Here is a 72,089-nt window from a genome sequence, read left to right on the forward strand (position 1 = left end):
TTTGCTGCCACCCATGATGGTGAAATGGCCGGGCTCCTTTAAAGAAGCAGAACAGGCAATCTTCGCGGCCGTCAAGAACAACTTTACTACGAAGAAAGCAAGTCACGATACGTACAGAATCGTGACGCAAACCGCGGAAGACTACAAAAGCGTTACTGATCTCATTGACAACCGTGGTCTAAACTGGTTCACTTACTCGTCGGAACCTACAAAGGCGCTCAAAGTAGTCTTCCGATGCCTGCCCTTCAGTATGGACCCCGAGTACCTCAAGGAGTTTCTTGAGGCCAAGAGGTACACCATAAGGACAGTATACCGGATGAAGTCGCCGAAAGACAACGCAGACATACCGCTTTTCCAGGTCGTACTGGAAGACACATGGGAGCATAACAGGATCTTCCAAGAAACGAGAATGGGAAGTGTCAACGGGGTCACAGTTGAAAAACTGAGGAGGCGGAGAGGCCTGCTACAATGCTTCAACTGCCAGAGAATCGACCACCTGGCAAAATACTGCAAAATGCCCCCACGCTGAGTAAAGTGTGCTGGGGAGCACCGGAGCCGGGAATGTTCGTTCCCGATCGAGAAGACACTCAGGTGCTGTAACTGCAATGAAGAACACGTCTCCAACTTCCACGGCTCCAAAGCCTTCAAAAAAGCAGCTGCAAAGGGCGGCAGGCACCAGCGAGGAGAGTTCAGCCGGGATGAAACTACGCTACTGCGGCAGCAGCGGTGACCGCGGCAATGGTCACAAGGGAAACGCCTGCAATACAGGCACAGCAACACGCCGTACAGGCACGGCAGGCGGAGCGGCCCGATCGCGCAGCGGAAGGCGTTCCCCGACCGCCCTGAGAGGAGCATGAGCCGCCGAGCAGGGCCGGCCGGACTCGTGGGCGCGAAGAAGGGAGGCTGCCACCTACACCCACCCCACCACCTCCGACCATTGAAACCACTGAGGCCGCAGAACTACGAGAGATGCTGCGGGAGTTCAAACCGCTGCTACTCCAACTACCGCAGATGATCGTATCTGCGCTGATTGGCGCCAACCAACACCACAAGAGAAGCCAACTACACCCATGATGCCTAATCACATCATAGGTATCACCGTCTGCGTATGGAACGCAAACAGCATAAGGCAGGAGGAGGGTGAATTTAGGCAGCTTTTACGCGACGAGGCCGTGGATGTGTGCCTCATATGTGACATGCCTAAAGCGCGGCATAAACGCGAGCTCACCTAACTATACGTGCTACTGCGACGATAGACCAACAGTAGTCGGTCTATGTAAGAAGAACGCTGCGACACCACCAAATGCAGCTGCCATAGCTGCCGCAACTAGAAGCAGCAGGCGTCTCAGTCAGCACCTCAGTGGGTCAAGTGACCTTCACCGCCGCGTACCGGAAGCCTAGAGGACTCCTACGACAACAGGACTTCGAGAAGCTGCTGTCAATGTGTGGCAACATCTTTATCGGCGGCGACTTCAACGCCATGCACCCGGTGTGGGACTCCAGAGTCACCAAAACCAGCGGCAGGAGGCTTCTTAAGGCGGCCATAAATAGTGCTGGGGCCTTACAACCGTACACGCTGTCCCAAGAGAGGCCTCCAGGAAGTCCTGGACATCGCGGTCATCAAAGGGGTGACCCACGACGCAGTAGCAACGACACATGTGGCTTTGTCCTCAAGATCACCTCCCAGTGATCTTCGATCTGTGCATGGACGGGGCCGCACCACCTGAAGGACGCCAGACCGCCTTCAACAACGACTGGGAACACTTCTGAGTGCACCTGGCAGAGACGCTCGCCTGGTACCGGATCCTGATGTTGATGGCGTGGACGCCACACTCGCAGCGTTGTCGCATCTCGCGATCAGAGCAGCTGATGCAGCAACGCAGCACAAACGCCAGAAGCCGCGGAATTTCTCCCACCAGCTACCGCCGGACATCCTGGGAGAAGAACCAGCTTATCCGAGAGTGGCACGTCACCCGCCAGGCGGTGACGAAAAATCGGATCAACCGAATGCGCCGCGCCATACAGTACGCGGTCGCGGAACACAGGAACAGGGACTGGGCTGGGAGAATAGCGACGCTGAACATAGCAGACAACAAGACCTTGGCAAGCAACTAAGCAGTTCCTTCGCAGGATGCAACGAGCCCCGCCGCTACACGTCGGACAGTATGCAGTGGCCAAGCCTGACGCCAAAGCTTGTGTACTAGCCGATACCTTCGCGGCCAACTAGAAGAAGACCACATCCGAATGCTGAAAGATAGGCTCCGTGTATGCCTCGCGGCAGAAGACCATGAGGACTCCTTCGAACCCACAACGGAAGAAGATGTTCAACGGCAGCTACGTCCCCTCGACCCGCGCAAACCGGTGGGTGTGATAAGGTCGGCGGCGCAATCCTGAAGGAGCCCCCAGAGGCTGTGAAACTACTCACGAAGATCCCTAAGGCTGGCAAAGACAAAAGGCTGGCGCAAAATTAGCGGCCTATCAGCCTGCTACCTACAGTCTCAAAGGTATTTGAGTAAATATATGTCAGTAGACTGCACCGACACGTCGAAGAAGAAGGCCTGCTTCCCGACGAGCAGTTCGGCTTCTGGAGGGGGCACAGGAGAACACAACAACTGCTGCGATTAGTGGAGCAGGCGATGGGGGCGCTGCAGAACAGGGAGTACCTTGGTGTGGTACTCCTAGACGACTCCCGCACCTTCTACAGCGTGTAGCACGACGGACTAGTCTACAAGTAAATAGTACTGGGAGTTCCGGTGTCACATGCCCGTCTGATTTACTCCTACCTGGCGGGACGTACCTTACACGTAAAGATAGAAGACGGGACCTCAACAGCACGGGAAATAGCCGCTGGAGTCCCATGGGGCACAGTACTGAGCCCCTCTTGTATATTCTGTATATTCTAGTCACGGAAGACATGCCGCGAACGCAACGGGTGCAGACGGGGCTGTATGCCGATGATACAGCCCTGTACACCAAGAGCAGCAACCCATATCTGATGCGAGTGAGATTACAAATAGACTGCAACGAGGCTGGGAGCTTGAGCCATCAAGTGGCGGCTCAAGTTCAATACGGCGAAGAGCCAGGCTGTGATCTTCACGAAGAAACGTATACCTGAAGCTCTGCCACCAATCCGCATCATGGGAGGTCCCATCCCATGATCGAACACCGGCCGCTACCTGGGTGTCACACTGGATCGGCGCCTTACTTGGAAGACGCACATCGCCGAAATATGGTGTAAGTGGCGTGGCAGAATGCTCCTCCTGTACCCCTTCCTCAATCCCACGACCACACTGTCTCCACACTGCGAAAAGACGCTGTATCCTACACTTATCAGGCCCGTGCTGGAATACGCAGCCGTGGTGCGGGGGAATGCCGCCGAGACGCACATCAGCAATCTCCAGAAGATCCAGAACAGGTGCCTGAGACTGGCACTACATCTTCCGCGTGACTTCAGCACGGCCGAACTACATCGGCTATCGACGTGCCGATGCTGAAAGACCGCTTCAAGCAGTCGGCGAGACACTTTCATGCCGACACGAGAAGATCCACGACTCCTTTCATCAGAAATCTGGGAACCATATTCACTGGTGAGAGGCAACGAGATGGCCGGACTTGCTACGAGACTAGCAAAGCTGCTCAGGCAGCAAGAGGAAGGAAAAAGAAGAGTGTCAAACGAGAAGAAACAAACCAAGACGCGACGAACCGAAAATCATACCAGAGGAAGAAGAAGGAAAAGCACCTAGACCTGCTAACCCTTCAACCCAACGAAGATGCAGCCTAGAGATGACACAAAGCAAACAAGCAAGCTGCCTGCAAAATCAGTCAGCAAAGAAGAGCGGCAATCCTGAGAAGGGCAACTTGAAGACAATAAGACAGAAGACTTGGAGGCAAATTAGGGACAGCCTACTACGACTCCGCCTACCCAAGGGCCTGGGGGCCCCTGATGAAGCGTGGTCGTCGACGTCGTCGTTCTTGACAGTATCACATGGTGTGCATCTGAAACACTGTATAAACTATGGATTCGAAAGGAAGTACGTGGTCTCCACCGGTGACTGTGACAGAGAGTTCTTTAAAAAGAAAACTTTTATATTCAAACAGTACAAACCAAAGTGATGTCGATGAGAATTGTCTTTTTCGATGTGTCCAAGGAGATCCTTCCTCGATCCAGTATGTCCTTCATCGGAAGAGATGTTGGAGAATTCTAAAGGAGCTGAAAAACGCTTATTCCATATATCAACACGAAAATCGAAACTGTGCTCTGTCTTGAAGGAGAGACATCTGTCATCTCATACATCTCATTTCACACTCTACAGACTGTTCTAAAATTCGTCCAGTTCTCTAAAACAGTAGTCTTATACACACAGCGTTGTAGTATAATTAGAGCCTGTACGGGCAATAATCTCACAAAAGGTCTGACAGATCTATATGGATTGTCCTTTATCTCGTTTAAATTCCCTTTGTGTTCACATACTTAGATCAATGAAACCACGTTTCCCGGTGACAAACGGTGACATGTAGTTTTTAGACTAATACGGCGGTTTTGGATTACGCCCTCTGCTCAGACAATGAATGTTGTTGTTGTTGTGGTCTTCAGTCCTGAGACTGGTTTGATGCAGCTCTCCATGCTACTCTATCCTGTGCAAGCTTCTTCATCTCCCAGTACCTACTGCAACCTACATCCTTCTGAATCTGCTTAGTGTATTCATCTCTTGGTCTCCCTCTACGATTTTTACCCTCCACGCTGCCCTCCAATACTAAATTGGTGATCCCTTGATGCCTCAGAACATGTCCTACCAACCGATCCCGTCTTCTGGTCAAGTTGTGCCACAAACTTCTCTTCTCCCCAATCCTGTTCAATACTTCCTCATTAGTTATGTGATCTACCCATCTAATCTTCAGCATTCTTCTGTAGCACCACATTTCAAATGCTTCTATTCTCTTCTTGTCCAAACTATTTATCGTCCATGTTTCACTTCCATACATGGCTACACTCCATACAAATGCTTTCAGAAACGACTTCCTGACACTTAAATCTATACTCGATGTTAACAAATTTTTCTTCTTCAGAAAAGCTTTCCTTGCCATTGCCAGTCTACATTTTATATCCTCTCTACTTCCACCATCATCAGTTATTTTACTCCCCAAATAGCAAAACTCCTTTACTACTTTAAGTGTCTCATTTCCTAATCCAATTCCCTCAGCATCACCCGACTTAATTCGACTACATTCCATTATCTTCGTTTTGCTTTTGTTGATGTTAATCTTATATCCTCCTTTCAAGACACTGTCCATTCCATTCAACTGCTCTTCCAAGTCCTTTGCTGTCTCTGACAGAATTACAATGTCATCAGCGAACCTCAAAGTTTTTATTTCTTCTCCATGGATTTTAATACCTACTCCGAATTTTTCTTTTGTTTCCTTTACTGCTTGCTCAATATACAGATTGAACAACATCAGGGAGAGGCTACACCCCTGTGTTACTCCCTTCCCAACCACTGCTTCCCTTTCATACCCCTCGACTCTTATAACTGCCATCTGGTTTCTGTACAAATTGTAAATAGCCTTTCCCTGCCTGTATTTTACCCCTGCCACCTTTAGAATTTGAAAGAGAATATTCCAGTCAACATTGTCAAAAGCTTTCTTTAAGTCTACAAATGCTAGAAACGTAGGTTTGCCTTTCCTTAATCTTTCTTCTAAGATAAGTCGTAAGGTCAGTATTGCCTCACGTGTTCCAGTGTTTCTACGGAATCCAAACTGATCTTCCCCGAGGTTGGCTTCTACGAGGGCAGTTCAATAAGTAATGCAACACATTTTTTTCTGAAACAGGGGTTGTTTTATTCAGCATTGAAATACACCAGGTTATTCCCCAATCTTTTAGCTACACAACACTATTTTTCAACGTAATCTCCATTCAATGCTACGGCCTTACGCCACCTTGAAATGAGGGCCTGTATGCCTGCACGGTACCATTCCACTGGTCGATGTCGGAGCCAACGTCGTACTGCATCAATAACTTCTTCACCATCCGCGTAGTGCCTCCCACGGATTGCGTCCTTCATTGGGCCAAACATATGCAAATCCGACGGTGCGAGATCGGGGCTGTAGGGTGCATGAGGAAGAACAGTCCACTGAAGTTTTGTGAGCTCCTCTCGGGTGCGAAGACCTGTGTGAGGTCTTGCGTTGTCATGAAGAAGGAGAAGTTCGTTCAGATTTTTGTGCCTACGAACACGCTGAAGTCGTTTCTTCAATTTCTGAAGAGTAGCACAATACACTTCAGAGTTGATCGTTTGACCATGGGGAAGGACATCGAACAGAATAACCCCTTCAGCGTCCCAGAAGACTGTAACCATGACTTTACCGGCTGAGGGTATGGCTTTAAACTTTTTCTTGGTAGGGGAGTGGGTGTGGCGCCACTCCATTGATTGCCGTTTTATTTCAGGTTCGAAGTGATGAACCCATGTTTCATCGCCTGTAACAATCTTTGACAAGAAATTGTCACCCTCAGCCACATGACGAGCAAGCAATTCCGCACAGATGGTTCTCCTTTGCTCTTTATGGTGTTCGGTTAGACAACGAGGGACCCAGCGGGAACAAACCTTTGAATATCCCAACTGGTGAACAATTGTGACAGCACTACCAACAGAGATGTCTAGTTGAGCACTGAGTTGTTTGATGGTGATCCGTCGATCATCTCGAACGAGTGTGTTCGCACGCTCCGCCATTGCAGGAGTCACAGCTGTGCACGGCCGGCCCGCATGCGGGAGATCAGACAGTCTTGCTTGACCTTGCGGCAATGATGACACACGCTTTGCCCAACGACTCACCGTGCTTTTGTCCACTGCCAGATCACCGTAGACATTCTGCAAGCGCCTATGAATATCTGAGATACCCTGGTTTTCCGCCGAAAGAAACTCGATCACTGCCCGTTGTTTGCAACGCACATCCGTTACAGACGCCATTTTAACAGCTCCGTACAGCGCTGCCACCTGTCGGAAGTCAATGAAACTATACGAGACGAAGCGGGAATGTTTGAAAATATTCCACAAGAAATTTCCGGTTTTTTCAACCAAAATTGGCCGAGAAAAAAAATGTGTTGCATTACTTATTGAACTGCCCTCGTACTAGTTTTTCCATTTGTCTGTAAAGAATTCGTGTTAGTATTTTGCAGCTGTGACTTATTAAACTGATAGTTCGGTAATTTTCAAATCTGTCAACACCTTCTTTCTTTGGGATTGGAATTATTACATTCTTCTTGAAGTCTGAGGGTATTTCGCCTGTTTCATACATCTTGCTCACCAGATGGTAGAGTTTTGTCAGGACTGGCTCTCCCAAGGCCGTCAGTAGTTCCAATGGAATGTTGTCTACTCCGGGGGCCTTGTTTCGACTCAGGTCTTTCAGTGCTCTGTCAAACTCTTCACGCAGTATCGTATCTCCCATTTCATCTTCATCTACATCCTCTTCCATTTCCATAATATTGTCCTCAAGCACATCGCCCTTGTATAGACCCTCTATATACTCCTTCCACCTTTCTGCTTTCCCTTCTTTGCTTAGAACTGGGTTTCCATCTGAGCTCTTGATATTCGTACAAGTCGTTCTCTTATCTCGAAAGGTCTCTTTAGTTTTCCTGTAGGCAGTATCTATCTTACCCCTAGTGAGATAAGCCTCTACATCCTTACATTTGTCCTCTAGCCATCCCTGCTTAGCCATTTTGCACTTCCTGTCGATCTCATTTTTGAGACGTTTGTATTCCTTTTTGCCTGCTTCATTTAGTGCATTTTTATATTTTCTCCTTTCATCAATTAAATTCAATATTTCTTCTGTTACCCAAGGATTTCTACTAACCCTCGTCTTTTTACCTACTTGATCCTCTGCTGCCTTCACTACTTCATCCCTCAAGGCTACCCATTCTTCTTCTACTGTATTTCTTTCCCCCATTCCTGTCAATTGCTCCCTTATGCTCTCCCTGAAACTCTGTACAACCTCTGGTTCTTTCAGTTTTTCCAGGTCCCATCTCCTTAAATTCCCACCTTTTTGCAGTTTCTTCAGTTTTAATCTACAGGTCATAACCAATAGATTGTGGTCCGTGTCCACATCTGCCCCTGGAAATGTCTTACAATTTAAAACCTGATTCCTAAATCTCTGTCTTACCATTATATAATCTATCTGATACCTTTTAGTAGACAATGAATATTGCTCTGGAATTCAGTCAGTGTAGTATTAAATTCTGCTTTCAACTTCACGAGTGTCCTATTAGTCTTATGTTTCTACAAGGTGTAACTTGTCTATGTAAATAACATCCTCGTACATAAAGCGCAACTGTATAAAAAAGTTACATGTTGAGTCATTGATTTTCGAACCTTTCTTCCTCATCCTGAAACTCAATAGATTAGTAACGTTAATACACAAGCTGTTTCAGCTCCCTTTTACGTAACTGTCATTTGCAATAGGTTACTCTGAATTAGTGTAATAGACCAGTCTTCTGCTGCATTTCGTTATTATATGTTGCGAGAAGGATTGCTTATGTTCCATTTTTACTGATTATTATTTTTGATTCCACATTAACAAAGTGTTTTTCTTTTCTCTTCATGTGTTTGCTTGTTCGTATCTGGAAACCATATCACAGTGAAAATCTCATTCTTGAGGTATATTACAGTGTTTCAGCCCGTATTAGGCCACTTTCAAGGTTCTTTCTTGTATAGCCGCAGATGGTCGGGGCTGCATCTGTAGGGACGGTTCGGATAAGCCAGGAAGTGTTACATGTCAATTACAGTAACGCATTCACATGTATGGTCATCCATGTTACCACGAGCTCTCCTTATCATATTTGTTTCCACCGGGGCCACTCCCTTTCTTATGCGGTGGATGGTGATTCTTCATTTTCGTGTTTCAGGATGTTCTATTGGATCTCAGTCACCCAGGCTTGCTATCAATGCCTAAGAAAGGATGTCGATCAGCGACGGTTTGTCCGTGAATTCGTGATATATTCCTTGGGAGCTGAGACTCGCAAAAACTGGAACTCTGTAAAACTTCTGCAGAGGTATGTGTTTTATACATCTCGTTGTTATTCGACTTGTTTCATTAGGGCTTATGTCGTCTTTCTTCATGTGTTTTGATCTGCTCCGTAAAAGGTAGGTGTATTCAGCCACAGAGAAGCGTAGTGCTTGTTCGTTGGTTCTCAAGAAAGCAGGTTTCGTTCCCCATAAGCTACTTACGAATTTTCACGAAATATTATTTCCGGTGGCCACCTCCTGAAGAGTCTTTTCACTTTGGTATCTATATGCATGGATAGAATCTCACTCAAACAGGCTGGTTTAGCTATTTTTTCCAGTGTGATATTGTTCCAGGAAACTTTAAACTTCCCCTTTGCTGACCTAGATAGAAAGTGGCAAGCGGAAGTGTTTCAAGGATTCAGTTTAAGGGAGTTATTTTGGTAGAGTTCTGACATGTCTCTGAGTGATATCTCCAGCTTCTGCTCTACGTTCTCGAAAATCGTCTCCTAAGCTGAGATTGCCCGATCGTCTGCATATAGAAAATGCCTAGTATGGTTAGATGTTGGCTAGTCGATAATGTAAAGATTAAAGAGGAATTGGGTTAGGATTCATCCTTGAGTCAGTTTAATTGTTTGGTTTCTCCATCGCCTATATTCTCCATCGAAAACAACGTAAAATTGTCTATTTTGTAAGAAAGACTCGATGATCTCGACATAGTGGTAATCTCTGGTTCTTTTTATTGAATTTCTGGAAGAGCATCATATAGTTCATTGTATAATGTACTGAGCTGAGGTCGCCCAATCTTTCTAATTCGTATCTTTTCCTATAAGTCTTGTGAGGTACAGAATTTGGCTGGTGCCAGATCTAAAACCAGCTTGCTGAGGGATATATTTCAGGTCAATACAGTCTGCCATAAGGTTCAAAATTATGGTTTCTGCAGGTAACGAAAAAGTGGTATTGGTTGGTAGCTGTTTTGAGAGGCTGGTTTCTTAGATAGGCTTCAGCAACGCCCCTATCCTTGCCTTTCTTCACATGTTGAGGAACATAGATTTCGTGGCGGCGGTTGAAGAGCCGCAGGATCCATATTATGGCGCCCAGGCCGAAGTATTTGATCTGCTCCGTGCACATATCATCTGCCCCAGCCACTTTGCCTTTGTCGTGGTATTGGGGGGCAGGTACTTGGAGAGTATTGGCTTTTCATTGTAGGTCATTGCTGATTTTTACTTTTTATTGTTTTGCATTGGGCTTTCCACTCAAGAGTAGCTGATTGGTCGCAGCAGCTTTCCTGCGGCCTTTCGGGTCATCAGTACTGTACCACATGTTATAGTTTCTTACTTAAAAGGGTCGTTCTGATACAGCTTCTCATATTTAACGAGGACTACTTTAGATCCGTGTGGGAGACTTGGGATGAACAGCTGTCTGCAACCTCGAGCTATGTAATGCATCTAGATTCATCGAAATATCTTAACATGAGCGTTGAAATTCACAGATGTGGGGGTCCAGGCCCACAGTGGCTTTGTCAGGTTCCTCCTGGAAACAAGACTTACATTTGGTTTTCCTAAACTCAAATCTTTTGCAGAACGGAACGATAGTGGTCTCGACAGCGGCATACGCCTGTAACTCAACTGGTCGGTGCTGTGTTCTAGGAATGGGCTGACAAACCACTTTTACACAGCAGACATCTATTTTAGAGCAGGTGATACCGTTATCGGGGTTGTTGTAGTCACTTTGCAATATTTTGCTCGTAAGGCCAGGAAAATTTTGGGTCATGAAGGACGAAGAGACCATTTAGATCTGCCCATTCTTCCAGCTGGTGCCTGCTCGTATCTGTTTCGTTTTAGGCCCCACTGAAGCTGTGGTAACTGAAATCTCCTACTATGTCTTTGGTAGTCTGGTTGCTAAAATTGTTTGGTGCTGAGAAAGAGAATTTTCCTCCTGGAGGTTTGTACATGGAGGTCAGGTTTCGATAATTTGAATAAACAAGATGCAGTGACTGTCAGAATTCTTTTTTAGAGAACACGACCGGTTTCGCATTTTAAATTTGCATCTTCAGATGCTTCAATGGATAAAAACGGTTAAGAACTTATCAGTAATTTAGCCATACCAAGTAACGGACAAATAAAAGCGTTAAGGTGTGTGTCTACTTTCAGTCAAAAGATTAAAGTTACTATTAAAACGGATAAAGCCATTCCCAAAATTTAATCCAGGTTTTTAAAACTTCTCATTCACGAATGTGTGAGGGTCCGTGATAAAATGGTTCAAATGGCTCTGAGCACTATGGGACTTAACTTCTAAGGTCATCAGTCCCCTAGAACTTAGAACTACTTGAACCTAACTAACCTAAGGACAGCACACACATCCATGCCCGAGGCAGGATTCGAACCTGCGACCGTAGCGGCGATAAAATGTATTGGGGTCTAAGGCCATTCTGAAACTAAAAAATATCTCAGAAAAAACGTCAAAGTTATATTGTAGTAGATATTGGAGTAATTTATAGTAAGAAATAATTAAAACACTTAGCAAAAACGCTACGTTTCTGACATTAAAAGAAGAACAGTTGTCAGTTATGTCAGACTTCACCTCCTACTGGGGAACGAAGCGTCGCTGTTGCCGGCGCCAGATAACCGCTATGTGTAGCGACGCCTATGCAGAAAGCCGCGCATGCGCAACGTGGCTGGCAGCACCACCGTCCGAGTTCTCCAATAAAGAATCATAAGAGTTTCAGCGGTCTTGTTTAACTCAAATAACGGAATATTCGGTTGTGGTTGCCCTACATGTAAAGCAGGGTGTTAGGTTTCCGCTTTTGTTAGCAGTTCAGTGCCATTAGTTGTGCTTTTATCGACAGAGGTCAAGATGTTGTATGGTCTAGTGAATATGGCACCGCCATGTTTGAGGTGAGGTGCTTCCACAGCTAGTCACATTCCTTGTATTTCGGTTGTTTTTCCTTATTCCACTCGATGAGTTTCTTGAATGCAAAATATGTGTTTGACAGAGTACTCTTAAGAGGTATTGCTTTTTCTTTGTAATTTCCACGACATTTGGGCTCATAATCATCATAATTGGCTCTTAGAAGAGCGTGTTTCGGTTCTGGTTTGTCTCGAAGAAGAGTTTGTGGCAGCGGGGAAGGACTGGCCGTTATATTGGTGGATAAAATTTCCATAGGACGACGGAACTCTCATATTCATTTTCTGTCTTCCCATTTCGATACTGCTCTTGTACTCCCTCTCATGAATAAGCTCTGAAACGTGTGGATGTCGAGGAATCGGATGTGCACATGTACCAGTTGTGATAAAGGCGGCTTTTCTTACTTCTATTTGCAGAGTCTAGGGATTTTTCCGGAACTTCGTTGAGACAAGGCTTGAGACCTGATGTCACCAAGAACAATGGTCTCTTTTTTTCTAACCTTTGCTATTGGTCAAGAAAACGAAATCGTGGGAATTTTCCACTGAACTGTCTTCAGAATTTCCTCCAGAACAACAGCCTGCCGCCTCGGCGACTAACGACAGATACTAGAATGCTTCAACAAGACACTATTTCTGGTGATGGCATGGTGAATGGACCATGCTTGTCGGACTATACTTAATATAAGCTTCAGTTGTGGTCAAGATCTGTTAAACGTTTTGCCTTTCGATGTGGGTAGTCATCGCTTTTACTTAAATTATCAACAAAGTGAATTAACGCCCTTTGGTGTTGCGTGAAGTGAGTATTTACTTAGAATAGTTATTTTCTGTTTTCGAATTATGAGTTCGATCTCTGCACCAAATTATCATCCCAGTAATCAATGATTACTTTTCTCATCACGTGTAACGAACGTCTGGATATATATCGAAATTGCATGTGACGAATTTTATCAGTCTTGATATGTTTATGGTGGATTGACTTCGAAGTTAGCGTTCATCAACAGTGGGACCATACAGTCGTCCTCAATTTTCTGATCAGTATGAATATTCATAACCCAGAGAATACACTGAAACGTTGAGATTTATTGGAATTACTAGATCTTTAATCAGAATGGTGGACTTAGCTTCTTGTTTTCTTTGAGCTCCATCTGAAATGATACAGCATGCTGATACGCAAATCCTGTGCAAACTCTTGTAGTAGCTTCACTTTATTTTTGGCTTGTACAAGTGTTGTGATTTGCGATGCTCAGAAGTTATCCATATCCTATCATCTTTTGCTATTGGTCAAGAAAACGAAATCGTGGAAATTTTCCACTGAACTGTCTTCAGAATTTCCTCCAGAACAACAGCCTGCCGCCTCGGCGGTAAAAAGGCGAGGGCTAATAGAAATCCTTGGGTAACCGAAGAAATATTGAATTTAATTGATGAAAGGAGAAAATATAAAAATGCAGTAAATGAAGCAGGCAAAAAGGAATACAAACGTCTCAAAAATGAGATCGACAGGAAGTGCAAAATGGCTAAGCAGGGATAGCTAGAGGACAAATGTAAGGATGTAGAGGCTTGTCTCACTAGGGGTAAGATAGATACTGCCTACAGGAAAATTAAAGAGACCTTTGGAGAGAAGAGAACCACTTGTATGAATATCAAGAGCTCAGTTGGCAACCCAGTTCTAAGCAAAGAAGGGAAGGCAGAAAGGTGGAAGGAGTATATAGAGGGTTTATACAAGGGCGATGTACTTGAGGACAATATTATGGAAATGGAAGAGGATGTAGATGAAGACGAAATGGGAGATAAGATACTGCGTGAAGAGTTTGACAGAGCACTGAAAGACCTGAGTGGAAACAAGGCCCCGGGAGTAGACAACATTCCATTAGAACTACTGATGGCCATGGGAGAGCCAGTCATGACAGAACTCTACCATCTGGTGAGCAAGATGTATGAGACAGGCGAAATACCCTCAGACTTCAAGAAGAATATAATAATTCCAATCCCAAAGAAAGCAGGTGTTGACAGATGTGAAAATTACCGAACTATCAGTTTAATAAGTCACAGCAGCAAAATACTAACGCGAATTCTTTACAGACGAATGGAAAAACTGGTAGAAGCGGACCTCGGGGAAGATCAGTTTGGATTCCGTAGAAATGTTGGAACACGTGAGGCAATACTAACCTTACGACTTATCTTAGAAGAAAGATTAAGAAAAGGCAAACCTACGTTTCTAGCATTTGTAGACTTAGAGAAAGCTTTTGACAATGTTAACTGGAATACTCTCTTTCAAATTCTGAAGGTGGCAGGTATAAAATACAGGGAGCGGAAGGCTATTTACAATTTGTACAGAAATCAGATGGCAGTTATAAGAGTCGAGGGGCATGAAAGGGAAGCAGTGGTTGGGAAAGGAGTGAGACAGGGTTGTAGCCTCTCCCCGATGTTATTCAATCTGTATATTGAGCAAGCAGTAAAGGAAACAAAAGAAAAATTCGGAGTAGGTATTAAAATTCATGGAGAAGAAGTAAAAACTTTGAGGTTCGCCGATGACATTGTAATTCTGTCAGAGACAGCAAAGGACTTGGAAGAGCAGTTGAACGGAATGGACAGTGTCTTGAAAGGAGGATATAAGATGAACATCAACTAAAGCAAAACGAGGATAATGGAATGTAGTCTAATTAAATCGGGTGATGCTGAGGGAATTAGATTAGGAAATAAGACACTTAAAGTAGTAAAGGAGTTTTGCTATTTAGGGAGTAAAATAACTGATGATGGTTGAAGTAGAGAGGATATAAAATGTATACTGGCAATGGCAAGGAAATCGTTTCTGAAGAAGAGAAATTTGTTAACATCGAGTATAGATTTAAGTGTCAGGAAGTCGCTTCTGAAAGTATTTGTATGGAGTGTAGCCATGTACGGAAGTGAAACATGGACGATAACTAGTTTGGACAAGAAGAGAATAGAAGCTTTCGAAATGTGGCGCTACAGAAGAATGCTGAATGTAAGGTGGGTAGATCATGTAACTAATGAGGAGGTATTGAATAGGATTGGGGAGAAGAGAAGTTTGTGGCACAGCTTGACTAGAAGAAGGGATCGGTTGGTAGGACATGTTCTGAGGCATCAAGGGATCACCAATTTAGTATTGGAGGGCTGCGTGGAGGGTAAAAATGGTAGAGGGAGACGGAGAGATGAATACACTAAACAGATTCAGAAGGATGTAGGTTGCAGTAGGTACTGGGAGATGAAGAAGCTTGCACAGGATAGAGTAGCATGGAGAGCTGCATCAAACCAGTCTCAGGACTGAAGACCACAACAACAACAACATCATCTTTGAACAATGATAGTATAGGTAACATATGTTTTAGGAAAGTACACCGCCGGCTGGAGTGGCCGAGCGGCTAAAGGCGCTACAGTCTGGAACCGCACGACCGCTACGGTCGCAGGTTCGAATCCTGCCTCGGGCATGGATGTGTGTGATGTCCTTAGGTTAGTTAGGTTTAAGTAGTTCTAAGTTCTAGGGGACTTATGACCACAGCAGTTGAGTCCCATAGTGCTCAGAGCCATTTTTGAAAGTACACCACCCCGCTGTCAAAGGGAAAACCTGTGTAACTAGTAAATGTTTATTTATTCCTTTCATGGGAAATGGGAAGATATGTTCCCACATACTTTAATGTCCTCCAGGGGCCAAGGGACTTGGCATTCCCTCGTAGAACTGGTGTTGCCATCCGTAGACGGGAATTAGAAACACGTGAATATTCCCGCCGCTCTAGAAACAATTGATGGAGTGGCTCAAAAGGCTCTAGGCACTATGGGACTTAACATCTGAGGTCATCAGTCCCCTAGACTTAAAACTACTTAAACCTAAGGACATCACACACACCCATGCCCGAGGCAGGATTCGAACCTACGACCGTAGCAGCAGCATGCTTCCGGACTGAAGCGCCTAGAACTGCTCGGCCACACCGGCCGGCAATTGATGGAGTATTATATGTCTCTTGCGCTCAGTCATGTTAACGCACGAAAGAAATTTTCTAGTCGATTTTAACACATCAGAAATATGTTATAAACATGTGGGAATATTTGCTCCCACAGCCCAAGTTGGCCATACGTCTAGCACTATTTCAAACTTTTAGTGTAGACAATAGGCCTGTTCACTGATGTGTTACTAGGCATATTCACTTAGATTAGGTATTTATCATTGCAGAATTATTTTACCAGAGAGGAAGACGTGATAGAATATCTCTTCTCACTTCCTGAGAGTGAGTCAGTTTCCGACATTGAACCAGACGATGTTTCAACAGAAGAGGAAAGTAATATACTGAGCGTCCACCCACAGTCTCCTGCTACTTTTTAACAACTAGTGCCTTCAGTACAAGACAATGTTTCAGTCCATGGAGTGTGTTCAGTCTCCGCAGGTTCTTCGACAGATTCGACAAAAATTCCAGCTTTGAATGATAGTGATGAGAGTGCTGAAACTGACTTGGATGAAACACTGCCTCAGTGTATAGACATAGGTTCTGTTAGAGTAGGCTTAGCATTGCCAAAGAAAGCGTTCTCTAAAACGAATCGTCCATATGAGTATTTTCTTGACACCTTCAATGAAAATATCATTGAGAATGTTGTCGAACAAACAAACTTGTATGAATCCCAAGAGCGACACAATTTGCGTCTGAGCCCTGAAACACCTGTAAGAACAAAGAACTGGGTGGACACGACATATTCTGAAATAAAAGCGTTGATTGGGTTGCTTATCATTACGGGCATTCACAAATTGCCACATTTATCTAATTACTGGAGTTCAGACACCTTTCTACATGTTGAATCAGTGTCGAAAGTGATGATTCTAAAACAGTTAAAAATTTAGGAAACCATCGTCTGAATGATAATTCGAAGGCAGTGCGAAAGGGTGCTCATGGACTTTAAACTACATAAAGTGAGTCCCCTATCTGACGCCCTAAATGCTTATTTCTTAGAGGCATATAATCATTCAGGGGAATTATCTGTTGATGAAGCTATGATACCTTCCAAGGGAAGATCGAGCATAAAATAATATATGCCCATGAAGTCTATAAGAAGAGGGTACAAGGTCTGTGCATGGCTGCTTATACGACAGGCTACCTACTGAAGTTCCAGGTCTATTGTGGAAAAGGGGAAGACAGTATTGCCAATATTCCTCTTGGTGAGGGGGTTGTACTTGGATTGTGTTCATCTTTGAAAAAAAGTAAATGTATTGTTGCATTTGAGAACTATTTCAATTCATAAGCCCTCATGAAAAGACTTCTGGATACAGGGATATATTATGTAGGTACTGCCAGAGTCAACAGTAAAGGCCCTCCAGAAATGATGAAGAAAAATGACAAACTTTCATTAGGCGAGTTCAAGGCGCAGATAAAAAATTCAGTCGTTGCGATGAAGTGGCAAGAGACAAGGACAGTAACAGTTCTGTCTACAGCAACATCTCGCGATGATGTAACGTTCGTTTCCAGAAAAGGAATAGATGGTTCCATAGGTAGCATTTCTTATCCAAGTGCCATAAGTCTGTACAACAGTGTAACGGGCGGGGTGGATCTCTTCGAACAGAAGCGAGAACAGTATGGAGATAGGTAGCGATCTCTAAAATGGTGGCGCAGAATGTTTCATTTTCTCTTTGACGCTGCCATTGTGATTGCGTTTATAATGCACGCAGAAGCACAGCAAATGGAGAGCAGCTAACATTCCATTTACAGTTTGCAAGAGAATTACCGTCAGGATTCTCATCAAGGAAACGAGGTGGACCTCCAACTGTATTCATTTCAAAAGTATTGAGACAGCATTGGTGTTCCTGATAAACTCAGACTTTCAAATGTGGGTGAACATTTGTCAAATAAAATTGTGATGTACAGTCGTTGTCGTATGTGCTGTACAAGAAAAGGAGAAAAAAGAACGTGAATAATATCCTCCAATTGCAATGTTGCTTTGTGTGTAGATCCATGTTTCACACTGTACCATAACATCTAATAACGGAATTTTTGTGACTAAAAGATAACCCAGCAATGATGTATACTTTTTTACTTAGTTTTGGAGAGTCAATATTTACGATAAAAATTCATAAGGATTTGATAGTATCATCTCGCGGTCCGTGGAAAGCCATCTTCCAACATAAATTTTCAAAAAAAAAAGGGTGCCTAAAATTTTTTGTTGTTTTTGCATGGTATGACATAGGTGGTTCACAGCAAGTCACTGAACTACAAACTGTCACCTGCAATAAACTCATATAAATGTGCCCACGAAATGGTTATGGAAGATAATGCACTCTTTGTTATCCACTCACCCCACACCCCTCAATCATTCTACCATTTTGCAACGACCCCTGTGAGAAAACTGATCGAAGACCTGCATCAGAAATGAATATCAAATGTTTAATCCGTTCCTATTCCAGCTGTGGAGTTACAGCACTTTTCCGAAATTCCCTTTTCCTCTTCTACATGTTGCAAATTACCCGTCTCTACCTGTAGCTGACACCTATTTTCCCCAGAATTTCCAACATCTTCCACTATTTTGCATTATCGAATGCTTAATCAAAGTCGACAAACCTATGTCCATGTCTTGAATTTTCTTTAGTCTTGCTTTCATTATCAACCACAACGTCAGCACTACTTTCTGGTGCGCTTATCGTTCCTGAAGCCAAACTGATCGTCTTGTAACAAATATTCAGTCGTCTTTTCCGTTCTCCTGTACATTATCATAGTTAGCAGATTGGATGCATAAGCTGTTAAGCTGACTGCGCGAAAATTCTCAGACTTGTCAACGTTAGCAGTCTTTGGAACTATGTGAAAGATATTTTTCCAAAAGTCAGATGGTATATCAGCAGACTCACATTCTACACACCGCCTCTAATAGTCGTTTTGTTGATACTTCCCCAATGTTTTCAGAAATTCTGATGTAATGCCATCTAGCCCTTCTGCCTTATTTGATCTTAAGTTTTCCAGAGCTCTTTTATATTCCGATTCAAATACTAGATGACCAATCTCTGCAATATCGACTCCTGTTTCTCATTTTATCATGTCGTCAGACAAGTCCTCCTCCCTCAGAGGCATTCAGTGTACTCCTTCTACCTATCCGCTGTCTCCTCTGCATTTAACAGCGGAATTACCACTGCACTCTTAATGTTGCTGCCCTTGCTTTTAATTTCATCGAGGGTAGCGTAGATTTTGTATATGCTGAACCAGTCCTCCTGACAATTATTTCTTTTTTGATACCTTCAGATTTTTCATGCAGCCATTTAACTTTAGCTTCCCTACATTTCCCACTTATTTCCTTCCTAAGCGACATATATTCCTCAGCATCCCTAAACATTTTTATACTCCCTTCTTTCAGCGATCAACTGAAGTATTTCTTCTGTTACACATGGTTTCCTCAAAGTCACATTGTTTGTATCTACGCTTTCCTGTCGAACTTCCATGGTTGTCCTTCTTTTTCACCTGAACTTCCTACTGAGCTATTTCTTATCGCAATATCTATAGCCAAGAACTTCAAGCGCATATCTCCATCCGTTAGTATTTCCGTTTTTCACTTCTTTGTGCGTTGATTCTTCCTGGCTAGCTTCGTAAGCTTCAGCCTACTCTTCATCATTACTAATCAGTTAAATGAGGGTATATATCTGCTCCTGGAGACGCCTTACAGTCGTGTATCTGATTTCGGAATCTCTGTCTGACCATGATGTAATGGTTCAAATGGCTCTGAGCGCTATGGGACTTAACATCTGTGGTCATCAGTCCCCTAGAACTTAAAACTACTTACACCTAACTAACCTAAGGACATTACACACATCCATGTCCGAGGCAAGATTCGAACCTGCGACCACAGCGGTCACGCGGTTCCAGACTGAAGCGCCTAGAACCGCACGGCCACAACGACCGGCTGACCATGATATAATCTAACATAATTCTTTCCATATCACCTGGACTTTTCCAAGTATACCTCTTCTCTTGGTATTTTTGAACAGAATATTCGCTATTACCAGCTGAAATTTGTTGCAGAGCTCAATCTGTTCTGGCTTCTGTGACAATTACATGTCCTCTATCATTTCATCTTCAGCCTGAGATGTATACCTGAATTATCGTTGTTGATGTCGGTTTGCTATCGATTCTGATGATAACAACCCTATCACTGAACTGTTCACAGTAACTCACTCTCTGCCCTACCCTCCTATTCATAACGAACCCTACTCCCGTTATACTACTTTATGCTGCTGTTAATATTACCCTATAGTCATCTGACCGGAAATTTTTATCTTCTTTCCATTTCACTTCACTGACCTCCATTATATCTAGATTGAGCCTTTGTGCTTCCCTTTTCAAATTTATTATCTTTCCCACTACGTTCAAACATCTCACATTCAAGGCTCCTACTCGTAAAACGTTATCTTCTCATTGATTAATGTATCTTTTTCTCATGGTCACCTCCCTCTGGGCAGTCCCCTCCCATAAATCCGAATGGATGTCTATTCCAGAATCATTTGCCAATGGAGACATCAACATGTCACTTCTTCAAATACAGCTCACATGTCGATACACATTATGTATCTTTAATTCAGAGGTTTCCGTTGCCTCTTGCATCAACATACAGTTGATCACTGCTGATACTTCCTTCTTTAAGGGCAGTTTCCCACCCCAAGGCAAAAGAGTGTTCTGAACCTCTATTCGCCCTTCCACCCTTTTTGACAATGCCTTTGGCAGATGGAGGGTAACTTCTTATGCCGGAAGTCGTCGTCACCAAAGCTCCTGATTTTTGTTCAAAATGCAAGGGGTGGCAGGGTTCGAACTCGCAACCAAGGACGCTTCAATTACTAACCAAAGACACTACCCCTAGTCTATGGAGGCTTTAAGTAGCCTCTATCCAGTCAAACGATAATATTAGGAAAGAGTCCAATTACGCTCCTGGTAAATTGAAAGTATTTCCCCTCCCCATCTCTCGCCCACCCTATCTTCAAACAATCATAGTGCAGCTATCAAATAAAATATTAAATGAAAAAATGTAACAAACCAATTGTGCTTTTTCCGCATGCGGAGTATTAAGCGTCCAAGGCTTCGAAAATAGCCCAACGGAGTTAGTGGGAAACGTAAAACCCCTAACAGTCAGTGCATAGTAAAAACAATGTGTAAAAGTGATATCAAATTACATTATTTCTCATGTACACACGAAGTCACATCCTTCTCTAACCCCCCCCCCCCCGCCCCCCTCCTTGTATTTAAACCAGTTTCTTAAACTCTAAAGAGATTAGGACGTTTACTCCAAAATAAGAAAGACCAAGATGAAGCCAATGAAAACGACGTCCTGATGAAAGCAGAAGGCAAAGATATTGTAGGAGGAAAAAAAGAAGAATATGAATATGATGTGGAAGATGGTGATGGTGGTGAAGAATAGACGGAGGTTCAACTGGCAACATCTTTTTTTGTTGAACAGACAGACAAAATACGTGATACTGGACTATATCTGAATGAACAGAAAGGGTGTGGATGATTGATGATTCACCAGCAGACGTCGATGGAGATGACTGAATAATTCACACTGTCAGGCATATGGGAATGATAGCATCAAATAATCTATTGTTTAAAGTCGAACGACCCGAAAACAGTTAGACAACACAAGATCTTACAAATTATGATTAAATGCTCAAGGCTACCAATGATCATAAGCACAGCTGTGACATCTCCAAGAAGTAAATTCCAAGAGAGGTTAAGAATAGTGGAATACTCTTATCATTGAGACAACATTAGACAAAATTGGTGGATCAATACTGAGACGTGAAGACACACACGTAATTGGACACAACGCAATTGCAGATCCTAGTCCGGCTGTGCCTAATGTTGGATAGAAAAAACATCGCTGGGTTTAATGAGGGGACTAGAAGAAGTAGAGGGAGACGCAACTCAACAACCATGCCTTTCAACTTCCCTTCTCTCCTGCTACTCAGAGATTGGGAGAACTATGCTGAAAGGAGACAGATCAAGATGAAGACGTTAAAAGCGAAGCAGGTGGAGAAGAAGAAGAGGATGATTATAATTAGAATGATCAGATGATAACATTCACGACTAGAAGACCATGATCTTCAACAAATCGCCAGCAGAAAGTGGTGGGTAATAATTCATACGATAAAGAAATACTATATATTGAAGAGAAGCTTCATGAATTGTCTACTATGTCCTGGAATTGTGGAAAATAAAGCAAACGTCGCTATTGTAGATTGTAACGTATAATCGTAGCAAACTGGATCATAGATTGAAATTTATTTGTGTTATTCGCCAAAGCTATGAAATTCAAGGCAGCTATGATTCTATTAAGGTCATGCGTATCATGGGAAAAATGTGGCGGTAGTATATTTGGGAAAATAATGTTGCCTTACCTGTCCTTCACGATAGTGAGAGCAGTGGCCTACTGTGTTTAAGGGTCGTGTGTGAGATATCTTGTCAGTTGTTGTTAGGATCTCGAGCGAGTAACAGTATTAGCACGGATCGCAGTGTGCAGGGAGGAGACCACCCAAGAGGGATCATTGCCGACAAAATTTTATTAAATCCAATTTTTCCACGCATAATGTTCGGCCGTAGCCGGCTTGGGCATACTGTGATGGAAGGTGCTGGCCGGAAGTCCATGGTCGGCACATTCCTGCCACGTGCTCCTCGGTCAGACTCAAGTTCCACGGGTTGGTTGCGCTGACGGGGGTACGCTACTAGCAAGGCGCGTTGGCGTAATCAACCCTCCAATCAGAGACTAATCGTGTGATCACGTGGGGACGCGGCCGGGAGCGGCGAGGGCGGCTTGGAAACAGCTCCGCGCTCTCTTAGCTTCTGACCTCGGCCCCGAGTAGTCACTCCTCTAGCCTCTGCCTCTCTGATGAGCAGACGGCAACCCCTCTTGGGGCTGCTTGGCCCTATGTAGGCACCACTGTACCATCATTACAAGAATAAACTGGGTCCATTCCACTCAATTAATTTTTCATTTCACAACGCCCTCCGCTCCTGACTTCTATCCTGACGAACAAATGGTGTCAGGAGTGGGATGCGACCCACTTTACGGTTGTAAAATCAACTCATCAGTTGAGTATGAGTACTACGAAGGGGCCGAGGCTGAGTAAGTAAAGGAAACTAGACCGAACGTGGCGAGGCTGCAGGGCGCCATGCGCGTGCCAGCCGGTCGCCTACGTTGCAGAATGTGCGTGGCCGCGCACTACCGCGCCACAAGCGTGACGCAGTTCGCCGCCGGACGCGAGCCGAGGAGGGTCCGCGATGCAGTCAACGCTCGCCGACGCCGCCGCCGCCGCCGCCGCCGCCGCCGCTGTCCGTAGCTGCCACGGGTTACCGCATGCGCCAGGGTCCGGGGTGCGGCCCTCGCGCCGCCCCGCCGTCGCAGCTGTCCGTGCTGTCGCCCGCCGCCTGCTGCGCCCGCGAGTAATCAACGCGCCTGCCGCCGCTCGTCGACACCGCCGCCGTCCGTCGTCTGCACGCCACCAAATAATGTAAGTCGCTAGCGACGCTACGGTGGTGCAGATGCCCACACTATTGTAACATGCCGATCACCAGGCAGCAATCGGAGGCAGGAGCAGCCGGAGCGGATGAAGATCCCCTCTTGGCGCTGTAGTCTCAGTTAAATCAATTAATTCTAACTAACGCGGAGCTTAAGCAACAGCTAGATGATCTTAAAATGGCTTCTCCGCAATCTAATGTTGCTAAGCCAGTGCTAGTGGAAGAACAGCCGAAGCAGGTGATTCCACCACTCACTAGTGCAGAATCACCTGTGGCAGTAGCCACCTCTACTTTGGTGCAGAGCTTCCCAGCAGTAGCGTTTATTCCGGCGTTCGCTGGAAAGCCACACGAGGATATTCAAACGCTTGTCCAGAATATCCAGGACATCGGAAAGCTTTGCGGTTGGCCAGATGAATTTCTCTTAAACGTGATGAAAATGAAACTCACCGGCGAAGCGCGGAACTACGTGCAGTCGGTCGAGAGCTTGAAACATGCCCCTACCTTCCAGTCCCTTGCAACAGAGTTGATTGAAAGGTATACAGACAAACGTGGTACTAGTTACTATCGTGATTTGCTTTCCACCCTTAAGCAAAAAACGGGTGAAGATTTAGAAGCATTCGCGGACAGGATTCGAAGCGTCGCATGCCACACGTACGCACTAAGTACCAGTTCTGCTCGTAACGAAGTTCTGTTGGAAGAATCAGAATGTCGTGCGATAGACGTGTTTATTCGTGGCATAAACCCTCAAATAGGGGGCGAAATCAAGGTAGCTTCCCCCCGCACCTTACACGAAGCCGTGCGATTAGCACTCTTGAGAGAGGAGGCGAGCCGATTTGTGGCCGTCCCCGCGCGGCAAAGCGAGCCCCGACGTGTCTTTTCGAACGATGCTAAGTGTGGGCGCTGTAATAGACAAGGACATGTGGCAGAGCAATGTCGCGTGCCATATTCCCATCAGTGCAGAAACATGGGTCACCAAAGCGTGCATTGTCCAAATAGTAGGCCACAACCGCCTGCAAATTCCGGGCGAAATGCAAACCAACCACAGAATTCTGGAAACGACCGTGGGGCAGGAAGTACCTCCCCTCCCGGCCCCCGTTAAAAATAGTGACCCCCCTAGCTTATAAGGGAATCACGCAGGTGGCAAGCGTGGTTGTCGATGGTGTTAGAGGCCGCAAACCAATACGCGTGCTAATTGACACAGGCGCACAGATCAGCTTGGCATTTTTATCGAAGAGAGATAAAAGAACATTGCAAGCGCCGCGGTACCATATCAGTGGTATTGGTCCCGGCATAGTGAAACCTGATGGCAGCTGTTGCGTTGAGTTCATGTTGGACTCCACAGAATATGCTTTTACGATGGAGGTTGTACGGAACAGGCGCACGGATTACGACATCATCCTGGGAAGTGACTTTCTGCGTCATTTCCAGGGGGTTATTGACTATAGGTTAAATACCGTCCAATTCGGCGACAACGTGCACCGTTTTGGACGTGACTGCACGTTGCGGCCGCGCGGAGCTGAGAAAAAAGGATCCGTTTCCCAAGTTTCGGAGTCTCCCGTAACGATGCTTTGGGTGCCTGTCGGGATATGTGAATCCGAAGAGGTTCATTTCTTGGTAGATCCACTCTGCCAGAGTGAAACTCTTGACCAGATGCAGGTCCACGTAAAACGTAGCCTGTGCAAAGCGCAGCAAGTACAGAAAGAAAATTGCGTACCCGTGTGTTTAGACAATTTTAGTCACAAGCAAGCTTTAATACCGCGTGGTACAGTATTAGCCAGCTTACAGTTTATCACAGAAGAGGAGTTGCCAATGAGAACCCCTTCTCTGAAAAAGAAAAAGACTGCTGCCACCTCTCAACACCTTTTGACAATCACGTCACATCTGACAGATAAGTTTAAAACTAAGCTTAGTCACCTACCATTGCATGAACAAAAGCTAATAAATGAAGTGTTGAATGAGTATTCATGGTTGTTTGAAGGCAGGCAATATTTACCAGCAACAGATCTAATCCAACATGAGATTCCAACCGGAAATGCTAGGCCAATAGCTCAAAAGGGGTACCGAATTCCCTACCATCTTCAGTCAGTGGTAGAGGAAACTATACAACAGCAACTAGAAGCAGGAATAATACAACCCTCTTCTAGTGCGTGGTCTAGCCGAATTGTAGTCGTTCCAAAGAAATCTATAGACGGAGAAAAATCCTATCGCCTTTGTGTAGACATGCGAGCAGTAAACAAAGTTACTACTCCAGATCATTATCCATTACCCCGGATCGATGAAACACTCGATCGTCTGGGCAATTGCCGGTACTTCACAACATTAGACATGCGCAGTGGGTATCATCAAATTCCAATTGCTCCTCAAGATTGAGCTAAGACAGCTTTTGTAGTTCCTGGTGGCTTATATGAATTCTTAAGGATGCCTTTCGGGCTTCGCAACGATCCAGCAACCTTTCAGCGATTTGCAGATCTGCTATTACGTGGGTTGAAACCTACTATGTGCCTTGTGTATCTTGATGATATAATTATATTTTCAAAATCCATTGCTGAACATGCTGAACATCTACGCAGTGTACTGTTGCGCTTGCAAAATGCTAATTTAAGCTTAAAATTAGAAAAATGTTCTTCTGCTCAATCAGAAGTGCAGTATTTAGGTCATGTCATCAGTTCCTGCGGAGTCAAGCCAGATCCACGATTAACTGAAGCAGTAGATACTTTTCCTATTCCAACAAATTTAAAGGAATTACAATACTTCCTTGGTCTTGCAAATTATTACCGCCGTTTTGTTAAAGATTATGCTACTATTACCAAACCACTTACTGGATTGTTGAAAAAGGATACTCCTTTTGTTTGGACGGATGAATGTTCGACCGCCTTTCAAACAGTAAAAACTATTTTAACTAGTTCACCTCTACTTGTTTACCCAGACTTCGCTGAACCTTTTATTTTATCTTGTGACGCATCTGATTTTGCTGTAGGATGTGTCCTAAGCCAAGTGCAAGATGGTGAGGAAAAACCTGTTGGGTATGCCTCTCGTCAACTGAATAAAGCAGAAACTAATTACAGTACTACAGAAAAGGAATTGCTTGCCCTTGTTATTGGAATTAATTATTTTAAATGTTACCTTTATGGTCGCAAGTTTGCAGTTCTTACCGATCACTCTGCTCTGCAGTGGTTATTGAATCTTATAGACCCTAGCAGCAAACTTATGCGCTGGGCCATGAAACTGCCAGAATATGATTTTGAAGTTCGGCACAAGCCTGGTCGGTTGCATCAAAATGCTGATGCGTTAAGTAGAAAAGTGCGTGTCATTCAATCAGATGAGGTATCAATTGAAGAGTTAAAAGAAGCACAGCAGGTGGACGATCAATGTCAAAGATACGCCACCTTGCCAGAATTTGAAGTAATAGACGACCTTTTGTATCGAAGAACTCCCCATGGAAATCGTCTGGTAATACCGGAATGCTTGCAGCAACGTATAATACGGCAATGCCATGATACAATCCAACGTGTCACAGCGGAAAACGCGCTACGAACGCTCGAATTGCGACACGTTATTGGTGGCAATACCGACAACGTGACGTGGACAGGTATGTAAGATCTTGCCTGCCGTGTGCACAACGAGCACAAAATAGGCATCCGAGAGTGCCGCTGCAAACACTTCCTCAGGCATCTTCACCCTTCGAAATTCTTGCTTTAGATTTCCAAGGTCCTTTTCCACAGTCGCAACAAGGTAACAATTACATTTTGTCTGTTATTGATCATTTTTCACGTTATCTAATTTTGGTTCCCCTCCCCGATATGACAGCTGAAACTGTGGCGAGAGAGTTTGTAAATCGTGTAATACTACCTTTTGGAAGTCCTGATGCCATTTTAACGGATCAAGGAACCAATTTCATGTCTGCTTTATTTGTACAAGTTTGTAAATTGTTAAGAATCAAAAAATGGTGTACAACTCCATTCTATCCTAAGGCCAACGGTCGCGTTGAACGCGTACACCGTACAATTTGTAAAATGTTATCCTATTATGCACGCTGATTGGGACAGATATGTACCGTATATTTCTTCTGCATACAACACCCGAATACATGAATCCACGGGGTATACCCCTTACGAAGCTGTGTTTGGACGGCCGATGAATTCGCCGTTCGAAATAGACAAACTACCTCAAAGTGTAGAAATAAAGGAAGTAAAAGGTTTAGCCCGCCGGCTAAAAGCGATCTGGTATAAGGTAAAGAGGAATAATATCAAAGCTACTAATAAACAGTTGCACAGGCAGAACAAAAATGCTGTTTTACCGACTTATCAAACAGGTGATTTAGTGTTACTACGAAATCCGGCAATCAAAAAGGGACGAACTAAAAAGTTCTCTCCCCGCTTTGAAGGCCCGTATCGGATTGTACGGTTGACCTCACCAGTCAATGCAGAACTGCAATTAACCGATCGTACGGTGATAGTGCACTTTGACCGCCTGCAACCTTACCACGGTAGGGCTGTGTCACCACAACAGGTCGCAGCCCCCGATCCGCCTGTGTCACCTCCACCTCAAGTGGAACAAAGACGAAAGAAAAAACGGAGGAGATTACCTCCACAGGGTTGTAGATACCCTTTGCGGAATCGACACCCTTATGGGTTGAAGTCGCGTGATTAATCACGCCTAATTAGAGTTTTATGTTATGTTTTATTGCAGCTTAGTTTAAGTCATTTTCTCCAGGGACTTGGAAGCAAAACGCGCCTGGCCACCACGGAGTTCCCAGCCATTCTCAATTGTCAATTTCCAGTCATGTCATGTATTTTTGCTCATTTTCATATGTATGATTATGTTTTATGTTTTGCAAGCAATGCCACGCATTAGACGTCACGCAACTGACTTGCTTCAAATGCAACCATTACACTTGATGTTGGCAGTACCGCGGCTGCTAACGCCGAATAATGTTCTTCAATGTCCTCTATTGCCATCTATTTGGCAAACCAGTACATGTGGAGTATTTTTACTCCGAGCTTTTCTTAATACTTGTTACGTTGACGTCTAGTGTATTGTACTATACGTCGTAGTTCTGTATTTGCTGCAGCTAATCGTAAGTAATCGGAACAGATAAAGCCAGGACTTGAAATGCGTACGCCTCGTACGCTTTGTTTACGGGACCAGCTGTTGGCGGGGCAACACATCAGCTGTCGCCTCCCCCCCTCTCTTCAGCGCTGTCCCTTCTCCTCGCCAAGAACTGGCCAGCGGCCATCATTTTTTCTCAGCCAGTAACAGCGCTCCGCGCGATGACGTATCTTATCACCACGTGCGCTGCCGCCTCCAGCGTCTCAACACGCGGCGCGTCCTAGTAGTTACAAAAACAAACCGCAAATTGCTGCCCTATCCTCCGTGTATGACAGACTACAATGTATTTACCATCATTTTATATAACTAACAGCCTATTTAAAAAAACTCTTATTCTAGATAATTAGCAATTTCTAATTCATCGTTATTTCTGGTACACGCTAAGCGCGTGATATTTGTCGCTGCAGTAGCGGCCAGTCTCTCGCGGCTACACGCCGTCACACATAACCGCTGACGTGGCGGTGCCTACTCCGCACCTACGCGTGCGCTGCTCGCTCGCTAACAGCTCCAAGCTGGTTTCTTTCATGCAGCCGGAAGACACGGCAAACAAAATTCATTCAAACATCCCAATAAATCTTAACATAAATATTAAGTAGATGTGATTCATTGTTTAAATTCTTTTCCTTGTTTTGTTTCACATTAGCTGGATAAATCACACGAAGTTCTTAACGATTTACATTATTCTGCATACCTTAGTCTGCCAATCCTATAAGTGAAGTTTCACTACTGCTTTGATTCCTTGTGTAAGCTACAAACTACAGCCCTAACCATCTTACACATCGAACTGTGAGGACATTTAACGTTATCTGCCTTGGACAAGGCCAGATATGGGCAAACCAATGCAATGCCACGGGTTTTTCCCGCTACTGACGAGGCACAAACGACCAGTCGTCCGGGCTGCCGTATATCGGTGGGCGATTGTTCCTTGGTTGCTACGCAGTTATTTTTGCCCTCCCCATTTATTTTACTCTACCGCCGTGGTCATTGTTCTATCCTGTTTTCCTTCTTCTGTCGATGAGGAGGCCCCTACAACATGTTAGGTACCCTCTTCCGACAGTACCGGTCTTTTAATCTTACCACCTATTTACACCGAGATATTGCTCTCCCTTGTTGCAGTCTTGCCCCAAAATATCGGCCGATGATCCATTGTGAGATACGTACTTTGCCTCTAATTAGCCGGTGATGTAAGCGCTACGGGAACTGTGCCTAGTTGTCCTTTCAGTTCAATTTGTTATCGTCAGTTTTAAAACTAACACACACGCAACCTAGCAGCCAGCCCCGGTGGCCAATGTTACATGTTAATGTTGAGCGTTCCGACTACTTACAGCATTATTATTATACATCATTGTGTTTTTATTTTCCTGTCAATATATGTCATTGTGTTTAATTATGTCATTAGGCTAGCGCTAGTGATATATAGTTCATGATTTTCATTTTATGTAGTGTTATGTACTGCGCGCACAAAAAGTGACGCTATTTATGCATGTATGCTATTCTAGCTTCAGAGCTATTTTTATTGCTTGGTCGACATTTTCCTGGTACAGGAGGTCGCTAATAACGCCGCTGATACTTTTATTACATGTATCGCAGGAAACCCATGTGCCTACACTAATTCTTATTAAGTCAAACGGACGCCCTTAGGCCCGCTGAACCACGGTATCGCAGATAGCTCCAATGCACTGCCTACCCCTCAGTTATTAGACAGGTTGCCTTAGCACTGTCCGCAGGTTGCCCCATTGCCCTGTAAATTATATAATCATCAATCCAAGTCTGCAGATTGCACTAATGCACTGCTGAACTTCATAGTCGAGTCACTCGCAGGTAGCTCATACGCATCGCGAACTAGTACTTACACGTCACCGAATCCTAGGCTCCTCGGTTGACCACAAAACAATTCATACATCAATCACCGTGAGACAATTTGCGCTCACACTACGCCTTTGGTACTCAACCACAAATGAACTGAGCCCCAGACGCTCTTTTATTACATTTTATACAACGCCACTTTCTTCTAGATGGCAATTCCTTTGCAAAATCATCGGATTCTGCCAAAGATTCAGATACCGTTCCCCAGATGGCAGCCTTTTCCGTTGCTGAACGGATTAGTTGCTTTTCACCATCTGACAGTGCAAACTGCACTTTTAAGAACAATGTTGTTATATACACACACTGTCGGATTCTACTGACGTAGTTCCTTATGCACTTCGTCAACCGACTAAAAAACAGCTTCCCCTGACGGATTTCGTATCCAATTCGAAAGTTTATGTTCGGGAAATATTCCCTTTATTTAATTTCTTGTCAATTATGATTACTTCAATGTCATGTTTTATTGTTATCAATTTATAGTTATGATTAATGTTAGTACAATTTATGGGTATACGCTATTTTTGTGTCATATTCGGTATTCCCTTTTAACTTTCATTGTTTCTCGACTGGAAGTATCTCTGATAGCACATATTGGCCTTCAATTCGTATCCGCCATTAGCTACCATTAGTCACACATTTACACAACACTTAATACTCCCAATAACAACTTACAACACACTCATACTGTTCATATCCACACTACCTTGGTGTAACTTGTTGATGTTACCAGACCTCTATTGTCATATACTAAGTAGATGAACAAGGCTTTTATCGTTTATGCCCTCCGCTCTTCGGAAGGGGAAAGGGAAGCACGTACGTATGTACGTTATGTTCAGTAGCAGTGTCTTTTAATCAACGACGTAATCAATTTACCTGTTGAACACTTAAGTTGCTCTGTTAAAATGGAATCAAACGTCTTTGTGACATCAGCTATTCGTTTATTATTGCTTTTCAATAAACTGTCACTTTTAAGTTGCACTTACAATGTCTTAGTCTCGGACGCAGAGCCACTAGCGCTCTCCGACGCTGTTATCTGAGCTCAGCACTCTGCCGGCTCAGCGCTGATAAAGCTGCGCTGCGCCGCCTCCACTGCTTCACGCCCAGCCTCTGTATTCACGAGCAACAGACTCGCCCTCGCTAACATTCATTTCCGACTTCAGTACAGTTAATCTCTCTATTGACCACTTCTGTAAGCAAAGATCCTATGATTATTGAGTTAACTTGAGTTGTCCTACCCTCATTCGGGTTTTCTACAGCTGAAAAACCACTCAATATTATTTCTGAAATTTATGAAGTACTTCACCTGACTCGCCGTGTCGAGCCTTAGTGGGGTGGGTGCTCCTGCGTAGTGGCCAATGCGTGGGAGGTGCCTAGGCTGTGCAGGTTTACACCGCAATCACAGGATTCCTTCTCATTTTATTCATTAAAAAAAAACTTTCTTCGTAAAAAATCTCAAATTAATTAACGACACTTGGCCTTCGTCCCATAGCAGGTTGAAAAATTTTTTCCAGCGAGTTACGCTTAGTCTGCGCTGCGTAGTACTGCCTCCGCGTTCAGCGTCTTTTTTGCTGACGCGTGATTGATGAGCGGATACCCAGTGTTGAATTACACCATTGTCTTGCCGCCTTGCTACCCCCATGGCTGCCAAACTGTTGGTTGCCTGCCGTTATTCTACTTCGTGGCCTTCTTCATCAGTAAGCGTGACTGAACGGGTCCATCGTCGCTACTTGCCAGGTAATTATTGCTACAACGTTGTACCCCCACTGTCATCTCTGAATTACTCATCAAGTAAGCCAGGAAATTTTTACTTCTAGGGTCACTAATACTTTCTCTCGCAGTCGACCGTTATCACCATTGGAAGCTGAAAGCAACCTCCGTTCAAATGGCTGTCAATTTATCATCCGCAATGGGCAGCATGTTAATCTCAATGGTTGTCGTCGTCGCCGTTAAGGCGCCTCCATTTCACGTCTACCCTTCCACATCTGGCGTGCTTTTTGGACGTCGTCACAATCTGGTGCATACTCCACATTATGCTATTGTGTTAGCTGATGTCAACTTAACATTATTAGAAGAGAAAGACCGTGCTTTATATGATACAGCTCAGCAATTGTCAAAATATGAAACCTTGTTGACGCAGACGAAGGAACATGAGTTTCTCCGATCTTTGTGGGAAGTGACTAGAATTATTTCAACCCTTCGAAGTCAATTGAACAGTATTAGGAATGCAGTACCACTGCCTTGTTTCAAACGAGCCTGGTTGCCCGTTGGAGGTACATTATTAAAATCTGTCTTTGGGACCCCTGACGAAACAGACGCAAAACGCTGGGATTTGGACACACAGCAAGCGCTTTCGGAAACGCAAGTTAATCACGAAGTGTTGGTACATCAACAGGTGCGCCTGACACATCTTGAGAATAACCTGTTAGCCACAACTAGACAAATACAAGTTGTAGCCGACAGACTAACACGACACTATGGTGCACTTGAACAATCCTTTAACCAAGAGTGGACTCATCTTCGCTCGGGATTACGTAATCTAACTATCACATTGGACATTATGAAGACCACGCAGATTCTTTTATTTAATATACACACAGCACAGTTACACATGCACATGTTACACTCGGCCATTCAACTCGGACTGCAGGGAGAGCTCAATCCACATCTGTTACCCTCAGAGCCCTTCTTGCACATCCTACACAATGTGTCGTCGCAAATTTTGGCCCCTAAACAAATGCTTTATGCCGTGCGGGAAAGCAACCTCCCCTTTTACTATGCTGCGTTGGAGGTCCGACTTACCCGTAATTCGGACGGTATTCGGATGCGAATGGGGTTGCCAATCACGTGCGCAAATTGCGAATACGAGTGCTATCAAATATACACTTTTCCAGTCTCTTGGGCTACCCTTCACCACCATGTTGTTTGGCAGACTCAAGAATTTTTAATAGTTAGTCGGGATCGACAAACTCACGCCACTCTCTCTCGCGCTGAACTATCCAGTTGCTTCCATACAACACATTACTTATGCTCCACGCTAATTTTACACACTAACACTACTGAGTGCGAGATGTCACTGTTTTTAGCTGAAACTACTACACCTCCATGTCCTCGTGTTCTAGTCTCACTTTGTCAACCAATAATTCAGCCTGTTGGCAACAGTTTCCTGTTCGCTGTTCCACAGACTGTCACCGCCACCCTGGTGTGCCACCGTTCAATGTCAGAGACTGAATCGTACCGGGTAACACTGAATAATAGTGGCCTAGTGTATAATAGTTCAAGATGTGACGTATACGCTGCTTCTATGAGGATATCAGCTCAATTGCACTCCACCTTTCATGTCACCATTCCCACATTTACCTTATACCTTCCTGAACTCTCTTTTAAACTCCATCACCATGAGAAGCTGAAGAATTTACCGAATACCAATGATTCAGATCTACTCCAATCGATCAATCATCTCCTTACCCAGGAACACAACCAAGTTGCTCTTGACCGAATGGCCTCACATATTGCTGATTGGCACCAAACCAAGCGATTAACCACCGTTGTATTACCCAGCGCTGGTTCGTTAATAATCATTGTAATGATTCTGATTATAGTATCCTGGATACTCTGTAAAAGAGGGTTTTGCAAATGTTTCACTTCCTTCCGAGAAGTAGTACCACCCCCACAACCTGAAGGTGAATATCACACCTGAAACTACCAGCCAACCTTGGTGCATGCGATCAGGCATGACCCCCCTTAGAATTAGGTTGTAGTCTAGGTGTCAGGTCAATGAACTAATTTTGTAATGGAGCTGTATTCTATGTAAAGTCTATGGAATCACAATTTAACTGTCGAGTCTTAACCCTCATGTAAGTCATCTTGTTTTCTCTTTAAACTTTTGTCATTTTGTAATGTTCTCATTCACCCACTTGGGCAATTACCATTGTAATCCTAGATTTAAGAACTCAAAGTAATATTACGGGGAAAACCCCCTTGTGACTCTTAGGCCTGGGAGCATTCTCTCACCCCCACGAGGGTGGAGTGTTTCAGTGTGCTGTGCTCCGGTGCGCCTCATCATCGCCTGGGTACCCACCACCACTGATACCGCCGACACACACTCACAGCATGGCGCCGCCCCAATGCCGTCTCACCAACTTCACAAGTTTGTTATTCAAGAGCCTTCCTTCAGGCCCTTCAGGCCACTTTGTAACTGTTGCACATATTGATATCACTATGTTATGGGACCCTTCATAATGATCATATATTTGTTTTAAATGGAATAATCAATTAGAATAAGCTCATTAATTTTCATCCAGAGAGCCTTCTTCGGAAGGGGAAAGGATGTGCTGGGAGGAGACCCCCCAAGAGGGATCATTGCCGACAAAATTTTATTAAATTCAATTTTTCCACGCATAATGTTCGGCCGTAGCCGGCTTGGGCATACTGTGGTGGAAGGTGCTGGCCGGAAGTCCATGGTCGGCACATTCCTGCCACGTGCTCCTCGGTCAGACTCAAGTCCCACGGGGTTGGTTGCGCTGACGGGGGACGCTACTAGCAAGGCGCGTTGGCTTAATCAACCCTCCAATCAGAGACTAATCTTGTGATCACGTGGGGACGCGGCCGGCAGCGGCGAGGGCGGCTTGGAAACAGCTCCGCGCTCTCTTAGCTTCTGACCTCGGCCCCGAGTAGTCGCTCCTCTAGCCTCTGCCTCTCTGATGAGCAGACGGCAACCCCTCTTGGGGCTGCTCGGCCCTACGTAGGCACCACTGTACCATCATTACAAGAATAAACTGGGTCCATTCCACTCAATTAATTTTTCATTTTACAACGCCCTCCGTTTCTGACTTCTATCCTGACGAACAGCAGTTAGCTTTCTCATACTACTAATTAAACACAGCTTCTAGGTAAGTCCTGCTTCTTGCATCGCATAATTGTTGAATCAAATCAGGCATTGCCCATGATCTCTATGTTTCAGGTCGCAGCACACTAAAAACAACTGTTAAATGAGTGGTGTGGAGTGGTGTGCGATTGTTGACGTACTTCTCCAACCAGCACTAAGCAGAAATTGAAGTGGTATGAACAGCGACGCCACTGGACAGTGGACGACTGAGAATGAACAATTTGTCGTGCTGTACGACGCCTGTCGTCAGTGAAGAATGGAGGTGACTTTGTTGTACAGTATCTGTTTTCTATTGTTAGGACTCGGTTCCATTATCACACTTAAGAAGATGACAAATGCGGACGGATCGAGGACTCTTTTATAGTGTTGTTTACTGCGCACAGTGGAGGAGCAATTTTATCAAAATGGTAATACATCCTATAATAAAGCACTGTGTATGAAACAGTGGTTTTTGGACAGCAGTATTGCTGAAATGAACTGGCCTGGCTTGATTGCCAAACTGAACCTAATGGAACACCTGCGGGATGAGTTAGAACGCCAAACTCTCTCCAGATCTTTCGAAAGAATGGGCTGCCTTTTCCCCACAGACATTCAGATGGGTAACTGAAAGTCTTTCCACCAGAATTCAGGCCATCATAAAGGCAAAGGGTGAACATATCTTGTACTACTTTTTAAAATGTTCCAGTTTTGTTTTGCGAGTACAATTATTTACTGTAACTTCAACCTATCGAAATTACTGATTATTTGGATACATTCCATCACTTGTAAAATGTCCACAAAAAGGAAAAAAGTTCATTTGACAACAGCCGATTAATTATTGATTTGCATAGAACAGCATGCACTGGATTATGGGCTTCTGTAGAGGAATTAATAATATTAGACCCAGTACTAATCCTAGAAAGTGGAACGAGGCAACTAAAGCACGATGACATCCTGCAAAGTAGACGTGCCTGATCCTATCTCTCGTAAACATGACAGTATGGCTGCCATCACTACTGAGAAACGAGCTGCTCTATTGAATCATGATGCGGACATTAGTGGCGATTCTCTCTCGGTAATACAAATAAATATTAATGCTTTAAAATCGCTTTGCATCGATTTTTTTAAAATGCAAAACGTCTCCCCTGATTCTAGAAGATTGGTATTAGGAGACGGTGAGTGCGGAAAACCACAGCAAGCCTTGGAGAGATAAGTTCACGTAGGTTTCTCTTGTCCTGAAAAATCGAGCCTCAGCTTGCCTAGGTTCAGTTACGTTCTCACGTTTGATGATTGTAGGAGTTGGGTGCTTCCAGGCATGTTATTCGGTTGATAAGTGATTCCTACTGATTCAGCAGGGAGGCTTACTGTAAAACCGGAAAACTCACTAAGAAGCTTTCAGTTGATGCTCAATCATAGGAGAATCAAAACTATCATTGTAGTCACTGTCTTCGAAACAAATATATGTGCAACATGTGCTGCTTCAAATAAAAATCGACATGTTTTGCTTATCGGTTATTTGCTGTAACATAAGAAATCAAGATTTTCGTTCTACAGAATTTGGACAGTATGGGGGAGTACGCACTGAGGAAGGTCGTGAACACCTGACATTGAGAGCAACATGCGTCAGTACCAAATTTGGAGCAATGGTTTGGTTCATGTGAAGGGCTGCAAGATACATCTACCATCAAGGTTCTAGATCAGTCCCACCGAACTGTACTTCCTCAACAGTGGTAATGTCTGCATAGTATACCGTGAAAGTGAGAATAAACACTCCAGTCGATTATCAAAATACTGATACATAAGTTTTGTGTATATAAAAATGACATTATCACACAGTGGAAGGATAAGAGGTCCTAATATTATATCTCTAAAAGAAGACAGTTACGACTCTCATTTCATTCACAAGATTGTTTAGTTGTAATGGAGTTGTCCCAAATAGATACTCCGATTGCAACAATTTGCTGTATGGAACAGAAAATACTCCAATAAATTTGAACTGCATGTAACATGACAAAAGTTATGGGACACTGCCTAATATCGTGCAGACATCAATTTGCCCGACATAGTGCAACAACTCGAAGTGGAAGTCGTTGGAAGTCCACTGCACAAATATTGAGCCCAGCTGCCTTTATGGAAGTCGATAATTACGAAGGTGTTGCGAGTACAGGAGTTTGGGCACGAACTGACCTCTCGACTATGTCCCATAAATGTTCGATGGGATTAATGTCGGGTGATCTACATGGCTAAATGATTTGCTCGAATTTCCCAGAATGACCTTCAAACCAATTACGAAAAATTATGGCCCAGTGACATGGGACATCCATAAAAATTCCATTGTTGCTTCGGAACATGAAGTCCATGAATGGCTTCAAATGGTTCCCAAGTAGCCGAACGTAAGCTATTCCAGTCAATGATGGCTCAGTGGGACCAGAGGACCCATTCCATTCCATGTAAACATAGTCCACATCTTTATGGAGCCACGACCAGCTTCCACAGTGCCTTGATGACATCTTGGGTTCATGACTCCCTTGTGTCTGCGTCACACTCGAAAGCTACCTTCAGATCTTACCAACTGAAAACGGGACTCATCCGACGAGACTACGATTTCCTAGGCGTCTAGGGTTAAGCCGATATTGTCAGGAGCCCAGGAGAAGCGCCGCAGCGATGTCGTGCTATTGGCAAAGGGCACTCGCGTCGTTGTCTGCTGCCTTATTGCATTAACGCCAAATTTCGTCGCACCGTCCTAACGGAAACGTTAGACGAACGTCCCTCACTGATGTCAGCTGTTATTTCAAGCAACGTTGCTTGTGTGTTAACTATGACAATTCTACGCAAACCTCATTGTTCTCGCTCGTTAAGCGAAGGCCATCGGCCACTGCGTAGTTCGTCGTGAAAGGCCTGGTATTTGGTATCCTAGGCATACGCTTGGCACAGTGGATCTCGGAATGCCTCACGGCATTAGTCGAGCGGTCTAGGGCGCTGCAGTCATGGACTGTGCGGCTGGTCCTGGCGGAGGTTCGAGACCTCCCTCGACCATGGGTGTGTGTGTTTGTCCTTAGGATATTTTAGGTTAAGTAGTGTGTAAGCTTAGGGACTGATGACCTTAGCAGTTAAGTCCCATAAGGTTTCACACACATTTGAACATTTTCTGTGTGAAGTTATTACTAATGTATAGATCAAATTTACTGCTAAGAAATTCAGTATTGAAGTAAAAGCAGCTTCGTGTCATATTTAAACTGTATATTAATACACATTAAACATTTTGTGGTTCGTGGCAAAGTACTGAATATTTGTTAGATAATAATAGGTATATAACTCTTCAGGCTTTCCCGGCGAGATCTTGACATGTGGAATAATCGGGTCTACTGCCGGCAGTAGACCCGATTATTCCACATGTCAAGATCTCGCCGGGAAAGCATGAAGAGTTACATCAGAAGACTGTACGGGGAGGAGATGTACCTTAATATCAAGAAGCTGGATAAGCTTCGACAGAGGAAGGGGAGGATGCTGAGTTCTCTCAGTTTCCTTCTGAGATGCCGAGAGGGGGATGTAGTTCCTGTCTGCGCCAGGATCAAGCATCATGTTAAAACCAGAATGGCGAACAGAATCAAACACCGAGCCAGCCTCGTGCTGGTAAGAGAAAGAGTGCGTGACATGCGCCACCGCCTAGATGTCACGTCCAGGGATATTCTTTATCTCCACCTTTCCATAGCAGCCACCCTGACCCGTAAAGACTGGGACCAGGTTGATGGTGCCTTCTGGTCCTTGGCGGAATGCACCATGAGGAAATCAACAGCACGTCAACAGGCCAAGTTTGAGCGCCTTAACAAGAATATACAACAGGATGGGGACACACGGACATTAGTCAACCTGAGCGACAAGCAGCTTGATGAAGCCACCTCAAAAGCACTCAGCAAGGGCCTCAACTTTGCAGTGACTCCCAGAAGCGTACCTGTGGCAGCCTTCATCAGTTCGGTTGAGCAAGTCGTCAACATGATACCTTCCAACGTGTCTGAAGAGATCTGCAGGGAGACCTGCAGGGCACTCACCAGGACAAAGCCCCCCAAATCCAACATCTCGAGCCAGGAGAGGGTGGCACTCAGGCAGCTACGGGAGGATGACAGCATTGTAGTTCTGCCAGCTGATAAGGGTAACTCCACAGTCATCTTAAACAAGTTGGAGTATGATAGGAAGGTGCAACAACTTCTGGAAGACACCGCTTACAAACCACTAGATGGTGACCCACTGACAAGGTGGACAAGAAGACCCGGAATTTGCTGAAGGAGACAGGTCTACCTGAACAGATCACCAAGAAGCTTTATCCCAAAGCACCTGTACCACCCAGACTCTATGGACTCCCCAAGGTCCATACGGAGGGGATCCCTCTTCGACCTATTGTCAGTAACATCAGCACAGCAACATACCTCACTGCGCAATACCTGAAGAAGATATTGGCACCATATGTAGCCAAATGTGCACACCACATTCGGAAATCGGAGGACTTCCTACAGCGGCTAAGTCAGCTACACATTGTGGACTCTGACATCATGGTCAGTTTCGATGTGGTGTCGCTCTTCACACAAGTGCCACTCACTGATTCACTCACTATCAATGGAGAGAAGTTCGATGGTGCCCTGCACGACCTGTTCAAGCATGTACTGACCTCAACATATTTTCTTTATGGGGGTCAATTTTATGAGCAAACTGAATGAGTGGCAATGGGCAGCTCTTTGTAACCAGTGGTAGCAACCTTTTCATGGAAAGGTACGAAGAGGAGGCACTTGCATCAGCCACTTACCAACCCAAGTGCTTTCTTAGGTATGTTGATAACACTTTTGTCATTTGGCCCCATGATAGGGAGAAGCTAGATGACTTTTTGGAACATCTAAATTCACGAGACCCACGTATAAAATTTAATATGGAGCTAGAGAAGGATGGACAACTCCCATTCCTAGATGTAATGGTCAAGAGGAAGGCAGATGGCACTTTGGGGCACAGTGTGTATCGTAAGCCCACCCACACTGACTTATACCTTCAAGCCAGTAGCTGCCACCACCTGGCACAGAAGAATGGAGTCTTGAAAACATTAGTTCACAGGGCTCAAGCTCTGTCAGATACGGAAAGTCTGGCCACAGAGATAGAACATCTACAGCTGGTGTTCAGCAGAAATGGATACTCCTCCACAGACATCCAAAGGGCACTTCGTACTACCAGTCAACCACAGGGTACACAAGAAGAGCCAGAGGAGGTGAAGAAGGTGGCATACCTGTCATATGCTGGACCTATTTCTGCAAAGATCAGCAGAATTCTTTCAAAATATGACATAAAGAGTATCTTCTGTCCACCCTCCAAAATTGGGACCATGCTAGGCACTGTGAAGGACGACCTGAGGCTACGTAAACCAGACATTTACAACATCCCGTGCCAGTGTGGAAAGTCACAGATTGGCCAGACAACCACGATGGTGGATGTCAGGTGCAAAGAACACCAGAGGCACACCGGACTCGGTTAGGCAATAAAATCTTCCATAGCAGGGCGCTGTATGGAGCTCGGCCACTCAATGGACTATAACAATGCCAAAATTCTGACACAGACGCCAAGTTTTTGGGACAGTGTCATAAAGGAGGCCATCGAGACGAAGGTCACAGACAACCTAATAAACCGAGACAGCGGTTACCAGCTCAGCTCGGCGTATAGTCCGGCTCTGGAGCTCATCAGGACTCAACGAAATGAACCAACAAACTCCTCAAGAAGTAGTAACACTGCAGGAGTAGCGCCAGGCGAGTGCGGACCGCGAACACAACTCCCGACGCGGGACGGGCCTCTGACAGCCGCCACAACCGCAGACGATGGACGAGCCGACCACGGACGACCGTCGGAGCACCAGGGAAGTGCCAACACCGCAGGATCAGCGCCAGGCTCGCGGACCGCGAATGGAGCGCTCAACAAAGGACAGGCCTCAGAGAGCTGCCACAGATGGAGACCAAGTCGAGCGCGGACGTCCGAGGGAGCACCGGGGAAGAAACAACACCTTACAAGCAGCGCCAGGCGGGCGCGGACTGCGAACAGAGCCCCTGACGCGAGACGGGCCTCAGAAGCTGCCACAACTGCAGATGATGGACTAGGCGGGCGTGGACGTCCGTCGGAGCACCAGGGAAGTGCCAACACCTTGGGAGCAGCGCCAAGCGGGCTCCGACAGCAAACGGAACGCCACATGCGGGTCCGGCCCCAGACAAGTGCCATGATGACAGATGGTGGACGAGCCGGGCGTGGACGTCCGTGGGAGCAAGAGGGAGGGGTAAAACCTCAGGAGCAGCACCTGACGGGCGCGGACCGCGAACGGAACGCCCGACGTAGGACAGGCCTCAGAGAGCTGCCACAGATGGCGCCCAAGTTGGCAGCGGACGTCTGAGGTAACACCGGGGAAGAGACACTACAAGCAGCGCCAGGCGGGCGCGGACGGCAAAGATAGCACTCAGCGCCCTCTGGGCATAAATACTGGACAAGATCCTCCAACACGGCAGTCTCAGGTAGCACCTGAAGAAGGCAACGAGTTACGTGGCCGAAATATTGTGCCAGAGCGACACAAACATCCAGCAATAGACCCGATTGTTCCACATGTCAAGATCTCGCTGGGAAAGTCTGAACAGTTTCATCAGAAGACTGTACGGGGAGGAGATGTACCTTAATATCAAGAAGCTGGATAAGTTTCGACAGAGAAAGGGGAGGATGCTGAGTTCTCTCAGTTTCCTTCCGAGATACCGAGAGGGGGCAGTAGTTCCTGTCTTTTCCAGGTGCAAGCATCATGTTAACGCCAGAATGGCGAACAGAATCAAACACCGAGCCTGCCTCGCGCTGGTAAGAGAAAGTGTTCGTGACATGCGCCACTGCCTAGATGTCACGTCCAGGGATTTTCTGTATCTCCACCTTTCCATAGCAGCCACCCTGAGCCGTGAAGACTGGGACCAGGTTGATGGTGCCTCCTGGTCCCTGGCGGAATGCACCATGAGGAAATCAACAGCATGTCAACAGGCCAAGTTCGAGCGCCTTAACGAGAAGGTACAACAGGATGGGAACACACGGACAGTGGTCAACCTGAGCGACAAGCAGCTCGATGAGGCCACCTCAAAAGCACTCAGCAAGGGCCTCAACTTTGCAGTAACTCCTAGAAGCGTACGTGTTGCAGCCTTCATCTGTTCGGTTGAGCAAGTCGTCAACACGCTACCCCCCAACATGTCTGAAGAGATCCGCAGGGAGACCTGCACGGCACTCACCAGGACAAAGCCCCCCAAATCCAACATCTCGAGTCAGGAGAGGGTGGCACTCAGGCAGTTACGGGAGGATGACAGCGTTGTAGTTCTGCCAGCTGATAAGGGTAACTCCACGGTCATCTTAAACAAGTTGGAGTATTATAGGAAGGTGCAACAACTTCTGGAAGACACTGCTTACAAACCACTAGATGGTGACCGCACTTACAAGGTGGACAACAAGATCCGGAAGTTGCTGAAGGAGACAAGTCTACCTGAACAGATCACCACGAAGGTTTATCCCAAAGCACCTGTACCACCCAGACTCTATGGACTCCCCAAGGTACATAAGGAAGGGGTCCTTCTTCGACCTATTGTCAGTAACATTGGCGGAGCGACATACCTCGCTGCACAATACCTGAAGAAGATATTGGCTCCATTTTGTTTTGGTCATCAGTCTACTGACAGGTTTGATGCGGCCCGCCACGAATTCCTTTCCTGTGCTAACCTCTTCATCTCAGAGTAGCACTTGCAACCTACATTCTCAATTATTTGCTTGACGTATTCCAATCTCTGTCTTGCTCTACAGTTTTTGCCCTCTACAGGTCCCTCTAGTACCATGGAAGTCATTCCCTCATGTCTTAGCAGATGTCCTATCATCCTGTCCCTTCTCCTTATCAGTGTTTTTCTCATATTCCTTTTCTCTCCGATTCTGTGTAGAACCTCCTCATTCCTTACCTTATCAGTCCACCTTATTTTCAACATTTGTCTATAGCACCACATCTCATATGCTTCGATTCTCTTCTGTTACGGTTTTCCCACAGTCCATGTTTCACTACCATACAATGCAGTACTCCAGACGTACATCCTCAGAAATTTCTTTTTCAAATTAAGGCTGGTATTTGATATTAGTAGACTTCTCTTGGCCAGAAATGCCTTTTTTGCCATAGCGAGTCTGCTTTTGATGTCCTCCTTGCTCAGTCTGTCATTGGTTATTTTACTGCCTAGGTAGCAGAATTCCTTAACTTCATTGACTTCGTGACCATCAATCCTGATGTTAAGTCTCTCGCTGTTCTCATTTCTACTACTTCTCATTACCTTCGTCTTTCTCCGATTTACTCTCAAACCATACTGTGTACTCATTAGACTGTTCATTCCGTTCAGCAGATCATTTAATTCTTCTTCACTTTCCCTCAGGATAGCAATGTCATCAGCGAATCGTATCATTGATATCCTTTCACCTTGTATTTTAATTCCACTCCTGAACCTTTCTTTTATTTCCATCATTGCTTCCTCGATGTACAGATTGAAGAGTAGGGGCGAAAGGGTACAGCCTTGTCTTACACCCTTCTTAATACAAACACTTCGTTCTTGATCGTCCACTCTTATTATTCCCCCTTGGATGTTGTACATATTGTATATGACCCGTCTCTGCCTATAGCTTACCCCTACTTTTTTCAGAATCTCGAACAGCTTGCATCATTTTATATTGTCGAACGCCTCTTCCAGGTCGACAAATCGTATAAAAGCGTCTTGATTTTTCTTTAGCCTTGCTTCCACTATTAGCCGTAACGTCAGAATTGCCTCTCTCGTCCCTTTACTTTTCCTAAAGCCAAACTGATCGTCACCTAGCGCATTCTCAATTTTCTTTTCCATTCTTCTGTATATTATTCTTGTAAGCAGCTTCGATGCATGAGCTGTTAAGCTGATTGTGCCATAATTCTCGCACTTGTCAGCTCTTGCCATCTTCGGAATTGTGTGGATGATGCTTTTCCGAAAGTCAGATGGTATATCGCCAGACTCATGTATTCTACACACCAACGCGAATAGTCGTTTTGTCGCCACTTCCCCCAATGATTTTAGAAATTCTTAAGGAATGTTATCTGTCCCTTCTGCCTTATTTGACCGTAACTTCTCCAAAGCTCTTTTAAATTCCGATTCTAATACTGGACGACCTATCTCTTCTAAATCGACTCCTGTTTCTTCTCCTATCATATCAGACAAATCTTCGCCCTCATAGAGGCTTTCAATGTATTCCTTCCACCTATCTGCTCTCTCCTCTGCATTTAACAGTGGAATTCCCGTTGCACTCTTAATGTTACCACCGTTGCTTGTAATGTCACGAAAGGTTGTTTTGACTTTCCTGTATGCTGAGTCTGTCCTTCCGACAATCATATCTTTTTCGATGTCTTCACATTTTTCCTGCAGCCATTTCGTCTTAGCTTCCATGCACTTTTTTTTATTTCATTCCTCAGCGACTTGTATTTCTGTATTCCTGATTTTCCCGGAACATGTTTGTACTTCCTCCTTTCATCAATCAACTGAAGTATTTCTTCTGTTACCCATGGTTTCTTCGCAGCTACCTTCTTTGTACCTATGTTTTCCTTCCCAACTTCTGTGATGGCCCTTTTTAGAGATGTCCATTCCTCTTCAACTGTACTGCCTACTGCGCTATTCCTCATTGCTGTATCTATAGCGTTAGAGAACTTCAAACGTATCTCGTCATTCCTTAGTACTTCCGTATCCCACTTCTTTGCGTATTGATTCTTCCTGACTAATGTCTTGAACTTCAGCCCACTCTTCATCACTACTATATTGTGATCTGAGTCTATATCTGCTCCTGGGTACGCCTTACAATCCAGTATCTGATTTCGGAATTTCTGTCTGACCATGATGTAATCTAATTGAAATCTTCCCGTATCTCCCGGCCTTTTCCAAGTATACCTCCTCCTCTTGTGATTCTTGAACAGGGTATTCGCTATTACTAGCTGAAACTTGTTACAGAACTCAATTAATCTTTCTCCTCTTTCATTCCTTGTCCCAAGCCCATATTCTCCTGTAACCTTTTGTTCTACTCCTTCCCCTACAACTGCATTCCAGTCGCCCATGACTATTAGATTTTCGTCCCCCCTTACATACTGTATTACTCTTTCAATATCCTCATACACTTTCTCTATCTGTTCATCTTCAGCTTGCGACGTCGGCATGTATACCTGAACCATCGTTGTCGGTGTTGATCTGCTGTCGATTATGATTAGAACAACCCGGTCACTGAACTGTTCACAGTAACACACCCTCTGCCCTACCTTCCTATTCATAACGAATCCTACACCTGTTATACCATTTTCTGCTGCTGTTGATATTACCCGATACCCATCTAACCAGAAATCCTTGTCTTCCTTCCACTTCACTTCACTGACCCCTCCTATATCTAGATTGAGCCTTTGCATTTCTCTTTTCAGATTTTCTAGTTTCCCTGCCACGTTCAAGCTTCTGACATTCGTAGATCGTTATCCTTTCGTAAATTATTCAATCTTTTTCTCATGGTAACCTCTCCCTTGGCAGTCCCCTCCCAGAGATCCGAATGGGGGACTATTCCGGAATCTTTTGCCAATGGAGAGATCATCATCACACTTCTTCAATTCTTCAATTAGAGGCCACATGTCCTGTGGACACACGTTACGTGTCTTTAATGCAGTGGCTTCCATTGCCTTCTGCATCCTCATGTCGTTGATCATTGCTGATTCTCCCGACTTTAGGGGCAATTTCCCACCCGTAGGACAAGAGAGTGCCCTGAACCTCTATCCGCTCCTCCGCCCTCTTTGACAAGGCCGTTGGCAGAATGAGGCTGACTTCTTATGCCGGAAGTCTTCGGCCGCCAGTGCTGATTATTTATCAAAACTTAGGCAGTGGCGGGGATCGAACACGGGACCGAAGACGTTTTAATTATGAATCAAAGACGCTACCCCTAGACTACGGGTCCATATGTGGGCAAATGTGCTCACCACATTCGGAACTCGGAGGGCTTCCTACAGCGGCTAATGCAGCTACACATCGTGGACTCTGACATCATGGTCAGTTTCGATGTGGTGTCGCTCTTCACACAAGTGCCACTCACCGATTCACTCAATATCATTGGAGAAAAGTTCGATGGTGCCCTGCACGACCTGTTCAAGCATGTACTGACCTCAACATATTTTCTTTATGGGGGGTCAATTTTATAAGCAAACGGAAAGAGTGGCAATGGGCAGCCCTTTATCACCAGTGGTAGCCAACCTTTTCATGGAAACGTACGAAGAGGAGGCACTTGCATCAGCCACTTACCAACCCAAGTGCTTTCTTAGGTATGTTGATGACACTTTTATCATTTGGCCCCATGGTAGGGAGAAGTTAGATGACTTTTTGGAACATCTAAATTCACGCCACCCAAGTATAAAATTTACTATGGAGCTAGAGAAGGATGGACAACTCCCATTCCTAGATGTAATGGTCAAGAGGAAGGCAGATGGCACTTTGGGGCACAGTGTGTATCGTAAGCCCACCCACACTGACTTATACCTTCAAGCCAGTAGCTGCCACCACCCGGCACAGAAGGATGGAGTCTTGTAAACTTTAGTTCACAGGGCTCGAGCTCTGTCAGATACAGAAAGTCTGGCCACAGAGATAGAACATCTACAGCTGGTATTCAGCAGAAATGGGTACTCCTCCACAGACATCCAAAGGGCACTTCGTACTACCAGTCAACCACAGGGTACACAAGAGGAGCCAGAGGAGGTGAATAAGGTGGCATACCTGCCATATGCTGGACCTATTTCTGCAAAGATCAGCAGAATTCATTCAAAATCTGATATAAAGAGTATCTTCTGTCCACTCTCCAAAACTGGGACCATGCTAGGGACTGTGAAGGACGACCTGGAGCTACATTTACAACATCCCGTGCCAGTGTGGAAAGTCATACATTGGCCAGACAACCAGGACGGTGGATGTCAGGTGCAAAGAACACCAGAGGCACACCAGACTCGGACAGGCAACAAAATCTGCCATAGCGGAGCACTGTCTGGAGCTCGGCCACTCAATGGACTATAACAACGCCAAAATTCTGACACAGACGCCAAGTTTTTCGGACAGTGCCATAAAGGAGGCCATCGAGATCAAGGTTACAGACAACCTAATAAACCGAGACATCGGTTACCAGCTCAGCTCGGCGTATAGTCCGGCTCTGGAGCTTACCAGGGCTCAACGAAATGAACCAACAAACTCCTCAAGAAGTAGTAACACTGCAGGAGTAGCGCCAGGCGGGTGCGGACCTCGAACACATCTCCCGACGCAGGACAGGCCTCTGACAGCCGCCATGACCGCAGATGATGGACGAGCCGACCACGGACGACCGTTGGAGCACCAGGGAAGTGCCAACACCGCAGGATCAGCGCCAGGCGCGTGGACCGCGAATGGAGCGCCCAACAAAGGACAGGCATCAGAGAGCTGCCACAGATGGAGACCAAGTCGGGCGCGGACGCCCGAGGGAGCACTGGGAAAGAAACTACATATTACAAGCGGCGCCAGGCGCGCGCGGACTGCGAACAGAGCCCCTGACGCGAGACGGGCCTCAGACAGCTGCCACAATTGCAGATGGTGGACTAGGCGGGCGCGGACGTCCATCGGAGCACCAGGGAAGTGCCAACACCTTGGGAGCAGCGCCAAGTGGGCGCGGACCACAAACGGAACGCCACATGCGGGTCCGGCCCCAGACAACTGCCACGACCGCAGATGGTGGACGAGCCGAGCGCGGACGTCCGTGGGAGCACCAGGGAGGGGTAAAAACCTCAGGAGCAGCACCTGGCGGGCGCGGACCGCCAACGGAACGCCCGACACAGGACAGGCCTTAGAGAGCTGCCACAGATGGCGCCCAAGTCGGGAGCGAACGTCCGAGGTAACACCGGGGAAGAGACAACACATTACAAGCAGCGCCAGGCGGGCGCGGACGGCAAAAAGAGCACTCAGCGCCCTCTGGGCATAAATACTGGACAAGATCCTCCAACACGGCAGTCTCAGGTAGCACCTGAAGAAGGCAACGAGTTACGTGGCCGAAATATTGTGCCAGAGCGACACAAACATCCAGCAGTAGACCCGATTATTCCACATGTCAATAATGGGTATATTTTTGGAGCATGTTAAGCAGTTTTAACTTCTGTACATGTTATTTACCCCCCCATGAACCATGGACCTTGCCGTTGGTGGGGAGGCTTGCGTGCCTCAGCGATACAGATAGCCGTACCGTAGGTGCAACCACAACGGAGGGGTATCTGTTGAGAGGCCAGACAAACGTGTGGTTCCTGAAGAGGGGCAGCAGCCTTTTCAGTAGTTGCAAGGACAACAGTCTGGATGATTGACTGATCTGGCCTTGTAACAATAACCAAAACGGCCTTGCTGTGCTGGTACTGCGAACGGCTGAAAGCAAGGGGAAACTACAGCCGTAATTTTTCCCGAGGGCATGCAGCTTTACTGTATGATTACATGATGATGGCGTCCTCTTGGGTAAAATATTCCGGAGGTAAAATAGTCCCCCATTCGGATCTCCGGGCGGGGACTACTCAAGAGGATGTCGTTATCAGGAGAAATAAAACTGGCATTCTACGGATCGGAGCGTGGAATGTCAGATCCCTTAATCGGGCAGGTAGGTTAGAAAATTTAAAAAGGGAAATGGATAGGTTGAAGTTAGATATAGTGGGAATTAGTGAAGTTCGGTGGCAGGAGGAACAAGACTTCTGGTCAGGTGACTACAGGGTTATAAACACAAAATCAAATAGGGGTAATGCAGGAGTAGGTTTAATAATGAATAGGAAAATAGGAATGCGGGTAAGCTACTACAAACAGCATAGTGAACGCATTATTGTGGCCAAGATAGATACGAAGCCCACACCTACTACAGTAGTACAAGTTTATATGCCAACTAGCTCTGCAGATGACGAAGAAATTGAAGAAATGTATGATGAAATAAAAGAAGTTATTCAGATTGTGAAGGGAGATGAAAATTTAATAGTCATGGGTGACTGGAATTCGAGTGTAGGAAAAGGGAGAGAAGGAAACATAGTAGGTGAATATGGACTGGGGGACAGAAATGAGAGAGGAAGCCGCCTGGTAGAATTTTGCACAGAGCACAACATAATCATAACTAACACTTGGTTTAAGAATCATGAAAGAAGGTTGTATACATGGAAGAACCCTGGAGATACTAAAAGGTATCAGATAGATTATATAATGGTAAGACAGAGATTTAGGAACCAGGTTTTAAATTGTAAGACATTTCCAGGGGCAGATGTGGACTCTGACCACAATCTATTGGTTATGACCTGTAGATTAAAACTGAAGAAACTGCAAAAAGGTGGGAATTTAAGGAGATGGAGCCTGGATAAACTAAAAGAACCAGAGGTTGTACAGAGATTCAGGGAGAGCATAAGGGAGCAATTGACAGGAATGGGGGAAATAAATACAGTAGAAGAAGAATGGGTAGCTTTGAGGGATGGAGTAGTGAAGGCAGCAGAGGATCAAGTAGGTAAAACGACGAGGGCTAATAGAAATCCTTGGGTAACAGAAGAAATATTGAATTTAATTGATGAAAGGAGAAAATATAAAAATGCAGTAAGTGAAACAGGCAAAAAGGAATACAAACGTCTCAAAAATGAGATCGATAGGAAGTGCAAAATGGCTAAGCAGGGATGGCTAGAGGACAAATGTAAGGATGTAGAGGCCTATCTCACTAGGGGTAAGATAGATACCGCCTACAGGAAAATTAAAGAGACCTTTGGAGATAAGAGAACAACTTGTATGAATATCAAGAGCTCAGATGGAAACCCAGTTCTAAGCAAAGAAGGGAAAGCAGAAAGGTGGAAGGAGTATATAGAGGGTCTATACAAGGGCGATGTACTTGAGGACAATATTATGGAAATGGAAGAGGATGTAGATGAAGATGATATGGGAGATACGATACTGCGTGAAGAGTTTGACAGAGCACTGAAAGACCTGAGTCGAAACAAGGCCCCCGGAGTAGACAATATTCCATTGGAACTACTGACGGCCGTGGGAGAGCCAGTCCTGACAAAACTCTACCATCTGGTGAGCAAGATGTATGAAACAGGCGAAATACCCTCAGACTTCAAGAAGAATATAATAATTCCAATCCCAAAGAAAGCAGGTGTTGACAGATGTGAAAATTACCGAACTATCAGCTTAATAAGTCACAGCTGCAAAATACTAACACGAATTCTTTACAGACGAATGGAAAAACTAGTAGAAGCCAACCTTGGGGAAGATCAGTTTGGATTCCGTAGAAACACTGGAACACGTGAGGCAATACTGACCTTACGACTTATCTTAGAAGAAAGATTAAGGAAAGGCAAACCTACGTTTCTAGCATTTGTAGACTTAGAGAAAGCTTTTGACAATGTTGACTGGAATACTCTCTTTCAAATTCTAAAGGTGGCAGGGGTAAAATACCGGGAGCGAAAGGCTATTTACAATTTGTACAGAAACCAGATGGCAGTTATAAGAGTCGAGGGACATGAAAGGGAAGCAGTGGTTGGGAAGGGAGTAAGACAGGGTTGTAGCCTGTCCCCGATGTTGTTCAATCTATATATTGAGCAAGCAGTAAAGGAAACAAAAGAAAAATTCGGAGTAGGTATTAAAATTCATGGAGAAGAAATAAAAACTTTGAGGTTCGCCGATGACATTGTAATTCTGTCAGAGACAGCAAAAGACTTGGAAGAACAGTTGAATGGAATGGACAGTGTCTTGAAAGGAGGATATAAGATGAACATCAACAAAAGCAAAACAAGGATAATGGAATGTAGTCTAATTAAGTCGGGTGATGCTGAGGGAATTAGATTAGGAAATGAGGCACTTAAAGTAGTAAAGGAGTTTTGCTATTTGGGGAGCAAAATAACTGATGATGGTCGAAGTAGAGAGGATATAAAATGTAGGCTGGCAATGGCAAGGAAAGCGTTTCTGAAGAAGAGAAATTTGTTAACATCGAGTATAGATTTAAGTGTCAGGAAGTCATTTCTGAAAGTATTCGTATGGAGTGTAGCCATGTATGGAAGTGAAACATGGACGATAAATAGTTTGGACAAGAAGAGAATAGAAGCTTTCGAAATGTGGTGCTACAGAAGAATGCTGAAGATTAGATGGGTAGATCACATAACTAATGAGGAAGTATTGAATAGGATTGGGGAGAAGAGAAGTTTGTGGCACAACTTGACCAGAAGAAGGGATCGGTTGGTAGGACATGTTCTGAGGCATCAAGGGATCACCAATTTAGTATTGGAGGGCAGCGTGGAGGGTAAAAATCGTAGGGGGAGACCAAGAGATGAATACACTAAGCAGATTCAGAAGGATGTAGGTTGCAGTAATTACTGGGAGATGAAAAAGCTTGCACAGGATAGAGTAGCATGGAGAGCTGCATCAAACCAGTCTCAGGACTGAAGACCACAACAACAACACATGTTATTTCTATGTGTGTTACTTAACATTAATGAAATGAGTTGTTGACTGACGAAAGAGATGTATTGCTTACAAGAAATTTAACCTATCAATAAATAATTTGAGAAGCAGTAGTCAGTATACTGCTCCCTATGGGGAATGTCTGTCGCTAGTAGGCCCTGCATATGCTGTATGTGGTAAGGGTAGTAACAATGGTCATGGAAAATGTTCCACACGGTCATCTGGATTACTCTGTACTGGCGGGCCAACTGCCTGTTATTGACACGGGGGTCGCCTTGGGCTGTGTCGTATCCTTAAAACCTGGCGTCCGAACATTTCAGGTACGTCCTTCATGATTTTCTGTTTCTTGAGACGACCCTGTCTCAGACAGACGCCGAAACAATGTTGCAAATATTGAATGCTGCTGTTGTTGTCGTCAGGAATGGGTCTCGTAAACTACCTTGTTGCCCGCCGCCAGTTGCCACGTGCCTTTTCGTAAGTAAACACCATGTTGGCAAGTTCTCGATTCGAATAGGAACCATTGTGTACAACGCTGTATCACATCCACTACAAAGTGAGTCGGCCAGAGAAGTGAATTGCACACAGCATTAACAATTACTACGGCAGGAGAGCGCCCTAGGGCATGATGTATATGGAACAGCTCCACCCCCTAAGAGCAAAGTAAGCATACTGTAACTGTGGCTGCATGATACATCGCTTATTAGACCACGGTCTCTGTAGCAATGTATGATTGAATGAATGGTCCCTAGCACGGAAATTACGCATTTTCGGACATAAGTTCGTTGGACGTTTTTGTTCCACATCCTCTCATCGATCAAACCCTAGAGTTTGTACAGAGTGGAAAAAATCACCCTGCCTAATCCTTGTATGTAAACAGCGTTCCCAAAATTACATCCATTTAGAAATCCAGTCACGTTAAGCTGAGACACTTTCAATTGCAGAAAGGAACAATTAAAAGATGGTTACATAAAGATTTCTGCCGTAGCCTTCATCAGTGAAAGAGAGAGATACACCATTCAGACACACAAGCAGAACTCATTCATCTCGGGCCAGAATGCTTCGGGAATTCCGGCCCGAGATGCTGGAGTTGGTGGTAACATGTGCATGTGATGTGCTTGCTTGTGTGTATAAATGGTGTTTGCCTCTCTTTTACTGATGATAGCTGTACCCGAAATCTTTATGTAGGGGTCTTTTAATTGCGCCTGTTTGGAATTTAACGTGCCTTCCAAATACGCGCCAGTGTGTGAGTGTGTGAGTGTGCAAGTGCGCGATTGGGTGGCGTCTCATTTATGATGTCTCTCGAACTATATTACAATAGAATTTCCCACTTCTTGCGTCTCTTAGTTTATTCTCTTAGTCTAGTGTTTACTGTTATGCTTTATGCAGAGGGTATTTCCAACATTTTCAGAAATATCTCTGATTCACAGGTACTACTGTACCTAATTAACGGTCTGTCTCCATTGGGGGTTAAGGAAATGATGCTCTCATTTCATATGAACACACTCTTCCATTTAAAGGACGAAAAGTGAATATCGTACTCTTTTCAAAGACTAGTGTTCCAACAAACGGGAATAAGTAATGAAACCAGCCTTTACGTATGTATCGAACAGGAAGTGGACGAGGAAAGAGGTGAAGTGTAGTGGTCTGAGTTAGTCTAGCATCTGGACAATACGTTGTTGGATGACTGGTTGCACTGATACACTCGAACGGAGCTCTTTTCTTCGAGTATCTTGTCGAACGAGCCTGAAGCTATTTGTTACAACATAATGACTGCGGCTTCACATTTTTAACGTAACTAAACGGGTGACAGAAAAACAGCCTAACGAGTGCGCTAGAAATAGATCACCATTCTTCACGCTGCTTTCTTTTCACTAACATGCTACATAATTTAAATGTCGCGAGATTATCAATATTTGTCGTATCTTAGAAATTATACCAGTTTGCCATCTTTTCCTAAGACAAAGTAAATTCTTAAGAACGAAAGTACTTGGAAACAACGAAAAGAAACCAATCTCACAAGCCTGAGAACAGATGGCGGGCTGTATGTGCCAAGAAAAGATTTTATTTCTTGAATCTCTTCTGGTAATGGGAAAAGTTCAGACGTTCCGAGAATAGAAGGCGACATGTTTTCCGCTGCTCCAGAGCGATGTTACTTCCTCTAAGTGTTTCGCTTTAAGCAAGTGCCTGCAGCCTTGTTCTGTCTCTGGGCTATGAATTCAGCAACTTAATCGAGCTCGCTACTGCACGCTTATCTTTTCTCCTAAGGTTTCCAACTTCCGTGTAGTAGTACCCCAGTCCGTCTCAGGAAGAATATTGTACTATTTTTGGAAATTAGACATTAGCTCTGGAAGTATTCCATTAGTCATAGCTCTCATCCCGTCTACCATGATGTCTGTGCACGTCCGAAAGGAACACAATGTTTAAGTAAGACTTGTTTCTCTTTCTCCCATTTTTTAAGTTGCCTGTCTGCAAAGTGCGCGCTTCCCGCGCCCGGGTTCCCGGGTTCGATTCCCAGCGGGGTCAGGGATTTTCTCTGCCTCGTGATGACTGGGTGTTGTGTGATGTCCTTAGGTTATTTAGGTTTAAGTAGTTCTAAGTTCTAGGAGACTGATGACCATAGATGTTAAGTCCCATAGTGCTCGGAGCCATTTGAACCATTTTGCAAAGTGCGCTTTCTTCACTGGTTTCTGTAATGGAGATTTTCGCTTTAATGGCCGAAATTATTTCTTAAATGATAACGGAAGTGGCTGATGAAGCTTCGGTGCAACAACATCTCAAACATTTTAGAGCCCCGCTACCATGGTAACGATGAAATAGTACGAATAACTTATGATTTAAAAATTCACAAAGGTGAAGGAATCAAATATTTTGCATTAATAATTCATTGTTAGTTACTCAGCATTAATTTTATATTTTACAGCCTGGTTTCAAATATTCATCATCGCTTGGCGTACCCTCCACTGTATAATGAAATACACATTAACTTAGGATGAAACTTAATGACAGGTTAAAATTACGAACGCCACTGTTCTTATACGACCGTATTACATTTCACGTATAACAGAAAAAGGGAGGAAGGAAGATTAAGCTATAGTGTCCTGAAGACCATACGTTTATTAGTTGTGGAACACGAGCTCGATCGTGGGAAAGGAAGCGGGTGGATACTGGCCATGTTCTTTGAAAAGGAGGCATCTCAGTATTGCCTTATTCTTACATTCGAATCAGCGTACTAGGATTTCAGTCGTGGTCTTCAGAACTGACAAGTATCTTAACATTGAACTATCTTACTTTTTCTTCTCTCTTTTTTTCTTTTTTTCTTTTCTTTTTTTAATTTCCCTGTGTCCCACATAAAAAGTCAACAGTGTCAGACCATCAGTGCCTGATGTAACCCCCTTAATGTACTTTGCGTATCTACATGACGTGTGGTTCGGAGACCCTGTTGAACTGTTAGCTGCGAAAGTCAGTTCAAAAGGCGGAGGACGGCAAGTGCATACGACCTCCAGTAGAAACCAGTCTAGAAAAGCTCAGTTGTGTTCAAATGAAGCTTCTGGCTGTGGACAACTTCACCTCATCTATAACATAGTATTTCCAACGCAATGTAACTTCTACATACGGGCAACAGTATTCTGAGTGTATTATTTGGTTTCTTATGTGTAATTCAAATATGTTTGCGTAATGAATTTTCTGTTTTTCGTCATTCTCATTGGCAACAGGACACCTGTTGCGTGGAACCCGTTACAAGTGAGGGCAGCTGCAAGTAGGACGGAGAGTAATTAACTTAAATCTGTCACCCACTGCCTACCAGAGTTACTACATCTCCTTTATACCCACAATGTTACCAGTTTCACCCACTTTCTTGCCCCCTACATTACAAGCAAATCTTAGTAGTTATTGTCTGTAAACCCATACCTACATAATACCTTTTCAACCATCAGTTTGTACATAAAAATACTGGTTGTTTACTGGACTAAGAACAAAAAATCTAACATCTTCAAACACAGTATTAATTCCTACAGGAGCGAAATGATAAACCCATCCTTTAATGTACAAAATTAGATAAATTCTCAGCTTCAGTCAATGTTGGCTACAAAATAGTGTTCCGTAGTTGAGGTTCCGATTACACGCTACCATTTTCAAGTGGGCGTATATTGTGTCGTACAAAGTTCTTCACTTTGCCTTCGCACGACAGCTAAATTACATGGTGTAACAAAGTGACACATTGTCACCGTTCTCTGAGAGGTTAAAGATAAAATATATCGTCATATAACAACTTACACCAATAAAAATTACTACACAACATCAAGTACCAACAACACGTGCAGATCATGATTGCTGCTGGTTGCTGAACCTCATCATTCCAAACATCTGCAGTTTGTTTGCCGGCACGGTAGCTCAGCGTGTTCGGTCAGAGGGTCAGCTACCCTCTGTAATAAAAAAAACTGAGTGAACAGGCAAACGAAGAACCTGAACGGGTGTCATCGGACGTCCACCCCTAACAAATTCAACCAACAATGTAGAACAAAGTGAGATCAACTAAAAAAAAGAAAAAAAAGGCTATCATTGCCGTCTCTGGATCACTGGGTCCCGGGTTCGATCCGTGGTCGGGTTGGGAATTTTCTCTGCCGGGGAATGGGTATTTGTGTTGTCTTCATCATCATCATCATCATCATCATCATTCGTGACTGTGGCTGGATTGGACGGTGTAACAATTGGGTGGGACTTTGTACAGGCGCTGATGAGCACGCAGTTTAGCCTCCCACAAATGAAACATCATCATCATCCTCATCATGCCAAACTATGTTTGTGTCCTAGAAAATCTATACCTGGATAATGCGCTCCAAACCACTGAATAGCTTGGCAAAGAGTGCTTAGCATTTACAATATGTTAAGGTTTCTTGCCGCTCCAAACCACGTGTGGAGCAGTGAAAGAGTAATTGCTTAAATGATTATGCACGACATAGTTTTTATTTATTTATTTACTGGTCAAGTTCCGTAGGACCAAATTGAGGAGCAAATCTCTAAGGTCATGGAATGTGTCAGTACATGAACTTACAACATAAAAATAAATGTTCATGAACCTGAAAAAATGTGTGTCTATAAGTTTAAGTAAACGCTATCAGAAATACAATAAGAATCAGCTTAATTTTTAAGGAACACCTCGACAGAATAAAAGGAGTGACACATGAGGAAACTCTTCAGTTTCGATTTGAAAGTCCGTGGATTACTGCTACGTTTTTTGAATTCGAATGGCAGCTTATTGAAAATGGATGCAGCAGTGTGCTGCACCATTTTTGCACAAGAGTTAAGGAAGTCCGATCCAAATGGAGGTTCGATTTCTGCCGAGTATTAACCGAGTGAAAGCTGTTTATTCTTGGGAATAAACTAATATTGGTAACAAGAAACGACAATAAGGCATATACATATTGAGAAGCCAGTCTCAAAATACCCAGACTCGTGAACAGGGGTCGACAAGAGGTTCGTGAACTCACACCACTTATTGCCCGAACCACCCGTTTCTGAGCCAAAAATATCCTTCTAGAATGGGAAGAGTTACCCCAAAACATAATACCATACGACATAAGTGAATGAAAATAAGCAACGTAGACTAATTTACTTGTCGAAGTACCACTCACTTTTGATACCGTTCGAATACTAAAAAGGCAGTATTAAGTCTTTGAACAAGATCCTGAGCATGGGCTTTCCACGACAGCTTACAATCTATCTGAACACCTAGAAATTTGAACTGTTCAGTTTCACTAATCATATGCCCGTTCTGTGAGATTAAAACGTCAGGTTTTGTTTAATTGTGTGTTAGAAACTGTAAAAACTGAGTCTTACTGTGATTTAACGTTAGTTTATTTTCTACAAGCCATGAACTGAGGTCATGTACTGCACTATTTGAAACCGAGTCAATGTTGCACAACATCCTTTACTACCAAGCTAGTGTCATCAGGAAACAGAAATATTTTAGAGTTACCGATAATAGAGTTACCCATAACAGAGGCCAATGTCATCTCCGAGTTTCGTACGGGAGCGATACGTAGACGGATGGAGTATATTTCTAAATTCTTCTCTTACAACCGGTCTATTGTAAGTAGGAGTTTACTGGGAGATCGGCGTCTATTTTCATGAGTCTGTCAATTAAGGCGTTTCAGCATGTCCGTGAGTGATGCAAACAATACGTACAGCCCTCCTTAGATTGCGTTCAATGTTGTCCCGTTAGTACTATTTGAGTGAGTCCCATATCCATGAGCAGTATTATACAGTGGAAGCAGAAATGTTTTGTGAGCAATCTCCTTTAAAGACTAGTTGTTTTTCCTTATATCCTGCCATCGAACCGGTCCGCCAGCTGCTTTACCTATGGCTGAGCCAGTGTCATCATTCCATTACATATCCATGAGTATTGTTATACACATCTATTTGTATGAACTTACAGGTTACAGATGTCTCAGTAATACTGTAATCACTGTATCTTATTTCATTCTTTTGTGTGAAGTACACACTTTTACATTTCTGTACATTTGAGACAAATTGCGAATCTTTGGATCCCTTTGAAATATTTTCGGGATACGGATAGATGATCGTGCAGCCTTTCTCAGATAATACTTCTTTATACATAACAGCATCATCTGAGCTAAACACACAATACTAATTGAGCGCATCTAATATTGTCAACGTAATTCACGTACATCTTTTGTCGACCTTGGATGCACAAGCCCAGTATATAGGTGCCTGGTTCAAAATATTCTGTAATTAAGGAGGCTGTACAAATAAGAATCACAGCGAATATACGAGTAGTGGTGCATGGAAGCGAGTTCTCGATGTAGTTTCCACAGTCGCGGCATCTAAAAGTTACCCCAGAGTTAGAAAACTGTTTTAAATGGTGAAGGAGAATATATTATTAATGACTAAAGTTTCTGTTAAGTGTATCTGTTGTGTTTATTAAACTTACGGAAAAACGCTAAAAACTTAGGCACCAACTTAGTCAATGGTATACTAATCTTGGGTACTTGCACAGAATTTCCCTTCCACTTAACAACGTATGCAAAATACAAGTGCGGACGACTATTAATTACACAAACTGTACAAGAATTAAACAGAGACACTGCCTATGTGCACAGTAATATGCTTCTCAAATACAGTAATTGCAATTACTAAGTGTGCAGACAGCTCTGAAGTATAACTTAGCCTGGGTAGTACTTTACATTCAGAAAAATTTTATCGCGAATTTCGCAGTTCCTGGTACTGCCGCAGGCGTTATACGAATATGAGCCCCTCTAGGAAGTTAAGTTGTGACTGAATCAATTATCGTTGGACAGTCGTTTCCACTTCCACCAATATTAACCAAAGCATCAGTTGCAATCCTACATAGTTCTGTGGCCAAGTCAACAGGCTTTATACCGAGCCGAAAACAACACACGTTCCCTATTACCGGCTCGGAAACTCAAAGCGCACATTAGAAATGTGTACCGAACCATTCCTTACTCGGCTCACCACCGACTGCCTCGCTCAGGGCTACCACCACCTCAGCACGGCCTGCAGGTAGACCACTGTTGTAACAAACAATCTCAATCAAACAGACGTGCAAACAGTCGGCACAACAACGAATGTTATCAGTTATGTGATCATGGCCAACGTCCTTCAGTTACTAATATTGATTGTAGGAGTTTCCAGTTTTGTGCTGGATATTTTGGGGAAGATGAAGCGTCGCAGCTGTTAAATTAGTTAGGTCAATTCCCAGATTTTCTGGCAGACAAGTTGGGTGTAACTGACAAAAATGAGATGCAGCTCACGGATTACGTTCCTGTGTTTCATTCTCTTTACTGGCTGGCATCACCGAAGGAGCTAAGAAAGATTGTTGAAAAGTTGTTTCCAGGAGGGGTGATTAGACCCTCTAATTCCCAATATGCCTCGCCAATATTTTTGGTCCCCAAACACGATGGCGATGGAAGTAGAGATTCGTGCTTCTGTGAAAAGTTCTATTCGCTACGCATGCAACAACTACCACCGTCATATCTCAGCAAATGATATGGCCGAGAAAATTCTGGTCCTATGCAAACTCGGTAATCAGGTGTAAGCCTCCCACCGTGTCACAGTTTGACCAGTCTGGTGTGGCAGTAGAAGATAGTGAAAGCAAAGACAGTTATAAATTTCGCTTTTATGAAACTCTTCGCTCATGAGAGTCGTACAACTGTATCGTCGTTTGACTATCTCACAGACTCACATATGGAGAACATAGTAATAAACATCACTGGTTAAACAACTGAAAGAGTTGAATGGAAGTAACACACCGTATGGAACCCTATTTCAGTTTTACAAAGAGTACTACACGGCGTTGGCCCCTTTCATAGGGAGGCGGCCACACCCGCCGGAGGTTCGAGTCCTTCCTCGGGCATGGGTGTGTGTGTGTTGTCCTTAGCTAAGTTAGTTTAAGTAGTGTGTAAGTCTAGGGACTGATGACCTCCGAAGTTTGGTCTCATAGGAATTCACATACATTTGAACATTTTCATAGGGAGGTTAGCGCGCGAGTGCAGGCTCGTGCGTGCGTGCACACACACACACACACACACACACACACACACACACACACACACACACACATGGTATTTAAGCAACAAACTTACAGGTTACAAAGCACAAGTGCATGTGCAAAGTTTGATTTCTCCATCACACATTATGTAAAGCGCAATGGGCTCTCAAATATTTTCCACATCCAAATTGATCTACACTGCTGGCCACCGTAAATGCAACACCCTGAAGGAAGCATCCGAATCAAGTGAAATTTACACCATGGGTTTGCAGCGATGAGATATGCAATTGATTAGAATTTCAGCGCAGACGCACATCACGCGCGCCTGTGGCGCCACCTCATAGCGCCATTTAAGGCTTGGCGATTTCGACGAGTGTACGTTCGGCACGTGTGTTTACCTTGTGGTTGTTTCACAAGACGATTAGTTATGCCTCGTAGACAACAGCGAACATCGTTTGATCAAGTATCCGAGTTCGACAGAGGAAGGATAGTGGCTTACCGAGATTGTGGATTATCATACAGAGAAATCGCTAGTCGTGTTGGACGAAACCAAACAACTGTAATGCGGACATGTGACCGTTGGATGCAGGAGGGTACGACGGACCGACGTGGTCGATCGCATTCACCTCGGTGCACCACTGCACGTGCTGATAGGCAAATTGTGCGAATAGCAGTGACGGATCGCTCAGTGACATCCCGAACCATAGCACAGCACATTGCGTCTGTAACGCATCATCCAGTGTCTGCGCGTACCATTCGACGCCGTTTACAGCAGAGTGGTCTGTCCGCAAGACGTCCATTGCTTCGTCTACCATTGACGCAGAACCACAGACGTCTCCGTCGCCAATGGTGTGATGACAGACGGATGTGGAAGGCAGAATGGAATGACGTTGTCTTTACTGACGAGGCACGCTTCTGTCTGCAGCACCACGATGGTCGGATTCGAGTGTGGAGACACCGTGGAGAGAGGATGCTGGACAGCTGCATTATGCACCGCTACACTGGTCTTGCACCGGGTATTATGGTATGGGGCGGTATTGGATATTACTCTCGCACGCCTCTAGTACGCATTGCCGGTACTTTAAATAGCCGGCGCTACATATCCGAGGTGCTGGAGCCAGTTGTCCTTCCTTACCTTCAGGGCTCGGCCACAGCCATACTTCAACAGGATAATGCGCGACCACACGTGGCACGCATTGTCCAAAGGTTCTTCGTCAATAATCAGATTGAACTGCTTCCCTGGCCGGCTCGCTCTCCGGATCTTTCGCCGATAGAAAACATGTGGTCCACGGTTGCTCAACGAGTGACCCAGACTACATCCCCAGCTGCCACACCAGATGATCTTTGGCAACGTGTGGAAACTGCTTGGGCTGCTGTACCCCAGGAACACATCCAACGTCTCTTTGACTCAATGCCGAGACGTGTGGCAGCGGTGATCTCCAACAATGGCGGCTACTCTGGCTACTGATTCTGGCAGGAACCACATGTCACAGACGTCTGTAAACGTAATCATTTGATACTTGGTCAACATGTTATCTACAAAATAAATTTTGTTGTGCTACCTCTTGTCTTTCTTGGTGTTGCATTTACGGTGGCTAGCAGTGTATGTTGCTGTTAAGTGTCACAATATTAATTCAATACAGAATACGATGGAAGAAATACGTCAGTAACACAGAGATGCAATGTTTCTGTCAAGAGTCACAATATTATTTTTCACACAAGCATATGAGTCAAAACTGGTGCCTAAAATTTGATTGCAATTTCGTACATTAAGTGTCCTATTGCTGTTTCCATGCATAAACCCATGTGGCTATAAAGTGACACGCTAAACCGGCAAATCAATTAAACTTTATGTTTAGCATAAGTATGCACAATGAAGCCTCAAATTATACACTACTGGCCACTGAAATTGCCACACCAAGAGGAAATGCAGACGATAAACGGGTATTCATCGGACAAATATATTATACTAGAACTGACGTGTGATTACATTTTCACGCAATTTGGGTGCATAGATCCTTAGAAATCAGTACCCAGAACAACCACCTTTGGCCGTAATAACGGCCTTGAGACGCCTGTGCATTCAGACAAACAGAGGTTGGATGGCGTGTACAGGTACAGCTACCCATACAGATTCAACACGATACCACAGTTTATCAAGAGTAGTGACTGGCGTATTGTGACGAGACAGTTGCTCGGCCACCATTGACCTGACGTTTTCAATTGGTGAGAGATCTGGAGAATGTGCTGGCCAGGGCAGCAGTCGAACATTTTCTGTACCAGACTTGCAACATACGTTCGTGCATTATCCTGCTGAAAAGTAGGATTTCGCAGGGATCGAATGATGGGTAGAGCCAAGGGTCGAAAAACATCTGAAATGTAGCGTCCACTGTTCAAAGTGCTGTCAATGCGAACAAGAGGGGACCGAGACGTGTAACCATACCATCACGCCGGGTGATACGCCAGTATGGCGATGGCGAATACACGCCTCCAATGTGCGTTCGCCGCGATGTCGCCAAACACGGATGCGACCATCATGATGCTGTAAACAGAACCTGGATTCATCCGAAAAAATGACGTTTTGCCATTCGAGCACCCAGGTTCGTCGTTGAGTACACCATCGCATGCGCTCCTGACTGTGATGCAGCGTAAAGGATAACCGCAGCCATGGTCTCCGAGCTGATAGTCCATGCTGCTGCAAACGTCGTCGAACTGTTCGTGCAGATGGTTGTTGTCTTGCAAACGTCCCCATCTGTTGACTCAGGGATCGAGACGTGGCTGCACGATCCGTTACAGCCATGGAGATAAGATGCCTGTTATCTCAACTGCTAGTGATACGAGGCCGTTGGGATCCAGCATGGCGCTCTGTATTGCCCTCCTGAACACACCGATTCCATATTCTGCTAACAGTCATTGGATCTCGACCAACGCGAGCAGCAATGTCGCAATACGATAAACCGCGACCGCGATAGGCTACAATCCGACCTTCATCAAAGTCGGAAACGTGATGGTAGGCGTTTCTCCTCCTTACACGAGGCATCACAACAACGTTTCACCAGGCAACACCGGTCAACTGCTGTTTATGTATGAGAAATCGGCTGGAAACCTCCCCATAGATGTCGCCACCTGCGCTAACCTTGTGTGAAGGTTCTGAAAAGTTAATCATGTGCATATCACACCATCTTCTTCCTGTCGGTTAAATTTCGCGTCTGTAGCACGTCATCTTCGTGGTGTAGCAGTTTTAATGGCCAGTAGTGTATATTTCCACACCCATGGTCCTGCTGCTTATCAAGGGTTACACTGGTATTTCCAAATAGAAAATATATAAAAAGGGTCACCATTTAAATATGAGATTATTTGCGAATCATGGTACACCATCACCTGACTTTTTACACGATATTCTGTTATGTTTAAACTTAACGCTTTAAGGGGGGGAAAATAACACGTCATGTTCTACACTAGAAAAATAGAATTAACGATATTGGTTCGGAATTACTGCTTTTTACTACAAACTAGCGGATCTAGCAATGCTTTACAATTGCCGGCCGAAGTGGCCGTGCGGTTAAAGGCGCTGCAGTCTGGAAACGCAAGACCGCTACGGTCGCAGGTTCGAATCCTGCCTCGGGCATGGATGTTTGTGATGTCCTTAGGTTAGTTAGGTTTAACTAGTTCTAAGTTCTAGGGGACTAATGACCTCAGCAGTTGAGTCCCATAGTGCTCAGAGCCATTTTGCTTTACAATTGCTTAATACGTACAGTAATTGAATATACATTCTAAATTCCTTTCTCCCCTCTCTCTGCCGCTCTCCTCAAAGTCCACTTTTTGTCAGTTCATCTGCTCCTCACCCCCATCAGTGTCCATCTCCATCTGAAAGTTAAGTTTCTCCATACGTTTCACCCACACCTCACCTCTCTGCGTGTAGCCTGCTCCCCTTCCCCCTCCCACCCTGTCCATCACCTCCTACACCTGTAACATAGCAAGTTATTCCGTTACAACATAGGTTCTGTAAATTATGGATTCTTGAGCGACTCCAGTCCAGTAGCTGCAGGAGATTAATTCGTTTAGTTTCTTTAAGTAGAAGGCAGATGACGCACCTATATCAGATGCCGGTTCTGGCAGTGACTCAGCCTGCCAGTAGAACGCTAGCAATATTTCTGTTCCCTCTGAATCTAAATAGACTACATTTTTTCTCCGATTTTGTCCAACATTACACATTACTTTTTTTAATGCTAAATTGATACTCTCCTAATTTCTTGTCGTTATTTATCGTAGTTTCTAAGATAAAAAAATTAACATAATGAATAGAGAAAACAATTCTCTAATTTGAAAAATGATTTAATAACGGCAACGATTACCTTTCATCATCATATGGAGTAATTATGAAAATTTCAGTTCCTAGAAAATCAGTTAACTAGAATGTTTCATTTTATAAGATTTGTACTTTTTGTTAGACGTAATATTAATATTTAGTTATATTTTGTCTTGTGAGAGTGCGGGAGTGACTGGTAGAGTGAATGAAGGACATAGGAAAATTCGAAATGTTTCATTTTGTGAAGATCTATGTAAAATCCAAACCGTGGGAAATCATTCCTGGTATTAAATATGAGTCATGTGACGTATGTCTGAATGAACATTTCTTGTAAAAGGCAACCACAAAATAAGTAAAAACTAAATAAATTCGTTATTCAATTTTGGGATTATTTCATACTGGATTTGTCTTACGATTAAATCTAATGTAATAAATTGAAGTTTTGTCTGTATAAAATTATGATTGGATAAAAGAGGATCATTGGAAAAAATATTCTGACTGCTCATTCAGATCAACAATCAATTCGAATGATGAACTTTTCTCGCAGAGCGATGGGCGCTGTCTGTACGAGGACAATGCGTAGGTAGTCGCTTCCAAACCGCTATACCGAACACATCACATGAGATCGCTCTTCACAAATATTGTGTAAAATGATGAATTAGAGACATCAATTTGGTTCGGTTACCGTTAAGTGAAAGCAACTTGAGTGGGAAGTATTTTTGTGAACCTTCGGTAATTTTATGTGCTTCCATGCGAAAGATAACAGCTTGTGATATATTCTGATCGAACTTAGAAAATCCGCGTGGCTTATTTCACATTCTTGACGGAACAGTAAGGCGAACATTTGTGTAAAGGAAGACCACTGAATAGACCGAATGTTTTAAATCGCGTAAAGTTGTGGGTCAGTTATTGTTTAGATCGTGAACAATATTCGGTTAGAACCCGCCAAATTCTGTCTGCTATCGTGTGACTATGTATAACACATCTTTAGAACTGTAAACTTGCACAGACAGTATTAGTGTAGACGTAAATTTACAGTTGATAACTATTCCGCGCGTTTTGCAGTGTGTCTGGCAACAAACAGCCAATAGAATTTTAAATATCTTGCCACAGGAATGTAGAACCCGTACGCCCAATATCATGAACTTTCAGGAACAGATTTTTAAGCAGAGTTTGGTGGCCTGTATCTTCTACATATTAGGTGGTGATCTCCTTAACGCGGCTTTGCAACACCTTTATAGTACCTGCCACGACAATGAGCAGATAAGATCCTGTCGAGGTAGGTGGATTTAACTATGTGGATGTGATAACGACACGAAGAAAATCGATCCCTGCCGCCGTAATTGTTGGATCGTGCGTCCGGCAAGAAAACAGTTCACAGGAACGAGAACTTTAAAGGAATCAGTGTAAAATACCGGAGAAAGAAAGACCTATCGGTGTGAAAATGAACTTTCTATCTCGTAAATAGAACGTGGAACTGCGTTATCGAGATAAAAAGGGATTTACTAGGAGTCGCTGCGATATATCCGAGGAGGATACGGCAGCTAATGACGTCGGCGACAGCTGATCACCGCGCGGCGCAAAGCGGAGACAGCTGGAAGCAGTACAGCTGGCAGCAGTGAACGTAGCGGGGACCCATGACCCTGATTGGTGGGGCCAGAGCCCGAAGAACGGACCTGCAGTTAACACCTCTCTGAGCAGGGGAAGGAAATGAAAACCTAATTACTGATTTACAGGGTGTCCAGAAAAGGGCTCCCTCATTTCAAAATTAAATATATCGAAAACAAACATCGATAGAGGAAAGCAGTAAACGGTATGTTTATTATGAAAGCTGTAAGAAGTTTATACAGCAGTTTGAAATAATAGTTACAAAAGCTGCTAACAAATGGTGCTGTACGCTGTACACCTCATATCAGCGTACATAAGTGAAATAATCGTATGAAAACAATCTTTGCAAACAATCGCATCACAATATTTTCAAAATGTTCACCATTGGCACTACAGAGGTGGCGCAAACGAAGAATGAAATTCGCCATCACATTTCGTAGTGTCTCAACCGAAATGGATTCACATGCCACAGAGATCGCCGATTCAAGATCGTCCAGCGTGGCGGGATGCTTCGGGTAGACCATGGCTTTCACTGTGCCCCACAAAAATAAGTCACAGGGAGTCAAATTCGGCGAATATGGAGGCCAATCCATGCCTGCACCAGTAAATTTGGGATATTCCAAAGCAATGGCTCGATTCCCGAAGTATTCCTCAAGAAAGCGAAACACTTGTTCGGTCCGATTAGTCGGGCTCCATCTTAGATAAACCATTCAGTACCTGGTCGATCTTCTAACGCTTGCTGTGTGGCGACAAATTGTTCCAAAATTGCAACGTAACGTGCACCAGTGACCGTTTCTCGAATGAAAAAAGGGCCAATAATGCCTCTGCTGCATACTGCAGCCCACACAGTAGTTTTAGGAGAGTACAGGGGTTTCGCTTCATACCAATATGGCTTTTCGGAAACCCAAAATTGCCAGTTCTGCTTATTCACGTATCCATTCAGGTGGAAGTGTGCTTCACCTGTAAACCAGATGCAGCCAACATCAGATCCTTCACTATCAATGATTGTGAGTATCTGATTAGCAAAGGCAACCCTTTGTTGCACAGCTCGTACGGGTATGGCCTGGTGCTTTTGAATTTTGAATGGAAACATGTGTAGCCTCTTTCTCAGTATTTTCTGCGAGCTGGAATGCTTCAAACCAGTCTCAGATGCAGTTCTACGGACGGATGACATTGGATTTCGATTAATAATTCCAGAAACTGTGGCGATATTTTCAGACGTAACTGCGGTTTGCTTGCGGCCAACATGCCCCACTAGATATCAGTTACGCTGCCTGTCCGTTGAAATTTTGCGAAGAGCGTACGAATGGTTTTTGCATCGGGTCCTTTTGGAACATTAAATCGTGCTTGAAAACTTCGCCTTGTTGCCGTAGGAGTCTCTTCTAACCTGTGGTAATCTAGCACCAGAAAAACGCGTTGTTCAATGGAGTAAATGGTTTTAGTCTCTTCCTTCGGTACCCTAACCTCCTTTCACGTTTCAATAGTGGAACTGATCGCTCTGGGCTTCGGATCACTATTTATACTAGGCATTGCGTATGGAGATTACAGCGCCATCTGTTAGCAGCTTTTGTAACTATTATTTCCAGCTGCTGTACAAACTTCTTACAGCTTTCACAATAAACATACCGTTTACTGCATTCCTCTATCGATATTTGTTTTCGAGATATTTAATTTTGAAATCAGGGACTCCTTTTCTGGACACACTGTATTTTACGCAGTGTGCGTGTATGTAAAAACACTTGCGAGTGCGGTAGAGAGTGATAATGCAGTGATAACTGACGAGAATGAGGCGGCTGGTTTGAAAGAGTTAAGACCAGCAGATGATGTAAGGCAGGTAAATTTAATTTTGATATGTCATGAGCAAACGACAGTGTATTGTTAGATTCTATAGTTTCTACTGATGAGAATGAAAGAGACCCGGTGGAAACTAACGTCAAATTTAAACCATTTCGTTTTCAGAGGATAGAAAGGGAGACAAAATTTGACGCGGTTGAGACCTCTTCACTCATCCCTGTTTGTGAGGTAAGAAGGCAGTCAGAATCTGTGGCCGATGTTAACCTCTTGCTGTTCCAGAAAAGGAAAGGGTGCGAGTATTAGGGGCTTGTGAACAGAAACGCAGTATTGGAGCTATATTAGCTAGCTTAATGAAATAAATTGCGGAAATGAGTTCTGAGGTTAATAAAAGGTGAAAGACATGTGCTCTAACATAAAAAATCGTTAAGCTCTGACATGAATCCTGAAATAAATGAAATGAGTTCCCTGCATTCGGAAACGGATGGGTTAGTTTCTGAAGTTAATCAAACGTTTAGTAACATGTCAACCGACTTTGAAATTACAATGGATGAAAAAATTTCCAAATTAACGGATTCGTGTAAAAATGGCATGACTCTTTTTAATGATAGTGTAAAGAAAGACATCATTAAAGTCAAACAAGAAAGAAACAGTGCTGTCGTAACAGTAGAAAGTGAATTAACTCACCAAATTAAGCATGTTGCTTCAGGTAGCATACAATTAGGACAAGAAGCAAATGCAAAATTAAGTAAAGTACAAGAGCAGGGAAAGATTGTGTTGAAACGCCTATTGCTGTGTGCCATCAATCACTTCGTTGCCATCTTAGTACTATAAGCAGAAGTTAACAGAGATTTTTACTGCAATATCAGGTTAATATCACAGCATGGTGCTGCTGTAATTTATAGGTGACAATCAGACCCATAGTTACGACACCTGGCGCCCCTTGATGAAAGATTCTCTGCTCCACTTTCAATAGGGCTCTTTACCAAAGTTTGCCTAACAAGTGGGCATGTGTATGTTGCTTATGTGTATGTTGCAAATCTAAATGTGTGCTTTTAAAAAATTACAAATAGAGAAACTTAAGGAAGTGTCGCACAATATATATGAATGCAATCATTATAACTGTGCTTTTATTAAAATTAAAGGAAAAGAATGAAAACCCTTTACATAAGGTCCAAACACTGACTGTTTATGTAACAATGTGTTTTTCGCTCGCCCTGTCCTTTGCAGAGAAGTCTACGATTCCTGCGTAGTGCCATTTCACTGTCGAGTCTGAATCGGTAGCAGGGACCCCAACATAACTAAGGTGATCCTGGTATTGTGATGCCTACAAGAAATTGTATGTCTTACAGCAAGGCTCTCTAGCGAAACTGGAAGCGGGGGTGCTCAAAAACATTTGATCTACATACAAATTTGAGTAGATATTCTATAAGTAGCTACCTTATAGAGGTATTGTACAACTTCAGAACAGTGGCTACATCAGTGACTACTGTTTGTAATTACTTACAACATTTAATCTTTCAGGAATTTTATCCAAAATTGCAGTCATAAAAGATGTCTCAAAAGTATAAAATGCTTCTAGCTCTAGATTTCAACAAAGATTTTTCATTTTCATTTCCAATGATTGACAACAGTACTATGACAATTGCTTCACCACTTTTGCTCAAGCTTCTGGAAGCTTCTTCTGTAGAAGACCATCAGCTTATACAGAGAGGTTTAACAGTAAAGTTGTCTTTACTGATAAATATGCTTAAATAAAATCATACCATCACTGTCACGGACCATGGTTTTTCCTCAGTTTCCACGGAATATTTCGATCCCCTTTGGTCAAACTATTGCATACTTAGTCTGGCTGTCATATGCCCATACAGTGCTAGCTGTGGGTTCCTTTCGTTCACAGCACTTTCAGGAGAATACAGGATGATTAATTCTGGTGCAGAATGTTTTGAAGCAAACACTTCGTTGAGTGCTTCATATGACCACAGTTAACAGTTCTTTCACGTCATTTATCTGGCCATGTTGTCGCAGGATTGTTTGCCTTTGGCTGTGTTTTTGCGATGACTATATGCCCCAGTCAATGAAAAGAATAAGGCTGTTTTTTAATTCATTAAACATCAGGTTTATAACATCCTCTGCTGCTTCTGGGTTTCAGAAAGTTCTTTCATATAAGGTTGGTGGCCACTTTAGTTGTCAAGACGAACCTAAGGTGTCTGGAGGGATTGTTTAATTCATGTTTCTGGTGCTTCTTATTCTATGTTTGACATATTCCTTTTATTCTGTACGTCTTATCTATTTACATGTTCCATAACAGTTTTCTAAGTCTTGCAGTAACCCTGTAGAGCAAACTCATACGCTCTAGACTTGCTGAATGAGCCCATCTATTTATTTCATATTGCATGCATTAATGCACAATTTTGTAAATATGTTTTGGTGCGCTATAAACATGAGGTACTTGTCTGTATATCTGATCAAAGCCTCATTGCAATATGATTGTTTAAATTTCATTATTCTGGTGCTGTAATGGCCATAACTGCTTTATGAGTTAATAAATAACTTTATTTTTTGGGTGTTTCACTTATCCACTCCCACTGATCACTCTCTATCCTTCGAATGGTTGCAGAATACGTTTGCACGGGTACTTCAATAAAACTGTTAAAAATTAAAATTTTATTTGTTTTATGAAAATATTTTTATACCTCTTGTGCTTTGTTAGATTTATTTTCTACTTCTGAGTTCATATTATAGATTTGTTGTCATCAATTATGGAGCCAAGAGGTGTGCTGGTAACACTGTGTCTTAATGAAAGAGAAGTGCAGTGTACATTGAAATCTGTTGATAACCAGTGGAAGTTTGTGCCACCATGCTATGAGCATGGTTACGTGGTGCATTGCTACTGATCATTACAAATCACAATAGTCGATGTTGGCGAGGCTCATGCTGCCATATGTGTCAGTTTAATCTTGTACCCCCTGATGTGCAGGAAAGATTAAGTTTTAAGTATCATTCTGTTAATTTGGCTAGACATGTAGTTTGATAATAATAGAGACTATTTTCTGGCTGAGGTAGAAAACCAAGGGTCAGTAGCTGTGTTGTTGAATGATGGTAGTACAGAAATGGTAGACATTTTAATAAATTTTCAAAATTAGTGTTGCCCAAGATTCAGTGCATTAGTAATTAGTTATGGGTATGGTCCAATAAATGTTTAAACTGATGTAGTTCTCAGTACTATTACATCAACATTCCAATATTCTTCAACTCTGTCATTCTTTAACTCAAGTTAGTGTGAGCAGAGCTATTGTTGATGTTGGAATAATGGTTGCACACTAAAAGAGTTGCGTGGAGAGGTCATTCAGGAGAAATAATCTAACAGTGTTAGGAATGAGCTGTCGAAAAGATGTATTTTCCTGATAGAGGCTAGGAATGAGATATTTATCCCATATTCAGAACAAATTACAACCGCGACCTCGGCGTTGTGTTTAAGGCTTACTGAAGCAGTTCTGTCGCCTTGCTGTTCAGAAAACGTTTTCTGCTGTTGATCCTGGATGGCAAAGAAATAAGCTTTTCCTCATCTGCAAAGGACGTGATGGTAATCCTGGACCGTCATTCATACAGTGTTGAACACAGAGCTACCGACTGTAAGAAGGTGTATGCGACATATCATTCACTACGGAAATATAAAGAAGTACTTCCTTTCGAGCTTGAAAAGGAACTTGGAGAATCACCAGCATTCCTCATACTTAACTGTGGTGATCTTATCGTCCAAGAACTTTCATATGGGAGCTCACACCAGCAGAAACTGGCGACGAATGCATGTATATGATACATATTTGAGGTACGCTTTTTCGACTATTTTTCCTGCTTACTAACAGTTATCACAGCTATGCGACGATGAGTGTAGCAGACAAGGTCTCCTTTGTCTGCTCTCTCGTCTCCTCCATTACCTTCATGTCTTTCACTACTATCTGAACGGTACAGCAGAAATACGCGTCCTCAACAAAGTAAAATCCTCTACGATCATTACATAATGCTCCCATGTACTCAAAATCATTTTCTTTATCGTGAACCCGACTTTGGAACGACCTTCATCAAAACAACAGTGAACTTAAATTCGTT

General features: G+C 44.1%; 1 long non-coding RNA gene across 1 annotated transcript; it reads left to right on the forward strand.

Moving 5' to 3' along the window:
• Positions 1 to 23,301: 23,301 nt before the first annotated feature.
• Positions 23,302 to 35,678, forward strand: LOC126466652 (uncharacterized). Its single transcript, XR_007585987.1, has 2 exons — positions 23,302 to 23,369; positions 35,312 to 35,678. It is a non-coding gene; the product is annotated as an uncharacterized LOC126466652 (long non-coding RNA).
• Positions 35,679 to 72,089: the final 36,411 nt, after the last annotated feature.

This window comes from Schistocerca serialis, chromosome 1 (assembly GCF_023864345.2).
Source record: "Schistocerca serialis cubense isolate TAMUIC-IGC-003099 chromosome 1, iqSchSeri2.2, whole genome shotgun sequence".
NCBI lineage: Eukaryota > Metazoa > Arthropoda > Insecta > Orthoptera > Acrididae > Schistocerca > Schistocerca serialis.